Source organism: Apodemus sylvaticus, chromosome 14 (assembly GCF_947179515.1).
Source record: "Apodemus sylvaticus chromosome 14, mApoSyl1.1, whole genome shotgun sequence".
Lineage (NCBI taxonomy): Eukaryota > Metazoa > Chordata > Mammalia > Rodentia > Muridae > Apodemus > Apodemus sylvaticus.
In genome coordinates, this window is record NC_067485.1 from 41,476,358 (window position 1) to 41,548,446 (window position 72,089).

The 72,089-nt window shown below is 40.9% G+C and overlaps 3 pseudogenes; 1 reads left to right on the plus strand and 2 right to left on the minus strand.

Moving 5' to 3' along the window:
* Window positions 1-5,193: 5,193 nt before the first annotated feature.
* On the plus strand, window positions 5,194-6,023 carry LOC127664674 (lys-63-specific deubiquitinase BRCC36-like; annotated as a pseudogene).
* A 10,733-nt stretch (window positions 6,024-16,756) lies between these two features.
* On the minus strand, window positions 16,757-17,456 carry LOC127664549 (triosephosphate isomerase-like; annotated as a pseudogene).
* A 24,594-nt stretch (window positions 17,457-42,050) lies between these two features.
* LOC127664550 (ribosome biogenesis regulatory protein homolog) lies at window positions 42,051-42,941 on the minus strand (annotated as a pseudogene).
* Between the last annotated feature and the right edge of the window lie 29,148 nt (window positions 42,942-72,089).

The window sequence follows — 72,089 nt, forward strand, 5'->3', positions numbered from 1 at the left end:
ACAAAAAGGGAGACAACACGACAGATAGTCATGAAGCCTAGAGGTCTGCTGCAGAATTCTTGAAAAACCTGTATTCTAAGAAATTGAAGAAAAACTAGGATAAACTAATAAATTGTTAGGCACATATGAGGTGCCCAAATTAAATCAAAATGATAACTAGGTCAATGATGAGCAATAAAATGGAGGCAGCAATGATGAACTCCTCAACTAATGAAACCAGAGAGCTGTGTGCTTTACTGCTGGATTCCATCAGAACTTCAAGGAGTAACTGACACCAAAGTTTCTCAAATTGCTCCATAAAGGGAAGGATATCATCAAACTCTTTTATGATGCCAATGTTACATGAAAAAAAGAAAGGAAGGAAGGAAGGAAGGAAGGAAGGAAGGAAGGAAGGAAGGAAGGAAGGAAGGAAGGAAGGAAGGAAAAACCGTGGGACAATTTCCATGATGAACACAGGTGAAAACTTTCTTTAAAAATTTACAAACCAAACTAGAAAATATATTTTAAAAGCTCACCCATGATAAAAAGTTTGCTTCAATATATTCTTGAAAATTGCTAAAGGATTTTAAGTAGTCACAAAATGAAATAATAACTACATGAGGTAGTATGTATATTACCTTAATGTAGTTAGTCATCCTGCATTTCATGTATATTACAATACAGCATGTTGGACATAATTACTATTACATAATTTTAAATGCCAATAAACAAATGCTTACACAAAGACTCAGTAAGGGAGGAGGGCACTGCTGGTACCTAATCAAACATTCACATCACATCAATTTTTCCACAGCAAATGTAAGTCAGGTTCAGGGACAGGACATAGACACAGCACCAAACTTGCCTTCACCATCCTAGAGCCTTGGGTCAAAGTATGATCCTAGAACAACAACCTCGTCCTCCCTGAGCAGCATGTTTACAATAGGAACTCTGAGTGTTTTGGCCCAGATCTACTAGTCATTCAGCCAGACTCTGTGACAATAAGATGACTGTCCCCTTTACTGATGTATCTAAGTGACGCTAGCAAGCTCTGCTGCAAGAACAGTGGAAGATGCTACATTATACTGATATTAGAACTTGTTCACATCAGAACCCACAGGCATCTTAGTCAAGATATATTAATCTATAAGACAGTCCCATGCTCTTCATGCCAACTGTGTGTGTGTGTGTGTGTGTGTGTGAAAGAGCGAGGAAAACGTATTTCTCTAATGGCTATGTGATGCTTCTGAAATCCTAAGCTGATAATGGGTAGTTTTGAGAATGTGGTAAATACTTCAATTCTGTATCAATATCAGTGATATAAAATTTATCAGTGATATATTTAATTTACTTTTTAGTTAAGATATAGAAAGTGGAGGAGTAAAAATGTGTTTCATAGTCATCAGTAAGTTCATATTCGACTCCTAGGTTCTCTCTCCTCTCCGGCATTGGCAGAAAGAGTAAGAGGTCATGGCTAGACAGTGACAGGACTCACCTAGGCAAGTGAAGTGAAACAGATCACATGCCTCGCTGTCTTTTAGACTGCTTTAAAAACTCAGTAAAACCCTTGCTCTTTGTTGAGCTTTTCTGTCAGAAATGAGAGTCCAATGGGTCTGCACTAAAGAGCAATTTCTCAACAACTAGCTTGACCTGAATGTGAAAACAGAAATCCACAACCTCCAGTGCAGGAGGGCAAACAGAAATATCGTAAAGGAGCCAAGAGTCAGGGAACAGCAAGCAGAAGATCAAGAGAAGTTGGGAGGTCGGTCTCTTTGTATAGAAAAACAGGACTTCTGAGGGCCAGAAAGGTTGTTGGGAGTAAGTGTCTTCATAACTCACCTGAACTGCATGCAGAAATAAAGAATTTCAACTGAGAATATATCCAACCAACCAAGGAAATAAGGAGGCTCCTACAGGTCAAAAATCGGAGATGCAACTATCAGAATCTGCTCCGGAAGAAATCAGGATGGTCCCTTCTGAGCCCATTTTGAGCCCATTTTAAAATACAAGCTTTTTCATACCTTTAATTAAGACAATTATACATTTTCCTCAACCTTACTTATTAGATTTCATTTGTAGGCTTATATGAGCAGTGCTTTTGCAAACTTAAATAATATATGACTTAGATAAAACAATGTGTTAAAAATGGCATAACACATTGAGCTTGATAAATAATAGTACTAATTACCCATTTTATTCTAGTCTCAGCTTGCCTAAGAGTCAACATCTACTTTTATGGTTAGAGAGGCACACTCAGTGACCCCCAAACTCTTATTTAGACGTTAAGTCTTTCCTGTTGCAAATGCTTCTGATTTTGTCTGTTCTTCAGCTACCCCTTCACAAAGGCTCGAGTCTCTGTGAAGCAGAAAATAATGGTAGAGACCATGAAACATTGTCCTCCTGACTTTCATTGAAACTAGGACAGCAACAAGTACCTCCACTTCCTAAGTGATCCCCTGGGCACTTCTGAGTTTCCTTCCACATCTGCCTCTCCCAGCTCACCCCAATTCTAACAAATCCCCAATCCCCGCATATCAGGACTATCTATTGAATTTGAATCGTTCAGTTAAGTTCCACATTCTACTGATTGGTAAGTCCTAGTAAAGTCAAAGGCCACTTCACAGACTTTGAGTCTGATGTGTTGAAGGAAAATAATCATCAGCCAGATTTCTGAGGCTTGCTAATATTTAAGGCAGAACATGTTTCCAGAACTAGACCTGTAGGGAGAAGTAAACTAGGCCATGAATTAATAACCCAAGGATAATGGCAGACACCTTTCAGAAGTCACTTACAATCAGATTCGTGGATGTGTCCCCAAAGTGATACCCCAGTTCTATCTATCCCCAGTCTTTTCCACCATGATGCTTGATTTCCTGTTTTCTTGTTACATTTTTCCTCCTAAAATTTGAAACACACTTTTTTTTCACAGAAATCTTTTATTATCAAGTATATTTTGCAGATTATGATATCTTAAATTTTGTATCCACCAGAGCTGGGTAGAAACTATTTCGATGTCTTTGTTCATTGAGCAATCCATTCATTCATTCAGTGGATTATTTATAGTTCCTTTTATGTGACTGATGCCATTTGTTCTAGTTAGATACAGGGAAAGATATTCACAAGAAAGGAGGTATTTGAGTTTTTATAGCACTTTGCTACTAACCTGCCCTTTGATGTCATTATTAAGTAGAATAAAATAGAGGCTGTGAAATATCTCAGGAAGCAAGGATGCTTATCGCCAAGTCTGATGACCTAAACTCAATCCCTGGAACCCACATTGTGGAAGAAGAAAACCAACTCCTACCAGTTTCCCTCTGACTGCCACACATTACACTCTCACACACATACTGAAATAAAGTAAATATAAATATAAGAAAAAATTCACCTTTGAAACACACACTAGAATGTTATCATTGTTAAAATTCCCTACCCAACTGTGAAATGACAGGCATGTGATATGCATTAAGCATTCCGAATGGTAAAAGAGGTTTAAGTGGTCTAGAAACATTGCACTGGTAGGATTTGTGCCTACACAACAGCTCCTCATAGACAGTTCAAAATGAGAACAGCCCCATTGGTTTCAATTGTTAAATACTCCTAGTCGATAAATAGTAGAAAGTTTCAAACACTAGAGATTCTCCCATAATCGCGCACTGAGAGTCTAGGAACCAATTTGCCAGCTGTCTCTGAGAGTTACTCCTCTCTGGGTCATCATGCAATTGGCCCCTAGTTAACAGCTTCACAGCATTGAAAATATCAGCATTCAATGTCTACTACAATACACTTTAACCAGACATTTTCTATCCGACATTCAAGAGGAGACGAGTGAGCACTCAGGCTCACAGTGACAATGTATTCAGATCTGTCTTCAAATGGAAAGGATGTTCCTCCAATACCAATTGCCATTGATGTGTTTTAGTGAAATTACTAATAAAAACACTTTATTAAAAGGAAACACGACAGAGTTACTCAGCCAAGTAGTAAATGCTGAAAATATTTTAAGTGTACAAAAGCTTAGAATTAGAGATTTGGGACATGCCGAGGCTTACTCTATAAACACTACTTCCCAAGGACAAACAAGAAGGAGGAGGAGGAAGAGGAGGAGGAAGAAGAGGAGGAGGAAGAGGAGGAGGAGGAAGAGGAGGAGGAGGAAGAAGAGGAGGAGAAAGGGAAGGAAGGAAGGGAGGAAGGGAGGGAGGGAAGGAGGGAGGGAGGGAGGGAGGGAGGGAGGAAGGAAGGAAGGAAGGAAGGAAGGAAGGAAGGAAGGAAGGAAGGAAGGAAGGAAGGAAGGAAGGGGAGAGAGAGGAGAGAAAGGAGAGGGAGAGAGAGAAAGAAAGGGAGAGAGGGAGGGAGAGAGGGAAGGAGGGAGGGAGGTAAAGAAAGAGAGGTAAAAATCAGTATTACAGGATTACAGGGAACTCATATTTTAATTATGAATACAAATGACTTCGTGTGGCAAGAAAGATCCTCAGATTGCTTTAAACCAGAGGAGGGAGATCTGGCTCAGTAAGTTCTCACAGTGACCAATATCAAACTGCCATGGTTTACATTATTATGCACTGTGTGTGACTCAGAAGATGGAAAATGCAGATAAGTGTAAATAAATGTTAAATACTGCACCTGGTGGACAAGAACTGTTGAACGTGAATTTGAGATCAGGGGAGTAGCACAAAAGCATAATGATGGGGATGAAAACCAAACACAGATACACACACTGAAGACCGTCAGGAGTGTTTCTAATTGATGCCATGCTAGAAATAAGGCACAGACCTACATCTAATTAATTCATCTGTGACCTACGGTATCATGCTAGCTGGTATTTTATTACTTATTGTATTTTACTAGTATGTATTAATTATATATACTAATAAAGGTTTTCCTTTTGATATTTCATGCATCTGTGTTATACACCTTGATCATACCCACCCCATTGCCTCTCTTGTTCCTACTTGTGTTGACCCCTTTCCTCTTCCCCAGTAGTATCCTTCTACTTCATGTCTCTGTCTGTGACCCATGCACTTCATTTGGATTGCTAAGAAGAACAAGTGTAAGAGGCCATTTATAGAAGCACTGACACCTTGACTCTGCCTCTACAACTGAAACTGATGTCTCTCCCTACCCCAGCAGCCATGCGCTGCCTGTAGATCCTCAGGGAGGGGAGGAAGCTCATCTGCAAGCTGGCTTAGAACTCACTGTGTGGTGAGAAGAAAGAAGATGGCGGTGCCGGTGGTGCAAGCTGTGCAGGCAGTTCATCTTGAGTCTGATGCTTTCCTAGTTTGTCTCAACCATGCTCTGAGCACAGAAAAGGAGAAGGTGACATAAGGATTGACTCCAAATTTACATACACTGGAACTGAAATGCGCACAGTCCCAGAAAAGATGGATACCATCAGAGTTGTTCACATCCATTCTGTCATCATCTTGCAGCATTCTGACAAGAGAAAGGACCGTGTAGAAATTTCTCCAGAGCAGCTGTCTGCAGCCTCAACAGAAGCAGAAAGGTTGGCTGAACTAACAGGTCGTCCCATGAGAGTTGTTGGCTGGTATCATTCCCACCCTCATATAACTGTTTGGTCTTCACATGTTGATGTTCATACACAAGCCATGTACCAAATGATGGATCAAGGCTTTGTAGGACTTATTTTTTCCTGTTTCATAGAAGACAAAAACACAAAGACTGGTCGGGTACTCTACACTTGCTTCCAATCCATGCAAGCCCAAAAAAGTTCAGAGTATGAGAGAATTGAAATCCCAATCCATATTGTACCTCATATCACTATTGGGAAAGTATGCCTTGAATCTGCAGTAGAGCTACCAAAGATCCTGTGCCAGGAAGAACAGGACGCACATAGAAGGATTCACAGCCTTACACATCTGGACTCAATGACCAAGATCCATAATGGCTCAGTATTTACCAAGAATTTGTGCAGTCAGATGTCAGCAGTCAGTGGGCCTCTACTGCAGTGGTTGGAAGACAGATTGGAGCAAAATCAGCAGCAGTTGCAGGAGTTGCAACAAGAAAGGGAAGAGCTTTCTTCCCTATAATAAAGCAGGAGAACAACAAAAAATGTGGGCAGATGAAAATTGTATACCTGGCATACAATTTATTAGACGGAATCAAATTTGAAAATGATGAAGTTTGAGGATTTACATTATATGGCCTACATTATGTAACTTTAAGACTTATTATAAAGCTACAGTAATGAAGATACTATGATATTTGCCGAAGGATCAATGCAACAGGAAAGAAAATTCAGAAATAAACCCACAATAATATGCTTAACTAGTTTTGAAAAAGTACAGATGTGATTCAAGAAAGAAAAGACAGTAATTTCTACAAATTGAACCTCCAAACGTATTATGGATTTAAATGTACTATGGAAAACTTAGAAAATAATTATTCAAGAAAAATTCTCAGGAGTTAAGTACTTAATATTCAGCTCAAAAGCACAATTTTATAAGAAAACAAAGTAGATATATTTATTGGACTTTATCAAAATTAAAACTTACTATTCTGTAAAAATATTGAGAGGAAACCATGCAATATGTGATCAGTGAAAAGATATGCTTAAAACACAAAAATAAAAAATACCAGTAGAAAATGAAAAAAGACATAAACATTGTCACTACAGAAGATATATGGATGGCAAGTAATTATGTGAATATATAATTAATAATTATAATTAAATTTCATACATCATTGAGGAATGCAACTTAAAACTACAGCATGGTGTAGCATATACTTATCATGACTGCTATAGAAAAACTAGTGAAAATACCAACTACTGTTGAGGAGGCAAACTAGATTTCTCATATACCAATGATAGGAATATAAAAAAATAAAGCTACTGGGTAGAAGGGTTTGGAAATTTTTTAAAGTTAAACATACACTTAACATGACCCAGCAGTCATACTGTCTTGGCACTAAAACTTTTACAAAATTTTTCTTGGCAACTTTATCTGTGATACCTGCAAATTAGAAACAACCCAAACATTCTGCAGTTAGTAAATAGCTTAATAAACCATTCCTACTATGGACTACTACAATATAGTGGAAAGGATTATACTGCTAATATGATGAGCCTTGGGAAATTATAGTAAATGAAAAAAAAACACAAGTCTTAAAAGATCATTTACTGTATGGTTGCATTTCTAGAGCATTATTTAAATGTCAGAATTAATGATAAGAACAGATTAATGATTTCCAGAGTCAGGGAAGAGACATTGTATAGCATATGTATTCTTACTACAGTGTGACATAAAAGTTAATTTAGGCTGATGAAACAGTTTTGTGCCTTAAATTTAGTGTTTAATATTAAGTCTGTTCCTGTGCTAACATTTTATAGATTTATATATATACAAATAAATACTTGTAAAAATCTAGAAGTGAGTAGGAAGTAAGATTCCACTTTATGAAACAGAGTGACAGATGAGCCATATGTAGTGCCACACGCCTACAATCCCAGTGCTCAGGAGGCTGAGGCAGGAGAATTTCAAGTTTAGAGCCATTCCGAGCTATATATTTCCCAGCCGGTTGGGCTACAGTATGAGACCTTGTTCAGAAAAAAAGAGTGGGGAGGGTAGGTGATGAGAAGAAAACCTGGGGATGGAGATAAGATGATTTGAATATTCCTATAGGCCAACTATGAACACAAGTCTGTGCTTCACTTTCATGAGTAAAATGAGATTATAGTAGATGGCATCAAGTATACTTTTAGGTCTGTGTTCATACTTTAAAAATATTGAACATCAGAAAGAACAGTGGTATGAATGAAATGGATAAGAAGAAAACCTAAGGATGGAGATTTTCCTAGTTATACCTATTTGGTTTACATAAAAAAAATATATTGCAACATACAACCTTGTATCCTTTCTGATTTTTCTTTTTCAATCATAGTCAAATTCTGTTGGGAACAGAAAATACTTGTTTATATGGGTATGTTATCCATCTGGTTTTTTAAAGCTTTTTTGAGATAGGGCCTCACACAACAGCCCAGGCTGGCCCCAATCCAGCAGTTCTCTTGCCTCTACCTCCTAAGTGGTAATATTACAGGCATACAACACCATGCCTGACTGGTTCCTCATTTTCTATACATGGAACCTGCATCTGACCTTGTCTACACTATTTTTTTGTAACCATTTTGTAACCATAGTCAATGATAATGACCGCTAGTCAAGCTCATTTGCTTTTGAAAACTGTCATTAGTAAACCTCTAACTTTTTACTATTTTTATTAATAAATAATAAATACTGGCTTGACACTTTTACCATTCTTCCACTTTTATTTATTTATTTGTTTGTTTATTTATTTATTTATTTATTTTTCAATCTACCACTTTTGGTCTTTGTTATCATATACTTTATTATTTCCTATTCCCAGGCTGTCCCTTCCAAAAATTCATAAGCCTCTCTATGCAGTTACAAACAAATCCATTTCTCTCTATACCTCTGTCTGAACTCCAGACTTAGGTTTCAAGCTACCTATTATATATTTCTACTACGTAATCTTATTGCCACATTGAATTTGATAGATCTACATCTGATCATGTTTTGGCCTAATCTATATTGTCTTATATTTCTTACCTCAGTGAAGGAAGCATCCATATGCAAAAGCTGGAATCTAGGCAGGCAACCTCAACATCTCTATTACCTTTTACATTATTTGCATTGAGTTACAGCAGTTTGAGTTTTTTGTAATCAGTTGCAATATGTAGAATAGTATGTGCGAGGAAGGCAGGTGGGGTATCAAGGTTCCCACTAGTTAGGATTACTTCATGAAGACATAAGAGTTCTTAGCCTTGCTGCAGCAGAGCAGAAACAAAATCTAGTGAAAGTTGCCCTGTGTCAGTACTCTCAAAATCAGAATGAAGAGGAGAAAATGATCTCTTACACTACATAAAGTGATTGAGCAAATAAGTATGTTTGGAGGAAAATTGAAGCTAGTTTTTTCATAATTGAAGCATTATTTTCAGATACATAAAAAGGAAGTATAAAATTATTCCTCGTGATCCTAAATAGACAAAGAAAGATGGTAGGATCATTTAAAAGAAAATTACATGTATGTGTATATTGAGAGAATGATCAGTATGTTTGTATACCTCCACTTCTTACCTCTGACCATTAAGAGAGAAGAGAAATAGTTCAGTAGCTAATGAACCCATCTGGCACCAAGATGATAGACTTTAAATAGTATTCTCCACTAACAGTCAATAGAATTGAGTCCAGAAATGAATGTGTATCTATATATAAAATGAACTGATTTTTTACAAAAATGCCATGACTATTTGAATGGGGAAAAATACTTTTTTCAACAGCTGATGATTTCACAATTAAATGTCTACCCAATAATGTAACTGGACCCCTGCCCCATATCATGTATGAATGTTAACTAAAAATGTATCAAATGTTTAAATGTAAGAACTTGTAACTATTAAAATATTAAAACAGAAAAAAAAAGAACTCACTCTGCATTGAGAGCCTTTGTCCTAGTTACTTTTTATTGCTGTGAAGAGACAAGATGACCAAGGTAACTTATAGGAGAATGAATTTATTGGCACTTGGAGTTCCAAAGGGTTACAGTCCATGATCATCATGTCATGGTGCTGGGCAATAGTCGAGAGCTTACTTTCTTATCATCAAGTCAGAGGTAGAGAAAGTTAACTGAGAATGGTGTGAGTTTTTGACACCTCAAAGCCCATCCACAGCCCCAAGGACACAAACCTTCCAACAAGGCTGCACCACCTAATCCTTCCTAAACACTTCCACAAACTGGAGACCAAGTAGTCAAGCATAAGAACCTCTAGGGGGCCTTTTTTTAAAGAATAAAGAGAATTTATTGCTAGGAACAAAAACACACAACTACAAATAATAGTGAAAGGACCGGATATCAGCTCCTACAGTTAACAATGTGGTAAGCAAGGAAGGTAAATTTGGAATTTCAAAGAATTATTTCATCATGTTTATCTTAAAGTGATCTCTTATGGTGAAATGAATCATATTAATCTGCTCCAGCAGTAATGCTTGGAAAAGATTAATCATTCTATTTTCAGTGCCACTGATGCTACTCAGGGGCTAAAACCCATAAGGAGTGAACTAGCAGGCTGTACTCCATGCGTTCTAAAGTTTGTTGTGCCTCTGACACTGGCCTGGACAATCAGATCTTTGATGATTTCAGTTCCTTTCGCGTGCAGCTCATTCCTTTTTCTTCAGACCTGGAAAACAAGTAAACCACCTTATGCCTCCTTTTTAATCAAGTGAGCATCCTTCCCTTCCTATGCACATTCTAAATCCACACCATCACAGGCTTGAACTTCCCATCCCCTGGCTTCCATCTGCCAAGTACAGGGACTCCGGGTATGTCCTACCACACTGTGTTCTTGTGTGCAGGGACTCAGCCTCAGGCTCCAGGAATGCTAAAAGCACGCTACCAACTTCGGCTGGATCCCCAGTCTACTAGCTGACATTTTCCATAGCCTGTTGAGGCCAGGACTCACTGTACACCGCTGGCTTGCCTGGAAATCACTATGTAGACTAGGCTAGCTTCAAATTCATAGAGATCATTCTACCTTGCCTCCCGAGTTCTGGGCTTAAAGGCACGCATGCATCACTATGCCCATCCTCTAGTTGGCGGTTTTTAAAGGAACGGTGACAGTGATCAGTTTAACTGGCTTGACTCTGTTTTGATCCAGCTAGTCAATCTTAGGCAAGTGTCTTCACATCACTAGGGCCAACTGATTCTCTCTCCATACCTCCTGGAGGCACTTTCTGCCAGCTTCAGAGCTAATGAGTTGAGATAACTTTGCTCATCCTGAAGAGCCCCCCTCTCGTCACAGACAAGGTAGGAGGTGAGGATCAATATCCCCTGAGGCTGTCCTCTGACTGTCACATACATGTATATGTCTGTGCGTGCGTATCTCTGTGTATTTGTATATATGAATGTCTGTTTCCATGTGCATGAGCTCCCAGAGACTAAGGCAACATGCACAGGCCTGCACAGGTCTGTACCAGATGGGGTTCTGGAACAGAAAGAAGTAGATGAATGCCACATAGCTAAGCTAGAGTAATCTTCAAATAATAGCCATGTGCAAATGAAAATTTAGTTTTCTCCAAGGGAGTCTTACTGGGGAAACAAAGTGCTCTTAAGGGCAGGCCTCATGTGCAGCAGTAGCTGCCCAGCACTAAATGAGCTCAAAGGCATCCTTGGAAGTTCTTTGTCTCATAATGTTACATCAGGATATGTTTGCTTGCTTGTTTGTTCCTGCCTTACATGTCTTCATATATATTATGGCTTCCAATTTTGAGTTTTTATGAGATTCCTGAGTGTATGAACATGTGTGTCTCTGTGTCTACATGTATTTCTTGTGTTTTTTCTTTGGCTCTTTTTCTTGTTTGCTTGTTTTGTCACATTCCAATTTGTTCATTTTTGATTTATTATTATTATTATTATTATGATGATGATGATGATGATGACAATGTTAGATTCCTGTTTGTTTTCTAAGGAGAGACAAAAAAGGGTGTGGATCCAGATGAAAGGAGAAGTGGGAAGGAACTAGGAGATGTAGGGGGAAGGGAAATCAGAATCAGAATATACTGCATGATAAAAGTCTATTTTCAATAAAAGATAAAAAGCAACACACACACACACACACACCTTATAGTATAGTGTCTGTACAGGTAACATATTGATTGTGCTTTATTCTTTGAAGTTCATAAACAGCCTCGGTCCTTGCTATTCAGTCATAAAGAAAGAGGATTGGGAAGAAGGCAAGTACTGTCTTACATTATTAGAAAAGGTAAAATAATATGTCTTAAATAATACCAGAGATTTTTTTTTTATTAAAAAAGCAAGACCTCCCTTTACAAAAAAAAGTCCTTGTTTAATGAGCTCTTCACACAATTAAAAGACTGACTCACAGAAAGAAGAGACAAAGCGGTCAGAATAATTAAGACACTGAGTGTGGAGAGTAGTTTGGCTTCCAGCTAAGGGAACTGTGGAGTGAAGGGAGCAAGGTGCTAGAAGGGGTGGGAGTACTGGGATCTTAGAACCTAGACTAAGATCTGCCTGCAGATGTGGCGCACAAAGGCCACTTGGCCACTACAAAGCTCTCTGCTGCTAAGAGCAAAGGGCTGCTTTGCCAGCATTCTGAAATTTGGGCAGCAATTAAGATGTAATAGCTTCTAGGAAGGTGACTTTGACACATTCCTTGTCTTCCTACAGCAGGAAAAAAAAAAAAAAAACCCTGCCTCCATCACTTCCGAATCCTCTACCCAAGGCTGTATTCAGTCTCAGAAACAGATCTGAGCCTTGAAAGTTACATCAATTACATGAGCGCTCTCTCTTTCTTGCCAGCAAGCAGCGTGAGCGGAACTCCTGGGGTCGACCAGTAACTCCCCACTGCTTCAGAGAGCAGGAAGATCTCAAGGAATGAAGGACACGCCTCAGCAGACAGGAGTGACAACTGTAAGCTATAGGAGTTTTATGACTGGGAGCATAAATAAAAACCCAAAAGAAATAGACCTAAGAAAGTATTTTACACATTAAAAGAACTCTATAATTGCCTTCCATGCAAGACTGTCAAAAGGCAGAAACCAGGGCCATTTACAAAGCAATTAGGTGTTTTCCTGGGGAAAACACAGCATTAAAAAGAAGATTACAGACAATCATTCAAAGCGTTTTCTTGTGCCCTGTAGGGCCCTTTGCTTAAAATGTGCAATTGAGGAGCTGACCTCTGAGGAGTGTCTGATGAGGTTTACCCGGGCAACTGATGGTGGCAAGGCACCGCTTCATTACAGCACACCTCCGCGGGCTTATCCAACACCCTCAGTGCCCCGAGACGTAACTGGATGTTCTCTCCTTAAGAATTCCAGCATCAAAAGAACCCAGGTATCCCTCAACAGAAGAGTGGATACAAAAAATGTGGTATATCTACACAATGGAGTACTATTCAGCCATTAGAAACAATGAATTCATGAAATTCTTAGGCAAATGGATGGAGCTAGAGAACATCATACTAAGTGAGGTAACCCAGACTCAAAAGGTGAATCATGGTATACACTCACTAATAAGAGGTTATTAACCTAGAAAACTGGAATACCCAAAACATAATCCACACATCAAATGAGATACAAGAAGAAAGCAGGAGTGGTCCCTGGTTCTGGAAAGACTCAGTGAAACAGTATTTGGCAAAACCAGAACGGGGAACTGGGAAGGGGTGGGAGGGAGGACAGGGGAAGAGAAGGGGGCTTACGGGACTTTCGGGGAGTGGGGGGGGCTAGAAAAGGGGAAATCATTTGAAATGTAAATAAATTATATCAAATAAAAAAAAAAAGACAAAAAAAAAAAAAAAAAAAAAAAAAAAAAAAAAAAAAAAAAGAATTCCAGCATCACTGTCAGTCATTGACAAGTGACAAATAAAGGACAAAAGACATTGCCTAGAAACCCAAGTATGAGCAAACTAAGTGGAGGAGAGCTGACTGTAAATATGAAGATCTGGCGGTAATGGCGGAGAAGATGGGAACCAGGAGACCTGTCCCTGAGAGCACTCTCCTGGCAGCCAGACCCTTTGCTCTCTGGAAGCTTTTTTCTTTTCCAACTTAAGAGTCTGAGGTATGAGTCACCCACTAAAACTCAGAGTCCATTGATTTCACATATGCACTGCTTACTTCACCCAGGACTTCTCTCCTGGAATCTCCTACCATGATCTACACCTTTTTTTTAAATTTATTGATATATTTATTTACATTTCAAATGATTTCCCCTTTTCTGGACCCCCCACTCCCCGAAAGTCCCATCAGTCCCCTTCCCTCCCCCTGTTTTCCCACCCAAACCTTCCCACTTCCCAGTTCTGGTTTTGCTCTATACTGCTTCACTGAGTCTTTCCAGAACAAGGGGCCACACCTCCGTTCTTCTTGTACCTCATTTGATGTGTGGATTATGTTTTGGGTATTCCAGTTTTCTAGGTTAATATCCACTTATTAGTGAGTGCATACCATGATTCATCTTTTCAGTCTGGGTTACCTCACTTAGTATGATGATCTCCAGCTCCATCCATTTGCCTAAGAATTTCATGAATTCATTGTTTCTAATGGCTGAATAGTACTCCATTGTGTATATATACCACATTTTTTGCATCCACTCTTCTGTTGAGGGATACCTGGGTTCTTTCCAACTTCTGGAAATTATAAATAGGGCTGCTATGAACATAGTGGAACATGCATCCTTATTACATGCTGGGGAATCTTTTGGGTATATGCCCAGGAGTGACCTCAAGCAATAGTGTTAAAAACTGCATGGTATTGGTACAGTGACAGACAGGAGGATCAATGGAACAGGATTGAAGATCCAGAAATGAACCCACACACCTATGGCCACTTGATCCTCGACAAAGGGACTGAAAACATCCAATGGAAAAAAGATAGCCTTTTCAACAAATGGTGCTGGTTCAACTGGAAGTCAGCATGCAGAAGAATGCGAATTGATCCATCCTTGTCTCCTTGTACTAAGCTCAAATCCAAATGGATCAAGGACCTCCACATAAAGCCAGACACTCTGAAGCTAATAGAAAAGAAACTGGGGAAGACCCTTGAGGACATCGGTACAGGGAGAAAGTTTCTGAACAGAACACCAATAGCATATGCTCTAAGATCAAGAATTGACAAATGGGACCTCATAAAATTACAAAGTTTCTGTAAGGCAAAGGACACCATCAAGAGGACAAATCGGCAACCAACAAATTGGGAAAAGATCTTCACCAATCCTACATCAGATAGAGGGCTAATATCCAATATATATAAAGAACTCAAGAAGTTAGACTCCAGAAAACCGAACAACCCTATTAAAAAATGGGGTACAGAGTTAAACAAAGAATTCTCACCTGAAGAACTTCGTATGGTGGAGAAACATCTTAAAAAATGCTCAACTTCATTAGTCATTAGGGAAATGCAAATCAAAACAATCCTGAGATTTCACCTTACACCAGTCAGAATGGCTAAGATTAAAAATTCAGGAGGCAGCAGGTGTTGGCGAGGGTGTGGAGAAAGAGGAACACTCCTCCACTGCTGGTGGGGTTGCAAATTGGTACAACCACTCTGGAAATCAGTCTGGCGGTTCCTCCGAAAACTGGGCACCTCACTTCCAGAAGATCCTGCTATACCACTCCTGGGCATATACCCAAAAGATCTGCACCTTTATAAGGAAGATGTTGCTTCCTGTTCTTACTTGCTGGAGAATATTCATTTCTTTGCTTTGAATTGCTTTGCCCCCTGCTCCTTGCTTTGTGTTCTGTCTTCTAGCAAGGTGATGAGTCACCATTGCTGCTGTATCCATTTGTTCCAACCATGAAACCAAAGTAATGTTCTCCCAGTTGCCACCTTTACAAGGAGGTGACTATCCTCAGCTCTCAGGATGTTGTTTTAAGCTCAGGGGGTCAATGCACAAAGAAATAGCAGAAATAGTGCCATAAAGTATCATGTTGGATTACAATTAGAAAGATCCAAGTGTAAAAAGGAAATCTAACAGACGAACCATACAGGCATGGGTGGCTTCAGCTGCACCATCATCACTCAGTAAATAAGAGTTTTAAAGAACAATAATGAATATTGAATACAGACTGCTTAGATCTCAGTGCCAACAGCTATTTGAACTTCAACAACTTGTAAGCTTCTTAAAGCACCAGGGTTCCCATTTCTAAAATGGGCAGGTAGTATACACTAATTTAATTAAGTTAAATGATCTAAACAACTTAGTCTTGTGCAAAGCATATTGTTAAGGAAAAAAACAGTTGGACATAGTAGTTCATGACTGTAATCCCAGCACTTGGGATGTTGAAGCAGGAGAATTGCCAGCATGCTAGTAAAAAGAAGAAATTGTACAGCTCACTGTAGCTTATATTAGGAAGTCATAGACAGAATGAATGAGCAGAAAACTAAGTTCAAATTAGATGAAGGATATCTTTTTTATTGGATATTTTCTTTATTTACATTTCAAATGTTATCCCCTCTCCAGGTCTCCCCTCCGGAAACCCCCTATCCCATGCCCCCTCCCCCTGCCTCTATGAGGGTTCTCCTGCACCCACCCACCCCCTCCTGCCTTCCTGCCTGGCATTCCCCTACACTGGGGCATCAAATACCCTCAGGCCCAAGGGCCACTCCTCCTATAATATCCAACAAGGCCATCCTCTGCCCCTTATGTGGCCAGAGCCATGGGTCCCTCCATGTGCACTCTTTGGTTGGTGGTCCAAACCCTGGGAGTTCCAGGGACGGGGGTGGGGGTTGACACTGCTGTTCCTCCCATGGGGCTTCAGACCCCCTTCAGTCCCTTCAACTCCTCCATTGGGGACCCCACACACAGGCCAATGTTTGGCTGTAGGCCTCTGCCTCTGTATTTGTCAGCAGACATGAAATTCACAGGCAAATGGATGGAACCTGAAGACATCCTGAGTGAGGTAACCCAGTCACAAAAGAACACACACAGAAATCTGCACCGCATTCACTGAGCTGAACTCCTGATAGGAACCAAAGCCTATAGAGATACTTCCTGACTCCAAGCAAGACAACAAGACATAGATTGGCCTTATCAACAACCTGTCATGGAGGGGAGGAAGTTGGGATGTCACAACCATTATAGGGACTTATAAAAGGTTCAGGAAGGTACAATGTGGATTGGGCCCCAAAATAGGGCAGATGACATCTTCAGAAGCATGTGACTGGTGGGAGAAGTTACTAAGCTTCTGGGTAACCTGCACCTGACTTAGCATGTGAGTAGGGCAATCGGGTGGTGCTTAGTGTTTGTCATTGACGATGTCTACCAATTCATGCTTGAGAGATGCACCACCCAGGAGCAGGCTGTCCACATCAGGCTGGCTTGCTAACTCTTTGCAGGCTGCTCCAGTCACATAAGTGATGTGGGTGCTCTAGGCCACTATGTCAGTGATTGGAATCCAACCATCCCCATCACTTCTCAAGTACTTCCTGGGCCTGTTGAAGTGTTGCAGTCTTGACAATAACAATGGCCCACATGGTTCATAGGCCAGGATACCTTTGTTTCAGTCCTTCACATTACCTCTGGTGATCTTGGTTTTCTTGAAAACAACTGTCTTGGTGATGTCAGCTTTCCTTTCACCTAGCTACTCCTCATTGCAGGCAATCACTGCACAGGCTACTTTCTACCCTCTGACTCCCCAAAGATGTGCCTTATCTCTGAGTGTCCCAACACTACCCACGTGAGTCCTAAGTCTCGTTGATCATGCCGGACCTGATCTCCCCAGTGAAGGCCCCACTGGTCACTCTGTACCAGTTCTGCGTTGCCACAGCAATCTTGATTGCCTAGAGAAGTCAATGTAGGGAATGGGATGTGTGCAAACTACCTTGCTGTCTGCCAGTCCTTGGCAGTGTTCTGGGTACAGATGAGTTCTCCTGGGCACTTCTTCCTATCGTTCATCGTCCAGTTGCCCCCATGAAGAATTTCCTGAATGGTGCCATTCCTCTACTTACAGTATAAGTCATTACCACTGAACTGTTGATAAGAATGTTATGATTTATTTTAACTACTCTCCATTCATTGTCAGTCTAGTCTCGGAAACACAAGCTATACAATAAAATAACAAAATATATGTGAAGTTTAAATGTATGTTTAAATGTTTCCACAAGTTAAAGAAAAGACTAGTTTAAATGGGACAGAGTAATTAATGGACTCATTAAATCCTTGATCTCCAGCTTCCAGGTTCTATCCACCTCTGCCTTTTATTTTAAATATTATTCAGAACACAATCTCTGAAGTATGTCATGTCAGGGAATATAGAAAAGCCTGGTGGAGATACCAGAAGGCCTTACTCATAACATCTGCATAATTTAATGGCATACTGTCCTGTTGAATGCTAAGACCTCAGGTAAGCATCAAGGTTCACAAGAGCAATGTGAAGTTTCACTTTGCACTGAAAAGATGCATTCTTGTCTCCATTGGCTTGTCTTTCATAGTAATGACATAATGAAGCAAGATTGAAAAGGAATGGGTGATGAGCTTTATTTGAGGAATTTTAGTGTCTTCTGACTTCAGATCACTAGTAAATAACTTTAAAAGCAAAGCATCTTACACAACCTTCTGATCTCATTATGTCTTAAACAATAAACAGATTGTGTGTTTCTCCTAACTCTTAGTACCTTATTACCCCTCCTCTGAAAAAGACGTTATACAATATTTAAGAGGAATTACGGTCAATGCTTCCCCTCCTGGTTAAGGCCCGCCTTCTTATGAAGGATATTTATCCACTTGTTTTCTACCTCCTCGTGTTCTAATTAATAAAAAAAAGGGAGGACATGTACAGAGCCATATTGGGGCAGTCTTGCACTTGGTCAGAGTTTGACTTTGGTCAAGGTTAACTTCTCCCAGATAGCCAGGATCCTTCTCCACCCAGGGTGGAGTGCTCGAAGTAAAGGTTAAGTTCATTGTTCCTCCAGGTCTAGGAATTCCTGAATTAAGCAGGTGACCCACCCAGCTGCCGGAGCAGTCAAGATGAGGACCTCCAAGAGAAGCTAGACAACTTCCACCGGAACTCAGCCTGGAGTCTGGGGGGAAGGGTTTGCCCAAACTGTTAAAAGGTCTGGCGCCATTAAAGTTTCGGGCTTTGATCAGTGAATATTGTCTTAGCCGTACTTCTTTTCGCCCCTCTTCCCTATTTATTCCTCAGCTTCTGTTCCAGAAACCCACTTCGTAATAGCTGCAGGCAGCTATGGAACCCTACACCTAAGTCTACTGGACTGCCCCCATGATTCTTCAGTTTTTAACTCAAATCTTGGCTCTTCTACATAGTCAATGAACTGTAACCTCACCAAGAAAATTAGATGAGTAATTGAAAAGAATGCTGTCATCTGGGCAGTAGCACATACCTTTAATCCCAGCACTTGGGAGGCAGAGGCAGGCAGATTTCTGAGTTCAAGGCCAGCCTGGACTACAGAGTTACAGGACAGCCGGCGCTACCCAGAGAAATCCTGTCTCGGAGAAAAAAAAAAAAGGGAAGGGAAGGGAAGAAGGGAAGGGAAGGGAAGGGAAGGGAAGGGAAGGGAAGGAAAGGAAAAGGAAAGGAAAGAATGGTGTCCCATCTCTACTTTTCTAATCAAATTTCTTTGATTATCTGCATGCATTTTTTATATAGACAGATACTTGGAAAGAACATTTTTGTCACCAATAGTTTATTTTTCCTTAACTAAAGCTCACACCACCTCTCATCTTCATCTTTGAAGACACAATTGATTACCCTCCAATCAAGTAATAAATCCAGATTGGATTCTCTTTGTAAAACCCCTTTCTAGACAGATTATCCCACACACACTCTTAAAAAGTCAGACCACTGAGACCTAAGGGGAGAAATATAACTGGTAGAAGACAAGATTTTAGGCACATCTCATGATTCCATCTTTCTACTGCATGGAAGGCAAATTCTTAAACAGGTTTTTCTCCATTCTGTGTAATTATTGATGTTCAGATACAAGGAAGTTGACCTCAGAAGAAAAAAACAACTCTAAGACTTTTTGTTCATATAACATTCACTAATTGAGCTATTAACTAATTTACTAAATAACACACACACACACACACACTGTCTAGCTTTGGTGTATGTGCCTTCTGTATCTTAATCTCTATAGACACTGTGCAGCGTTTAGATTGAATGTATCATGTTATTTTTCCATCTCAGAAGCCAATCACTGGCTCTGAACACTTCCTCTCTATGAGGAAGTTCTCTCTCCCTTTATCATAGTACACAGCTAACTTTTTCACTTCAAACACCATTTCAAACACCATGTTTAATGTCCATTTGCTCTGAGCTTTTTCTATTACCACCATGTATCACAGTTAATAATCATATGGTAGAAGATGTCTTCAGCCATGTCTATTTTTCTATGGGTAAATATCCCATGGCTTTGATTGCTTCTCATCCTTACCCTTAAGAAACTATTGTGCCAATGATAAATATTCAAAAATAAGACTGAAATATTATATGGAAAATTTTAACTGGACTTAGTAGGCTATCAAAAACCCACAAAGTTGAGAGGGATTAAATACTAGGGACATATGGAAGTAGTTGAAGGGGAAACTCCAGAGTAAGAGTGATAACACTTTATTGTATATGTGTATGAATTTTTCAAAAATAAAAAATAAAACCACAGTAAGGACTATGAAAGAGCAGAGTTGAGGAAGTTGATGTGTCAAAAAAGATGCTGCCAATAAAAAGTATCTTTCATACCCAGGGAACAGCCAGTGCAAGAGACCATCAGACTGGAAAGAAATGTGTCTTAAGTAGGGTTTCCATTTCTATGAAGAGACACTATGGCCAAGACAACTCTTATAAAGGAATATATTTAACAGAGGTTGGCTTACAGTTTCAGAGGTTTAGTCAGTTATAATCATGGTGGGAAGCATGGCAGTGTCCAGGTAGACATAGTGCTAAAGAAGAAGCTAAGAGTTCTACATCTTGATCTGAAGGCAGCAAGGAGGAGACGAGATGTGTTTCACACTAGGTGTAACTTGTGCATTTAAGATCTCAAAGCCCTGCCTCCACAGTGAAATACTTCCTCTAACAAGGCCACATTACCTCCAATAAAGCCACACCTTCTAATAGTGCCACTCCCTAATAGTCAAGCATTCTAACACATAGGGGCCATACCTATTCAAACCACCACTAGATGCCTCTGGCAGAACTGAGAGGAAGGAAGCAGAGCTTTAATCTAACAAATCGAGAACACTGTGAGAAGAGGCTAGAGAGAAAGCAGGCCATGGATGCTAGAGGTATCCTATCCAGAAAAGCAAGTCAGAGTAGGAGGGATTTGGGATGCTGAAAGGCTATCATAGGTGATGGTGAGGGTGATGAAAGTCAAGGAGATGAGGGCAACGTAACAGCTTAGAGCTACAAGGAATTTGTTATCGATCAGACACTATCCTAATTCATACATTAATTCATTGTTCCCAGTAATAAATCTGTGACAGGAGCAATAGTGTACTCCTTAACTGAAGAAATGGTTAAATATGCTTCTTCTTTGATGTGTGAAGACTCTTTCACTGCAGCCTGGGCTGTACAGGGTATACTTTGGACAAGCAGAAGTACAGCAAGGAGGGCATCCTGGAAAGAAGACCAATAAACACAGCGTGTCCCTCACTACAATGCAAACTGCCACATGCTTCACACCTACCTCACCTTCAGAGCAGGATAAGCAAATAGAAATTCTACTTACTAATTGGGATTTCCCTCCATTCCTGCTTTCAAGTATGTTGGGAAATTTTTAGGCATGCTAACACCACCAGAGTTTCTGGCTGACTCAGATGGGGACTTTCCTCTTGCATCAAGTAGGAGACTTGCCCAATGCAAGTCATAAGCAGATGTTGTTGAGGGACTGATTACAAAGATGAAGGAGGAAAGCAAAGGAAGAGAAAGTCACTTATGAGGCAGATGGGCAGCTTGAGAGGATGGAAGACACATAGGGCTGGGAGCAGAGAGCCCTGGTTCTTACCACATACTCTCTCTGCCCATCACTTCCACTGGGGAAGTTGTTTACCATTTATGGGTCACAGTTTCCTTGTGTGCATGGGAGAACTGGGCTAGATAACCTTTAAAATACTGCTTGTCAACCTCTATGATTCCCAGGAAAACTGGAGGCTGAGCCAACACAAACATGTCTATTCAGGACTAGAAACTAAAACTGCTACAGTTGCATGGACACCATCAGTGATTGGTCCACTCTATCCCATTAGTTTGTAATTCTTGGCACAGACAAATGGGACACCATAAGATGGCTCAGACTTTGATTTCACTTCAGTTAATTAAGAAGTGAGTTACAAATTAGTTGTGGGAAAGGGTATTTTAACTTTTTAAGTAGAATTAATGAGAGAGATCCCCATGTGTTGACAAGCATCAGTTCGTGGTTGTCCTTTCTAGTTGAGTCTATGAAGTCACTGCCTTATGATACTAAGTATGGCATACTGGGAAGAGATAGGACTGAATGAATGGAATTGGTAGGATCTTTCATTTTTCATGGTCAGTTTGGTTAGACCTGAAATCAGTTAGGAGACACAACTCTGGGTCTTTTTGAGAGATTTTTTCAGAGCTAATTCACCAAGGAGAGATCCTACCCTGAATATTGGCAAAATTATGAATTAATGGAACAGAGTTAGCTCACTGAGGATGGTGACCATGCAATTACAGCAGCGCTGCTCTCTCCTTGGCAGATACAGACCTCCATGGGGTGAGTTCACGTGCTGAATGAAAAGGGGACAAAGAAAGCACACTAATCTCTGCGTCCTGACTTCAGACACAATGTCTGGCTTGCCTTAAGCGTTCACTGCCCTCGCTTCCTGTCATGATGAACTATACCCATTCTCAAGCCAGGGGCCAAAATAAACCTTTTTTTCCTTTTATTTGTTTATGCTGATATTTTGCCAGAATAATAAGAAAAATAACTAACACCATGGCAGATGCATATACTAGTAAGTATCTGCTAAAATTCAAGCAATCACCTTTGGAAACAGTTGTCTGTGAGGAACAGATGAAACCCTGTGTCAATGTGTGTTGCTGACAGGAGCACAGCCATATCAAGAGCCCCAGTGACTCACACCCACAGGAATGACAAAGCCTTCTTCCCCAGGCGGGGCTCAAAAGAATGGCAAAGCCTTTCTCTACTTCAAACACAGATGCTACTAAGGATTGACCTTTATCTAAACCAGTGTCTGCAGAAACTATCAGCCACAGCTTCCTCCGCCCAGAAGTCTGCAGCCTGAAGCTTCTTCCCTACAAAGAGCTCCTGCTGAAATTAGCTGACCTGCCTCCTCCTAGTTCAGCTGCATACAGTAAGTAAGAGTATATAATAAATGCATTAGGATTTCCATGCCATTGGTGTGTTTCCATCAAAGTGCATGACCACCTTATACCAACTTTTCTGTACATCCATTTGTTCTTTCTTCATTCCTTTATTGCCCAAGTACTTGAAGCCAAAATCACGTAGCTCTCGGCACCTGTCCTTTGATATGTTTAACTCTATGCATACCTCCCTCATCAGACCCCACATCCATCATCTTTAATTCCCTGCTTTGGAAGGCATGGGAGGAGCATACTATTCCTAGGCAATCTTTGTCTTACTTCTCTATATAAACACACATTTGCACTCTCTGAAAAGCCATTTTGTATTTCTTATTCACTGATCAGAAGCTGAGGACGAATAATATGAAGAGCAATTCAGAAAGGCAGATTAAAGAAAAGAGTTACAGTCTTCAGACACCCAACAGATCAGAATGCTGAGTGTAACAAGAGGGCGGAAGGATGCCAGGGAGCCTCACAGGAGCTGGAGTTTCCATAGAGCAGAGGAGGAGGAATGAAGAGCGCAGTGGAGGAAGGGAAGCTCTTACCACAGCCTTATTCACCTCCATCATGCAATGTACTGAAGCTAAAATAATCTCTGCTAAGTATGTGCTAGTTTAGATACTTTATTACAATAGCTTTTTTAGTGTCTCTATAAGAAAAAAGTCTAAAGTGGATTCAAGGCTTAATAGCAAAGCATCAGATACTATATGCCTATAGGTTAGGTAGAGAAGATCCCGGCTTTCTTCAAACATCGAATGCCTGTGTCATTACCCATCAAAAGCCACAACAGCATGTGTCTTAGTCAGGGTTTCTATTCCTGCACAAGCATCATGACCAAGAAGCAAGTTGGAGAGGCAAGGGTTTGTTGAGCTTACACTTCCAGTCAGCTGTTCATTACCAAAGGAAGTCAAGAGTGGAGCTCAAGCAGGTCAGGAAGCAGGAGCTGATGCAGAGGCCATGGAGAGATGCTTCTTACTGGCTTGCTTCCCCTGGCTTGCTCAGCCTGCTCTCTTATAGAACCCAAGAGCACCAGCCCAGGGATGGTACCACCCACAAGGGGCCCTCCCCACTTGATCACTAATTGAGAAAATGCCCCACAGCTGGATCTCATGGAGGCACTTCCCCAACTGAAGCTCATTTCTCTGTGATGACTCCAGCCTGTGTCAAGTTGACACAGAAAACCAGCCAGTACAGTATGCCCTCCTATTTTCCGCACCTGACTGCTCTTTCTGTCAGTGTCTCCTCCTCTGACATGCAGGCCTCTATTTCTCCTTTATGGCCCCATCTGGATACCCCAGACCTACCTCCCAGCTCTGTGGTTGCCAAATCAACAACTACATTGAACCTGCAGCCTGAACTTTCTTCTATGCAAATGAAAACATCCACTAGTTGCGAGACCCTGAGTAACCTTAGGGAAGCATTGTTTGCCTTGAAGGACATTAATCCCTGGAGAGCAGTGCCTTTGCCGTGCTCATCATTTCTCCAACTGTGCAGCAGCACTTGACCTTCCATTGAGACTCCATATTTATTTGTTGACTAAATGACCAATTAACAGAGGTGACACAAACACTGGTCATAATATTCGTCGCTTACTAAGGGGACTTCTTTCACGTGCTTTCTCTTTGATTTGCTAAGTTTATGTGCATAAATATGAGTGTGATGGCTAGAGAACAAGACAGAGAATGACAGATGAGATACAGAGGGGGGGGGAAAAGAAGGACCTCTAAACACCAAAATTATCAGTACTCAGCATTCCATGGTGCTGAGTGGTGACACAGCTTTGAAGCAAAGTGATCTAACAACTTTTGGCCTACTTTTTAGACTTAGCGATTGTAGCGCCTATAAATTAAATCTAAATGTACTTCCTATATTGTGATGTTCTTTGTGGTTTCAAGTTCTGCTTCTTTCCACAGGGTGTCCAAGTGCCATGGTTGTGTGGACTGCATGCAGGGTGGCCACTCTGGCTTACAATCCTTGTGCTTCTCAAGGTCACAGCAACACAGGCAGTGAGAGAGCTGCCTCTGGGTCTAGAGCCCAGCAGGCAGTAACATACATTTTCTACTTTAAAGCTAATGGAATGTGTGCCACAGTTCTCCCCGAGTCTCCTGAATCACAGCATTTGAAATGCTTCTTTGGAAGAAAAGCTGAAGCTGTAATGCACCTTATCTTTATCAATAAGACCTCAGAAAAACTAAGCCATGAGGAAAGATTTTCAAAATGCACTATAAACTTGAATGCAAGCCACAAAGGCTTCCAACAAGAATAAAGCCTGGGGCTTGTGTCTTCTTCCTTCGAGAAGCTTTTCAGCTTCTCAGAAAAGGATGTCAGGCACGAACGGACAGCAAGCCTGGACGGGGATGGAAACAGCGGGCTTTTTGCTGTGGAAATCGCAAAAGCTTCAGTCGGGTTGATTTGTGTTTCACGTGACTGACTGGGCGTTTCCATTGTTGGTGATCAGACAAATGCCTTTTGTTTAGCTTAACACGGTACACAAAGCCTGTCTCTCATCAGAATGGGCATAGAAAGGATGAAATCCAGGTGCCTCAGACCTGAAGATCCCTCCGGAACCGAAAACTAAGGGATTTGCTGTTAGACTGTGTCAGAGAAGGCAGAATGTGTGCTTAAACATTGACAAGGTCCTATCTGTGCTCCTCAGAGCTGTCTTTCTCTCCTTTGTTCCTTGGAGCTGGGGCAAGTGCTGTAAAAGAAAGAAATGTAAATTACACCAAGGTCTCCTGCTACTTCTCAGTGATTTCACCGGCCCCTGTGAACTTCACTCCCCTATCTATGCAAAGAAATTTGGGGAACAAAATGAGGTAGAAGAAAATCATTGTTTCTATATGCACTTTTATTTTTCTGTCTTACAAAACTGTTACTCATACTTTTTTTTTCCTTTCTAAAAATCAGAATATGATTTAATCCATATCTGTGAACAGTTACATGTGTATACCAGGTAAAAATGGATGGAAATAAATGAGCGATAAAAAATAGAAACTGAGCATCCAAAATTTACCAGTCTTATTTTACAACAGAATTGATGATGATGAAAAAGAGGAGGAGGAGGAGGAGGAGGAAGACAACGACCAAGGCCTGGGGAGATGGCTCATTTGGTAAGAAGAGTTGATATACAATCATGAGGACCTGAGATCAAATCCCAGTACCCATGAAAAAATTCAGGTGAAGCCACACATCTGTTCCAGATGTACTGTACTGTGGGCTTCAGGTTCAGTGAGAGACACTATCTCAAAAGAAGTAAGGTAGAGTACAAGAGAGGAGGGTATCCTTCCTCTGTCCTTGGAATTTGAGCTTAGACACACAAATGAAGGCACACAAACACACAACTGCACACTCACTACACATATACAGAACACATACACCACAGTCACATAAACACACACAGACCCACATACATACATAAATACATACATTGTGTACACACACATGCAGAGAAAAGAGGTTCTTACTTTCATTTAATCAAGACATAGTTCTACTTCACAGGTGTGGCCTTTGGAATGAGAGCGTTATAATTGCCTGGGTATGGAACTAAAAAGCCAACTCAAGACAATTTACCTCCCTCAGCTCCTGCATGCATTCCTACTCTCTTAATGTTAAGATATTCTATTCTTGGGGCTGGAGAGATAGCTCAGTGGATATAGAGCACAGAGGACCTGAGTTCAATTCCCAGCACCCACATGATAGCTTAAAACTGTAACTCCAAGATCTGACACCCACATGCACACATCCATGAAGACAAAACACCAATGCATTAAAACACCGAAACACACATGCAATAAAATAAAAGCAAATTAACAAAAATAGAGAGATGCCATACTCCTGACTCTCAGGAGACCCAAATCACCCTGAGCAATCAATAGCAATCGTTCTCCTGTTTACAACACACACGCAATATTTTCTACCTTGGTTCTAAGTCACTTTTTACAATTCTTTTGTGGTGTAGTCTATAAAAAAAATGTATTTCTCATTCAAAAATCAAAATTCCCCTCTGATATACAGTTCTAAAATCATGTTTTTCTGATCCTGAATTCTAAGAAAAAAGTGCATGCAGGCTGGACAATACCTTTTGCAGGGGGAAGTGTCTGGGAAGGGGAGTTTATTGACTAAGCCTCCAGGTCTTGAGGCTTCATGACTTGTGGTCACATCCTCTACCTCTGGAGGTGCCTGGGGCATTGTCCCTACATGACTGTGGCCACAGACTTCTCTCTGGGGGGCAGGGCGTGGCACTGCTGAGCTAAGTGATAGGAGCCAGGCCCCCAGGGGCATGGCAAGATGCCTACCATCCCTGAAGGGTCACGGGGACTTCAAGCCTGTGCTGGTCCAGGGACCAGGCTGCCTTTCACAGCCCACCGCCCTACAGATAAGAGCAGTTGCTATATAATTATGAGGATCATGTTCACTGTGCACATCTGCCATTTTTTTCTTAATTCCTAATTACTGCAGCTCTGGCTTTTAAGGAGCCACATAAAACACACACTGAACCTAGAATGGCCAGTTCAGCAATTAGAACAGAAAAGCTAAGTGTTAGGGTTGTAGCCCAGTGGCAGAATGCCTGCTCAGCACGTACACGCCACTGGATTATTATTACATAGTAGTAATAATAACTTCACCCCGCTGTGTGGTTCTGTAGATACATGAAAATCTTCTCTTTTTTTTTACAACCTTTTCCCAGAACATTGCCAAAGTAAAACAAATATATGTGTAGCCACTACCAGAGTTAAGACAAGTATTTGGTTATGTTCAATTCAGATCTTTGCTTTCATTAAAGACTGAAAATACTGTAGACCAGATTGGGCTCTTCCATGACCTTATTCCTCTCTCCCACCCCCAGAACCAACCACCACACTATACATATATGTTGAATACACAATACATATCTTGGCATTTGTGATAGTATTGGCTACTTTTCCATTACAGTGATGAAAGATCATGACCACACAACTCATGGAAGAGTTTATCTTTATTGTGATTCCAAAGGCAGAGTCCAGCACGAAGGAGTGGCCTGGCCCCAGCACCTAGAACAGGATGTTGACTAAACACGTTTTCTCTTGTCTGTTTTCTCTCAGTCAGTGAGAATATAAACACTCAAAGTCCACTTCAAGGAAAGTTCCAGGTCCTAAAGTATCCTTAGCCTTTCTGAACTGAGACATAGCTACGGACCAAGTGTTCAGATGTATATGCTGATTGGGGGCGGGGGGGGGGGGGGCATTTCTTACTCAAACCACAAATGATATCAGTCTTCATCTAAAAATAATATGTAAATATTATATTTATGATATGTATTAACAAGGACTAAAGAGGGTAGAGGCAAATTAGAACAAAGTGCAGTCATATGTGTGCATAAAAATGTCAGTGAACTTTGTTAACCAAAAGTAACTTGGAAGAATGAAGTAAGTAGGTAAACACATTGTTGTGGGTTTCTTTTAGTTACACAAATTGTGTTACATTCTGGGTAATGACTTGTTTTTGTTCTTGCTTGACCCGAGGTGTTTTGAAATAGATTTGTACATGTTCACGAGCTTTTTCAATTTAACTGCAATTGACGAATGTGCGAACTTTTATTTCTTCCTGTAAGCAATGATGTTAAATGCGCATTATATACCCTGGAATTTTCTAGAACATATATCCAGCAATACAATGGTCAAGCCACGGTGTGAACACATTCTTCACTTTTGCAGCCATTGCTCTGGTGTTCTGCACAGGGCTCATCTTCCCCTTCTGTGTCGCCCATGCTGACAGAGTTACTGCCTTTTCAAATCCTTCTCCGCACTAGCTCTCTAGCCTTTGTAACCTGCCTTCCTTACAGGGCTTAGAATAAAAGCTCATTCTGTCCTTTTCTGGTTCTGAATTGATGAAGTAACCAACTTCCAGGGATTTCTTGCTCCCTCATCTTCATCTGCAGTGCCTACTTCCTGTATTCTCCCTGTTTTTCTATCTAGCTATTGCTTTTATCTGAGGTTTGAACGTCTAGTAGTATTTCTAGAGCTGGACATTATTGACCTATGGTGAGCTCTGTGCCCTTAATCCTTGTTTAAAATGTTTTCTGAGCAAAACTTTTTTCAACATGACAAAGCATAGCAATGTTGTCTTTCTTTCTGAAAACTTTTGAGAAACCCTTCCTACCCTGTGATCATAATGTTTATTATATTCTAATTTTTTCAATGTTTAAAGCATTGCCATATATAAGTGTTTTGTATGCATTTAGAAATTTATGTATTTTAGAACATTTATTAATTATATTTCTTTCTTTATAATGTCTTTTCTAATGATTTATTTATTCACTTATTTTTATGTGTAATTGTTATTGCATGCAATAGTGTATATACAGCAGGTACATTCAGGCACCCACAGATCACCTAGAATGTTCGATTTCCTGGAATTGGAGTCACAGCGGCTGGTGAGTCATCTGATATTGGTGCTGGGAACAGAATCCTGGTCCTTTGGAAGAACATCTCTTGACTGCTGCTGAATGATCTCTCCAGTCCCTCTTTATAATTTTGTATATTTAGCAAATCCTTTCTTTAGCTGAGTAGTTGGCACATGCCTCTGACCTCAGTGCTTAGACAGCTGAAGCAAGGCCATAAGTTCAAGGACAGCCTTGCTATATAGTAAATTCCATTCCAGTTTAAGCTAGCATTATCTTAGGAAAAACTTCTTTCTGCACATAATCATAAATATAATTATTATATTAAAATCAGCACTTTCAATGTTTAGAATTTTAATCTGTATTAATATATTTAATGTAGATTTAAGATGTTAATTAGTTTTCTAAAACACATCTATTTATACTAATTTAAATTTATATACTAATTTATATTATATAATATAATATTATATAGTAATGTAATTTATATTAAAATATTAACACATTTTAGGTGTTTGGGATTCTATGCACAGTAAGATAGTTTATAAATGCTTATGACACATAAACTTTATAAATTCCTTTTGTAATAATTCTGCCATAAATTCCATGGTCTTAGTATTTTACTATATTTTGTCCCAATAATTTTCATGTTGTTTTATTTTTTACCGTGAAACTCAAATAGATCAAAAGCATTTGTGGAAATAACTCTGGACTGAGGAGTTTTGGTTCTAGCTGAGGTTTTCATCTGTTCTGAGACTGCGGGATTCACATCCACTGTCAGCAGTTCTCTAGAACAGTATCTGGCTGTAGGACTCAAGTCCCTGCATTTAGCAGATGTGCTTCTACTGAAGCTTTTCCATTAATGGCCAGAGCATGTTTCTTCTCACTCTGGTTTGCAAAATTATAGAAATGGTCATTGAATTTTATTAACTAGTGGTTTTTCCACAACCATAGGAAATTACTGCAATTTTTCCCCTTTAAGCTGTAAATATGGCCTACTACAGCAATAAAATTTTTGTTACTGTGAACAAAGCTTCCAATTCAAGAAGAAATCATATTTTACTTTTTATTGATTTATTTCTTTCAAATTTATGCATAATATTGCTGTTATTTTATCTCTAATTTTTGAACTCCTGCTTAGAAATAAGATTGGACAATAGTTTTATTATCATTATTTCTCTTCAATTGGCCGGGCGGTGATGGTGCACACCTTCAATCCCAGCACTTGGGAGGCAGAGGCGGGTGGATTTCTAAGTTCGAGGCCAGCCTGGTCTACAGAATGAGTTCCAGGACAGCCAGGGCTATACAGAGAAACCCTGTCTTGAAAGAAAAAAAAAAAAGAATTCTCCTCAATGACATCTATTTATATTTATTTATATTAAATTTATATTAAACTAATAAGATAAGCCAGTTACTTATACACCTTTTCTTCCAATTTCCAAACTAGGAAATATTTTTTTTAAACAATTCAAGCACAAAACCTTCGGGACTAAGATTCCTTTTGATGGGAATGATGTTAAACTAAAACAATAATGCCTTTATGTTTCAGTGAGATTTCCCTGTTCCTTCTTGAGTTGTTGGTAACACATGGTCCTTCTTATATCCACACTCCCAAAGTTTCACATTTGTCCAAATGCTCCACACTTATAGTTTTCTCAGATTTGGCCATTTCTTTTCTATTCTAAGCATCTTTTTAACTGAGAGAAAAATTCAGGAAGCTTTCAAAAAGGTCAGCATTTCTGTACAGTCATCAATCACTAGTTAATTCTTCAAATATATACAGATTCCAACAGATCCACTGAAAACAATCAATACATCCCTAAGTCCAAGCATAAAAATTTAAGTGAATTTCAACAAATTTTATGATTTGTAATGAAATATTGTTGTTTATGTCTTATAACCATTGTTTTTATATTGTAACCTTCCTTGACCATTTCCATAATATTGTTTTAATATAGGTTTTTATATGCAAACCTAATAAACTCACTTTTATAGGACTGATAATACCTTTCTTTTCTCTCCTACCACAGGCATCAGTCCTGAACGGATAGATGCCACTTCCTATAAAAGGAACTTTTGTTCGCCAGATGTATTTGTCATCTCTAAGACTTACTGATGAATAAGCTCATCCTTTCTACTTCTTTCTGAACTATGGCTGGCAGGTTCAATTCAACTGTCCTGGCTCAAAACTCCTTCCCAAGCTGACTGATTCAAAATAGCTTCTCTTGACTGCTCGCTGAATTGCTCTTCTTGGAAATACTGCCTCTGAATTCCATGAAATGAACTTCACTGACTTCACAGACTGCACAGACCAAATGAAATGTAACAAAACTGCAGGCGCTCAACTGAAGTCAATTGAACTCAACTGTACTCTAGTCAGCTGTTCCCCGCTGAGCTGCCTCCCTCCCTGCACTGCTCTTAAGTAGCCTTCCTTTCCGGCCTGTTCTCATGAGAGCTGGGAGTACCTATCTCTGGCTCATTCTATCAAAGTTTTCTGATTTGTCACTTTGTCTGCTCCTCAATTGAATGCCATTGTTTGGGGTTGAAGGTGTGTCCTAAAGGTTTGTCTGCACTCCAACTAGAGGGATGAAAAGTGTGTCATCCCAGCCAGATTGCACAGACCTAGGAGGTCTTTCAATATGACCCTATACCAGAGCAGCCATGTTGCTAGACTAAAATTCCTCTCGAACCTCTGTAGGAAGATGTGGTAACTACAGAGCAAAGGAAAGAGTAACTTTAGAATTTCAAATTTCAACATACACTTGTGATGCTATGAAGTAAGAGTCACCAGGATGTTTTCAGTGTTTGGGGGAAAAAACCTGTACTATCCTGCAAAAGTGAGTGAAGCACCCCTGATTAAAATTGTTGAATTGACTTTTGAATTGACTTTACAGCAGTATGTTCTAATTCAGAGACTCCCCAGCTGAAGTCTTACAGAAATTATTTACAGTGATCAAAAGACAAAATTATTTATGTTAGACAGTACAGGAATAAACTTCACACAGTCCTCTGCCCTTAGAGATTTAAAGTGTAAATTAATGTAAAAATGACTCCAGTATTTTCACAGTGAAAAAAAAAATCAGTGGGATTTTGTTACCTAGGGTGCTTCCATATTATTTAATTATAGACTGCTTTTTTTCCCATGCTGAGTCTACTTGGGGCCATGGACATGCTTTGAGAAAAACAATGGCAGAAGTGTGTTCTGGGTTACATTTCTTCTGGAGTCTGAACCTTCAGGGACCCATGTCTGGGGCTGTCCTTTTCCTGGGTAGAATCCTAGAGCAACACAGAGCATGCTGTGGAAAAAAACAGACTGTGTGAGTCCTGTGGTCACTGCCAGTCTTCTGGCATAGCCATAAGTGTTTCATCATCAAGGCCCCGCCCTCATAGCCCTAACCAATCCAAACCACCCTCAAAAGCCCCATCTCAAATATCCTCCTAAAGGCGATAAAAATGAGCAAAGTAGATCATGAACATGTATGGGAATGTCTTTGAGAAATGAATAATAATTAATAAGTGCCCACTTGCTACCTGACAGTGGGTTTCAATATAAAAATCAATGGAAGATGTGCTCAAAATCACACAGCAGTAGCCAAACTAGTGGGTCTCTCTCTCTCTCTCTCTCTCTCTCTCTCTCTCTCTCTCTCTTTCTCTTAAAAAAGGCAAAAACAAAAATAAATAAATAAAACAAAACAAACAATAAAAACTAATAAAAATTAAAAGTCTTATCAATTTGCACAAATTTCACTTTCTGAAATACAAGGAGTTATAAGAGCACCCGCCCCATCTATCTCTTCCTTTATGTTCATATGTCTGTCTGTCTTTCCTCTCCCTCTCCCTTCCTGGCTTCCTTCCCTTGCCCTTCTCCCTCTCCCCCATCAAAACAACAAAAACAAACAAAAAAACTTTGGGGTAGAATGAAAACACTGCAACTCTAATTATCTATTATATCACAAAAGGCAAAAGCATTAGGCTCCACCCCCTACAAGGCCACAGTTTTAGTATCCATTATTATAATGGCATTTCTTTGCCAGTCCCTGAAAATGTGGTTGCCATTTTTTATTGTATTTACTTCAAGCAACTAACTATTGAGAGGAGTCTAACTAAATACACTTTCTATTTATTTAAGTAGTGTGAAGATCTGAAGGAAAAGAAGAAAACACAATTTTGTCAGGATCTAGGGATTTCTGACCTGTCTAAATGCCTACTTCCTTTCTCCGAATCATCTATCTTTACACTCAGGAGGACCAAGAGTAAATGAATAAACATTATCTTGTCCTTGGCCTTCACCAAGCCAAATCATTCATATCTGAGACCATTTCCCTTTAGAGTTTGAGATTTTAAAGTAAATTGTCAAATGCTCTGGACTGATCTCAGCTCAGTTCTACCATTTTCTGCTCTGTGAAGCAAGTCCTGGGTGTGATACGATACCCGCGACTATATAACATGAGGAAAAATGTTTTAAGGTTGAACAAAAGCATCATACACAGTTCTCAGCAGCAGATCGTAGAGACTGAATAATCAAGTCTGTCTACAATGACTCCTCAAGAGACTCAGAAACATCAAATACATGCCATGCTCACATGGAGCTGTGAAATTACACAAGATGATGGATGTGAAAACACACAATGCTGGAACATGCACAGGTTTTCACAGCCATTTGGATCATAGATCTTTTCTTTAACTTCTTTAACTACGGTAAGCAGGCTCTACTGCAGGAAATATCATGGTAGCTAACTGCCTAGTTTTTCCCATTATCCATTGCTTAATTTTCATTCTTCCCCATTTTTGTGTTTTATCCTATAACCTGAATTAACCCACTTAATGATAGAAGAAAAGTCTTCTGTATGGTGATATTGATGCATGCAAAACAAATTCTCAAAACTAAGGATTTATCCTTTATAATGTTGTAAGGAGATTAAAATGTTAAAATTCACATTTTTTGATATTTTATTATTTACAATTCAAATATTATCCCCTTTCCCAGTTTCCCCTCTGGAAACTCCCTATTCCATCACCCCTCCCCCTGCTTCTATGAGGGTGCTCCCCCCCAACCCACTCCCACCTCGCTGCCATGGCATTCCCCTACACTGGGGCATCAATCCTTCACAGGACCAAGGGCTTTTCCTCCCACTGATGCCTGACAAGGCCATCTTCTGCTACATATGCGGCTGGAGCCATGGGTTGTTCCATGTGTACTCTTTAGTTAGTGATTTAGTCCCTGGAAACTCTGGGTGGTCTGGTTGTTTGATAATGTTTCTCTTCCTGTGGGGATGCATTTGGATTTAAAATGATGATGATAGAGGACTTTAAGAAGGACATAAATAACTTCCTTAAAGAAATACAGAGAACACAGGTAAATGGGTAGAAGGGGAAACACAAAAATCCCTTAAAGAATTGCAGGAAAACACAGCCAAACAAATGAAGAAATTGAACATAACCATCCAGGATCTAAAAATGGAACTAGAAACAATGAAGAAATCACAAAGGGAGATAACCCTGGAAGTGGAAAACCTAGGAAAGAGATCAGGAGTCACAGATGCAAGCATCACCAACAGAATACAAGAGATGAAAGAGAGAATCTCACATGCAGAAAATATAGAAAACATTGACAGAACAGTCAAAGAAAATTCAAAATGCAAAAAGCTCCTGACCCAAAAAATCAAGGAAATCCAGGATACAATGAGAAGACCAAACCTAAGAGTAATAGGTATAGACGAGAACAAAAATTCCCAACTTAAAGGGCCAGTAAATACCTTCAAAAAATTATAGAAGAAAATTTCCCCATGAACACACAAGAAGCCTACAGAACTCCAAATAAACTGGACCAGAAAAGAAATTCCTCCCATCACATAATAATCAAAACACCAAGTAACAAAACAAAGAAAGAATATTAAAAGCAATAAGGGAAAAAGGTGAAGTAACATATAAAGGCAGATCTATCAGAATTATACCAGACTTCTCACCAGAGACTATAAAAGCCAGAAGATCCTGGGCAGATGTCAACAGATCCTAAGACAACACAAATGCCAGCCCAGGCTACTATACCCAGCAAAACTTTCAAGCCCACATACACATGGAAGCTGAACAACTCTCTCAATGATAACTTGGTCAGAGAAAAAAAAACAAAGAAATTTAAGACCTTTTAGAATTTAATAAAAATGAAGGCAGAACATACTCAGACTTATGGGACACAATGCAAGCAGTGCTATGAGGAAAACTCACAGCTCTGAGTGCCTTCAAAAAGGAACCGGACAGAGCATACACTAGCAGCTTGACAGCACACCTGAAAGTTCTAGAACAAAAAGAAGCAAATACACCCAAGAGGAGTAGATGGCAGGAAATAATCAAACTCATGGCTAATCAACCAAGTAGAAACAAACAGAACTATACAAAGAATTGACAAAACCAGGAGCTGGTTCTTTGAGAAAATCAATAAGATAGACAAACCCTTATTCAGACTACACAGAGGGCACAGAGACAGTATCCAGATTAACAAAATCAGAAATGAAAAGGGAGATATAACAACTGAAAGTGAAGAAATTCAAAAAGTCATCAGATCCTACTACAAAAGCCTATAGTTAACACAAGTGGAAAATCTGCATGAAATGGACAATTTTCTAGACAGATACCAGGTACCAAAGTTAAATCAGGATCAGATAAACCATCTAAACAGTCCCATAACCCCTAAAGAAATAGAACTAGTTATTAACAGTCTCCTAACCACAAAAAGCCTAGGACCAGATGGTTTTACTGCAGAATTCTATCAGACCTTCAGAGAAGACCTAATACCAATTCTCTTTAAAACCTACTCTTTAAAAAGCATCCCAACACATAAACTGTACCAATGCAATTCTAGAAGTAAAGTGGAAATTTCTTGTTTCTTTGAACACTCTGTTGTATCACATGATGTTTTCTGCAAACTATCTTATGAGAGGATGTTTTTGCTGAAGCAAATGTATGGAAGGATATTTTACTGAGAATAGATACAGGGTGTTTTTCTGGAAGCAGCCTCGAAAAAAAGGGATGTGTTGTTTTGCTAGAGCAGATGCTTGAGAGATGGTGTGATGTTTGGAAAGGGTGTAAATGTAACCCAACAGACACTGGGCAATGCTGTGTGGTATTGGTATGCCTTACCATTCTTTGCTGGTTATTGTTGGGCTTTGCTGACACTAGTCTTTGCTTTCAATGTTGTATGGTACTGGTTTGTTTTGCCATTCTTTGCAAGCCATTGTTTGTCATGACTTCATAGAGAGAAACGCACCAAAGAACTTCTGGTGGTATTCCTGTGGCTTCTTGCTGCGTCCACTGACTTGTGCCAATTGGCAGAGTCAGTTTTTTGAATCAAACTTTAGTTGCTGGTTTGTGAATAGTGTTTGCAAGTGGATCGAGCTACAGCTGCTGATTCATGTGTAAACTGAATTGCTGATATCCTTGCAAGGCATATTGGATTTGCTCCAAAGAACTATTGCTAAATAGGTCCACAACCTCTTTAGCCCTATTGACCTTTCACTGCTCCTACCTCTGGTTGGCAGTAGGCTAGAAGGGAAGTTAAAGTGTTTAAGCACACTTATTAAAAGTAGGTTTTGAAAAATATAAGCCTATATAGTAGTAGTATTGTGTCAACTTGGGACAGTTTAGTCACCAAAGAAGCCTCAATCTGGAATTATCCAGATTAGATTGCCCTAGGACATGTCTTTAGCATATTTCCTTGATGGTTTTGATGTAGAAAGGCCAACCCATGTGGATGGCATCATTCCTTATCGTGGGTTCCCGGGCTATGTAAGAGTAGAGAGGACCAGATGAGGCCTGAGTAAGCAGGCACCATCAGTGCACTCATTTTTCTCTCCACTCTTGACCAAGAATGGGATGTGGCTAGTTGCTTCAGGCCTTGCCTCACCTGAATGATGAACTGTAACCTGGAATAAAGACCAAAAATAAACTCTCCATCCCTTAAGTTGTTTTTGCTCAGGGTATTTCATCACAGCAACAGAAGCAAAGATAGGAAAGTGAACATTTTTGAATTATCAAGCCAGAAATAAATTTGAACTTGCTGAATAAAGATAATGAAATTATTTAACACAATATATGGAAAATACTGGACAGCCCAAACAGAAACAATAAAAATTATTGATATCCTAATTTGCTATGATAAAGCCACTATCAAAAGAAACTTGAGGAGAAAATGATTTATTACATTTTACAAGTTAGAGTTTAGCATCACATGAAGCCAGGTACCTCAAAGCAGAAACCGTGGAGGAGCATGGATTACTGGGTCTCATCTTCTTCTATCACCAGGACTTCTGGCTTCAGAGTATCACCCTTCTCACATCAATCATTAGTCAATAAATGCTCTCACAGATCACTCTGAGGGAGGCAACTCTGCAACTGAAGTTCCCTCTTCTTTGATAGCCTTATTATGGCAAGTTGACAAAAACTAACCAACAAGTCAGCAATTTGTCAACATGACACACAAATTCATCACTATTAAATTATAACCTTTCTTTTCTTGCCTATCCCCAAGGTCTTATATTACCATCACAATATTAAACAGTCCACCTTGAAGGTTCAAGTCTTTAAAAGTTTCAACCATTTAAAAGTTCACTTTAAAAACTTAAGTCTCTTAACTATGAATCCCTATATTCTCAAAAACAAGTTACTTTCTTATCCCAAGCAGGAAGAACCAGAGCACAGTTACAATCAAATCAAAGCAAAACCAAAATTTAACAAAATGAAAAGCTCAGTGTCTAATATCTTGTACTCACTCATGATCTCTGTGCTCCAAAGTACTTGGGTTGCTCCACTTCTCCAACTATTAGACATCCTCCACAGCTTATCTCAAAGGCTATGGCAGGCTCCACTCCCCAACTGCTGCTGTTCTTGATGGCCATCCGATGGTCCCAGCATCTCCAATATCCTGCATCTTAGGATACAGCTTCACCAATAAGCTTCTCATCAAGGACTCCAACACTACTGTGGTGCTGAGCCTCAGATTTGCTCCATGACCCCTGCAACCCCAAGGTTTTCTTTATGTCTGAGGCTGCACCTTCACCAAGGACTTCACCAGACCTCTATTTAAGGAGTTCCAAACCTGCACATAGTATCAAGCCTCGGCCATGGTCCCTGAAAGTCTTCAAAACAGCACTATGTGGGAGATCCTTACATTTTTTGGCAAGTTAGGCAGCCAGCTTGATGTGTATCTTTGGCCGTTAAACTAGACCAAAGCTCGTGTGTGCTAACCCTGAGGAAAATTTAGCTCAGCGGGACTGATCTCTTATTAATCACAGGTATTCTTCAGCTCTATCTTTATTAGCATTTATTGATTATCCACATAAAGTGAAGTTTCCTCCTACAGAGTCTTACTCCAAAATATCACTCAAACAGCCCTGAGAGTTTTCGCTACTTTCTAAAATGTGACAAGCCATGCCTCCACAGTCTACACATCTCCTATTATTACTGCCTGTATATCCCCAATCACAGGCCATTAAGATTGGAGCACTGGACTGTCTTTTCTAGCCCAAAATTCTAAAATCCTTCCATAAGACCCAACCAAAATAAACAAATAAAAAATTCCTCACATTCCTAGTACTGTTGTTGTTGTACTTGATTCTGTGATAAACCCACAACCAAAAGCAACTTGGGGAGGAAGGGCTTTATTACATCTTATAAGTTAGAGCCCATTATCAAGAGAAGCCAGGGCAGGAGATCAAACAGGAGCCTGGAAGCAGGAACTCGGAAGCAGGAATAAGCACAGGAACTATGTTACTGCCTTCCTTCCTCCATCATGCCCAGCTTGCTTTTTCAAATAACCTGGAACCATGGCCACAGCAGACTGAACCTTCTCATCAGCCATTCATCAAGAAAATGTTCCACCCTAGACTTACCCATAGGCTAGTCAGGTTGGTGCAATTCCTCAAGTGACATTTCCTCTTTCTAGATGACTCTAGTGTGTGTGAAATTGAGAAAATCTTACCAGCTCAACTCTAGAGGCTGTTTTGTTAAATCTCCCATCTTCTAACTTTTCTATCCACTTGTGTATTTTTTAATTGCAAGCTTGTATCCATTCCTTTCTAAATTTTCTACACATGCATACGATGTCTGATCCAGTCTCCACTCTCTCCCTCCAGCTCCAGGACTCCTCCAACATCTCACCCAACCTCTCTTTTATGTTGAGATTATTTCATTTAAGAATACATTTTGAATACTGACCATTAAAAAATGTAAACGTAACTTATTTACAAATTAAAAAATGTAAACGTAACTTATTTACAAATCATAAAACAATGGGAAAGGATGATAAATTTGGCAGTGGAATATCACATAATTTCCAGAATAATGACATAACCAAAATTTATTAACTGATATACTGCTTAGCTATGGGAAAGCTTATTTGACAAGATCCCCTGGAGGTAAAGTTTAACAAGCTCCAAATGAATCCTTTGTTTTCCTCCTTAAGAACAAAAATCTCTCTTTTCAATAGCAGACAGATATTGGCTTGCCCCAGAAGACCATCTGATAAAATGCAAAAATGGACACTGGGTCATATTTGGTCTCCCCTGCTCAGCTAAGCCCTGTTCTGTTGTTAAAAAGAATTCTCCTGTTAATTCAGTCTTATAGTATTAGAATAAAACCATAATGAGCAAGCATTAAAGCTTTTAATGAAAAATACAATGTTTTAAAATAGAATACAATACTCATTTTGTTTAAAATACATGATGTAATTTTTATTATATTAGAGTGCTTAAGTAATTTCCAAGAGAGAAAATTATCAAGAATAAAGTTTGAACTCACTGAACATAGAAGAAAATTAATTAGCATTCTTAATGAGGTAAACATATTTAAATAAGCACATTTTAATAATAGAAGGTGTGGAAAAAAATGACAGAAAGATGGAATAAAAGTACTAAAATTAAGCCATGATTCTATCACAGCCTGTGCCTGGATAAATGTTCCTACAAGTCTGGGATGTCTTCAGTATACATACATATCAATAACAGAGTTATATCCTCAGTCTTGGTGCTTGAGATCCACCCATGTTATCTCAGAGGATGAAATCCATCTTTGCCTTCTTGTTTGCTGTAATGTCTTTTAAATTTCAGATCACTAGCCATTAACAGATCATGAAATCAACTTGGTACAATGCAAATGCATTCCAACATTTAAAATAGAAGAGAATTCAGAATGTTAGCTTCACATGAAACTGTGCTTTAAGAATAACTCCTCAAGTATTCATTTCAGGTGTATATCAATGAACAGGTAGGTCCTGAATAGGTTTGTGTATCAAGATTTTAAATACCTAACATCTTTGGTTTAGAGTAGAGCTTCCCATGTGCCATCAGAAAACTAGGAACTAAGTGCTGTTAAATGGGTATAATGAACACCCAACCAGAGCTCCAGTCAAGGGAAGCCTGAGATAGTCTGGTTCAGTGGAAGCAAGTCTTGTTTGTGAATTCTCAAAAGGTATCCTGTATGGAGAAGGACCAGATGGCTCCACGGTAGCCCACCCCTAGAGGCAGCCGTGTGCCAACCCTGCAAGGTTCTGACTGCGATGTCCTGAGTCCATTTGCTAATAGAACAAAATACCTAAAACAAGATAATTTTTTTTGGTTTTTTGTTTGTTTGTTTGTTTGTTTGTTTGTTTGTTTGTTTCGAGACAGGGTTTCTCTGTGTAGCCCTGGCCGTCCTGGAACTCACTCTGTAGACCAGGCTGGCCTCGAACTCAGAAATCTGCCTGCCTTTGCATCCCAGAGTGCTGGGATTACAGGTGTGTGCCACCACCACCCGGTGACAAGATAATTTATAAAGAAAATAAATGTATAACTCATTCTTCTAAGGCCTGGAAAGCCCAAGTTTAAAACAGTGACAGGACTGGTATCTACTGAGGGTCACTTTTTTAAAAATTTTTTTATTAGATATATTTTTTGTTTACATTTCAAATGATTTCCCCTTTTCTGGACCCCCACTCACTGAAAGTCACATAAGCCCCCTTCCCTCCCCCTGTTCTCCCATCCACCCCTTTCCACTTCCCTGTTCTGGTTTTGCCCTATACTGCTATACCGAGTCTTTCCAGAACCAGGGGCCACTCCTCCATTCTTCTTGTAACTCATTTGATGTGTGGATTATGTTTTGGATATTCCAATTTTCTAGGTTAATATCCACTTATTAGTGAGTGCATATCATGATTGATCTTTTGAGACTGGGTTATGAGGGTCACTTTTTTAATTAAATATAATCTTCATTTACATATCAAATGCTAAAACCTATCCCCGTTTCCCCACTCCCCGAAAACCCCCAACCCCTCCTTGTACCCCCTGCCTCCAAGTATATGCCCTTCCACCCGACCCACACCTGCCTCGATTTCCCTTTGTTAGGTATCTATTGAGCCTTCACTGTACCAAGGATCACTGATGCCAGACAAGGCATTCCTCTGTCACTTTCTATACCAAGGTAGCACCTTGTCTTTCAACCCTCTGCAGAGGAAGGATGCCGTGTTCAACTGTGGCAAGAGGAAAGAAAGGGAAAGATGGAAAAGCCTGTCTTCCCTGTGGAGCCCTTCTACGAGAGTACGCTTCCTCACTATCTCCACCAACACACCACACTTATCAATGTCACTCCATTGGCAAACACATTTCAACATAAATTCTGGAAGAGAGACCACAACTCAGACTGCATTAATAGCCACAGCGACTATATGAACATACACTTCTGCAACTCGGTCAAGGTGATGCTGGTACCACTGTGAACAACAAGACCGTAGTCTCCAGCCTCCAGAGAACCAGAAAATGTGCTAACTCAAGGAAATACGAACAGGTATCTATGCAGGTCTTGGGGGATCCCATCCACTCTGTGATTCTATGAGCTTTCACAATCCATGATCCAAGGAAAAAGGGAGTCCGCATAGACCTTCAGGCAACAGAAAGAGCCGCCCTGAAGGTCTATGAGGGCTCCATTTTTTTTCTTGCCTTTCTGGAACATTTTTCTCCATTTGGCAGCCTCCTCTTCGTCTTCTTCCCTCATCTGTTTGTTGGTGGCCCTCATCACGTCCAGCTGAGGTTTTTGTTGTTGTTGTTGTTTATGACTTGAAGTAGCTCCAACTGGTTCTTTTTCTCAGCCGCAAAGTCCCCAAAGAAGGGCTGAAACTTCCTCTTCTTGCAGGAGCCCCTGGGAGCTTTCTCCTTGGAGAGAAACTCCTAGAAGCATCCCACTGAAGCGGTGGAGACCTTGGCCACTTGCATGGCTTGGCCCAGCTCCTCCTTACTCTGGTGTCCCATAGGGTGCAAGCCGGCTTCGCTGAGCAGCTGTATCTTGTGTGCGCGGACCAGGTTCCGCGGACAGTTCAGCTCACTCTGGGCCGTGCGTTCTTTCTTGGCCCGGATCCTCTGGGCGAACTGGTGTTCCATGGAGTCAGGGCTCCCAGGAACCTCGATCAGCCATTCCTTAGTGTCATCCCGGGAGCGCTCGTAGCCCCAAGAGCGCTGCCACTGGCCACCCACCTTGTTCCACAGGAGGTTGGTCTTCTTGGGATGGATTCCCTTAAAGCTCCTAACTTTAAGAGTCTAACTACTTTTTGTAGTAAGAGTGAGAATATCCACTACTCAAGCACTGTAAACCATGGGATTTGATACAACACACTTTCCATTCTGCCCTCTCCCGGATCTCTTGCCCTATGCTGTGAGTCCCAAGCATTCGATATAACTTGTCATCAGTAGATTTGGACCCTCCAAATTTTTCAATCTGTCCCATTTGCTACTGAAGTGGCCTAGAACTCACTTTATCAAAGCAGATAGAGGCCGCAGAATCTGGATTATAAATTCAGGTTGTCCCTTGTATGGCAACTGCATTATGGGTAAGATTAACATCATGGTTTAGAAGACAGAGGATGAAAGGTTACAACAACCTTGTCCACTGAGGTATCAAAATTTCTAGCTTTCTCTTCAGTATAGTCCAAGCTACTAAAACCTGTGTTGTGCTCAGGTCATAAAGGAGATGTTGTCATAAGTGAGCAGACTCCTTAAGGGAACTTTGAAAAGGATTCTGATGACATCTGTTGGAAAAGGTCACACTGTGAGCTCAATGAATGGTATAGACCCACAAAATTACTGCAGTGCCATCTCCTGGAACTGATCATTGCGAATGCATAGAGAAAGCTCAGTGTGCGACCCAGGAGGGCGAGACTGAGGTTCTCCTCATGACTGAGAGTTTTCCCTTTTTAATAATAGCATGAATCTCTAGTGTGACTAGACTCATCTTCCATAGGAAAACAGTATGGACAGAGGTGGACAGCTTCGTCGCTCACAGTGTTTTCTTCTCAGAGACTGCATACTCGTTTTACGGACCAGCTAGGCATGGCTTCCCTCTTGTTTTACACTCATGTTCTTTGTCATCTACCATCAGACCACAGCTTCCATAAGCCTGTTCCTTCCATTTTAATAGACAGTCTCAAAAGGCAGGTGCATACTGAACATGCATCAATCAACAATCAAGGAAAACATTCTCATCTAGAATTAGTGAAAAGAACAACCTTTACCTGCAACCCAGCCTGTAAATTCTCCCCACGACTATATGGGAGCAAAAAATAGGAGTCTGAAAATTCCTTTTATAATACTAGGAAGAAATATTTTCATTAGCTTCAGAGATGTTCCCGATTAACATGTTCACACTTGTAAATATAAGAAGCATTATTATCACAGAATCAGCCAAAGTCTATAGTTGCAAATGACGGGGAAAGAAGACATAGTTTTATCCTTTGTTTTACTAAATTGCAAACTGAATCCCTGATCCGTTCTCTCCCATATTTTTTGGAACAGCTATTAACTACTTCAACAATATGGAAAGCTCTGGCCTCGGTGTTTCTTGCCTAAGAGAATCATACCACAAGTTTTCTGAGGATGGTGTATATAAGTATTTTGGTTTTTGTTTCTTGTTCTCCCCTTGGCCTTTTGAAACTTTACAATACAAGGAAAGTGTATTCAAACATAGAAGCTAGAGTGTAGTGTGCATTCAGTCATTTGATATGCACAATGTCCTAAATTCAAAATCCATCCCCAAGCCTCAAAATAAAGAATGGATTCAAACTATAAATTATTTTTAAAGGTATATTTTATTTGTTATTTATATGTCTGTGGGTTTGTGCACACGTGAATCTGGAAGAGGTCATCAGATCCCCTGGAGCTTAACTTATAAGCAGCCTCAAGCCATACATGGCTGCTGGGAACTGAGCTCCAGGCATATACCAGAGCAGTATGAGCTTTTAGCCACTGATCCATCTCTCCAACCCAGGGTATAAATTTATTTTGCTTTGTTTTGTAGAAAGTACAAGAACCCCTGCCAGCTGAATGTCGGGTTACTGATGTCGTCTTGTGCTTATGATAAAATGGCAGCATGGGGCTGTGCAGGAGGCCAGCTACCTGGAGGTGCTTCAAAGCAAACTCCAAAACTGCCTCTCACTGAATACCTGATGACAGGCAAATTGGACCCTCCTGGCCTGTTATATATACCTTTTTACAGTATTTGGGAAATAGCACGGGAAGCTGCTGCCTGCCAAAAAGCCATTTGCAGCATCACTGAATGTCTGCTGGCTGCCTGCTCCCAGCAGGCTGATCAGCAACAACATGACTGCAGGTCCAACCTTGTGAGTGCCATGCTCCTAATAACCACCAGCCAGCCATAGCTGAATACACCTCGGGTTCTAAGCAGACCGCGGAACTAAATCATCGCTCATTCCAGCCTGCTCATTTTGAACCACCTCATTTTACAGTGTGGTTAGCATAGCCCTGCCACTTAAGGATGATTGCTCACAGAGCCCAGGGTAGCGTTGTCTTAGTGAGCATGTACAGCGAGGCAGTTGACACAAACTGCATCATCTGCTGCTTGAGCTTTGGTGCTGATGCTGCCAAGAGAATATTTTTTACGGCAGTTATCAATGTATAACAGAATATAAAACACTCACCACAATCAGATCCTCCACCCTCAGTGATACTGAGTTCAGAGTTCTAATTACCTCACTCTTCTTAAACAAAGCCTATTAACCCAGAAAACAATTAACACAGCCTGTACTTTTAATTAATATCCAAAGCTTTCAACATAATAAAACTCTGAAAAGAAATCGTTTCCACTGGCTATGTCCTATTATTTTGAAACAAACTGTCATATCAAAGAATATATATATTAAAAAAATGCTACTCGTTCATTTTTTTTCAAAATCCTTTTAATACTACTACACATGTTCATTGCAGAGCTCAAATAATGACAGTGCTTAATTTATTCCATGAATCTTCGTTGAAGGAAATGGATGAGAGAGGAAAGTCACTGGATATATAAAGCATGCCCAGCGTGTCTTATGCAGTGATCTCTGGGTAACGCTTCCCTTTCATTTCCTGAAAGCATATTGTGGTGGAAGTCATACATTTTAAACCAGCCAATTAGATTTTATACCAAGCAATAGCACTCAGGCTCTGTGGAGCCATGAACTCTTTGGCCCGCCGTGAATTAAATAGCCCTTAAATCCCCACAGACAGGACAACTTGCTCGGGTGTTCGAGTTTTTTTTTTTTTTCCGATTAATTACTTTTCCCATGCTAATGCAATTAAGAACTGGACCTAATATTTTGTCCTTCTGTTTAATTATAGCCCTACATCCTATAATAATATTAAAGAAAGCCCTTTTGAGCTTCGCTGACTTCAAGATCAGAACTTTCTACTCTGTACAATTTCTAATTTAGCTGGCCTGTTCCTGGCAGGTCTCATACTTAAATCTGCTACCCTTGGGTGAGCTGTGGTCAGAAAGGCTTGCTTTTCGCTGTATGTCCACACAGGCGCCTGGGAACCACATGAGTAAAATCAGATCCAAAGAAATACGACAGCACTTCTTACATGAGATGGCTGCTTCAGCATGCTGGCCATCCATTTATGAAGATTATTTAATTGCATTGTTGTGTGTTATATAAAAGTCTTCCAAAATTTAAAAGTAGACTGGAAGCCAATACAGTTTAAACTTCAGGCTCTGATCCAGGATCCAAGTGAGCAAGAGCATCCTAGGTGAGAACATCCTGGGAGAGAGCATCCTGGGTGAGAGCACCCTGGGTGAGAGCATCCTGGGTGAGAGCATCCTGGGTGAGAACATCCTGGGTGAGAGCATCCTGGATGAGAGCACCCTGGGTGAGAGCATCCTGGGTGAGAGCACCCTGGGTGAGAGCATCCTGGGTGAGAGCATCCTGAGTGAGAGCATCCTAGGTGAGAACATCCTGGGTGAGAGCACCCTGGGTGAGAACATCCTGGGTGAGAGCATCCTGAGTGAGAGCATCCTAGGTGAGAACATCCTGGGTGAGAGCACCCTGGGTGAGAGCATCCTGGGTGAGAGCACCCTGGGTGAGAGCATCCTGGGTGAGAGCATCCTGAGTGAGAGCATCCTAGGTGAGAACATCCTGGGTGAGAGCACCCTGGGTGAGAACATCCTGGGTTAGAGCACCCTGGGTGAGAGCATCCTGGGTGAGAGCATCCTGGGTGAGAGCACCCTGAGTGAGAGCACCCTGGGTGAGAACATCCTGGGTGAGAGCATCCTGGGTGAGAGCATCCTGGGTGAGAGCACCCTGGGTGAGAGCATCCTGGGTGAGAGCATCCTGGGTGAGAGCATCCTGGGTGAGGGAATCCTGAGTGAGAGCATCCTGGATGAGAGCATCCTGGGTGAGAGCATCCTGGGTGAGAACATCCTGGGTGAGAACATCCTGGGTGAGAGCATCCTGAGTGAGAGCATCCTGGGTGAGAACATCCTGGATGAGAGCATCCTGGGTGAGAGCATCCTGGGTGAGAGCATCCTGGGTGAGAGCATCCTGGGTGAGAGCATCCTGGGTGAGAGCATCCTGAGTGAGAGCATCCTGGGTGAGAACATCCTGAGTGAGAGCATCCTGAGTGAGAGCATCCTGGGTGAGAGCATTCTGGGTGAGAACATCGTGGGTGAGAGCATCCTGGGTGAGAGCATCCTGAGTGAGAACATCCTGAGTGAGAACATCCTGGGTGAGAGTATCCTGGGTGGGAGCATCCTGGGTGAGGGCATCCTGAGTGAGAACATCCTGGGTGAGAGCATCCTGGGTGAGAGCATCCTGAGTGAGAACATCCTGGGTGAGGGCATCCTGGGTGAGAACATCCTGGGTGAGGGCATCCTGGGTGAGGGCATCCTGAGTGAGAACATCCTGGGTGAGAGCATCCTGGGTGAGAGCATCCTGAGTGAGAACATCCTGAGTGAGAACATCCTGAGTGAGAACATCCTGGGTGAGAGTATCCTGGGTGAGAGCATCCTGGGTGAGAGTATCCTGGGTGAGAGTATCCTGGGTGAGAGCATCCTGGGTGAGAGTATCCTGGGTGGGAGCATCCTGGGTGAGAACATCCTGGGTGAGAGCATCCTGAGTGAGAACATCCTGAGTGAGAGCATCCTGAGTGAGAGCATCCTGGGTGAGAGTATCCTGAGTGAGAACATCCTGAGTGAGGGCATCCTGGGTGAGGGCATCCTGAGTGAGAGCATCCTGGGTGAGAACATCCTGGGTGGGAGCATCCTGGGTGAGAGCATCCTGAGTGAGAGCATCCTGGGTGAGAGCATCCTGGGTGAGAGCATCCTGAGTGAGAACATCCTGGGTGAGGGCATCCTGGTTGAGAACATCCTGGGTGAGGGCATCCTGGGTGAGAGCATCCTGGGTGAGAACATCCTGGGTGAGAGCATCCTGGGTGAGAACATCCTGGGTGAGAACATCCTGGGTGAGAGCATCCTGGGTGAGGGCATCCTGGGTGAGAGCATCCTGGGTTAGAGCATCCTGGGTGAGAACATCCTGGGTGAGAACATCCTGGGTGAGAGTATCCTGGGTGAGAGCATCCTGGGTGAGAGTATCCTGGGTGAGAGTATCCTGGGTGAGAGCATCCTGGGTGAGAGTATCCTGGGTGGGAGCATCCTGGGTGAGAACATCCTGGGTGAGAGCATCCTGAGTGAGAACATCCTGAGTGAGAGCATCCTGGGTGAGAGCATCCTGAGTGAGAGCATCCTGGGTGAGAGTATCCTGGGTGGGAGCATCCTGGGTGAGGGCATCCTGAGTGAGAGCATCCTGGGTGAGAGCATCCTGGGTGAGAGCATCCTGAGTGAGAACATCCTGGGTGAGGGCATCCTGGTTGAGAACATCCTGGGTGAGGGCATCCTGGGTGAGAGCATCCTGGGTGAGAACATCCTGGGTGAGAGCATCCTGGGTGAGAACATCCTGGGTGAGAACATCCTGGGTGAGAGCATCCTGGGTGAGGGCATCCTGGGTGAGAGCATCCTGGGTGAGAGCATCCTGGGTGAGAGCATCCTGGGTGAGAACATCCTGGGTGAGAGCATCCTGGGTGAGCGCATCCTGGGTGAGGGCATCCTGGGTGAGAGCAACCTGGGTGAGAGCATCCTGAGTGAGAGCATCCTGAGTGAGAGCGTCCTGGGTGAGAACATCCTGGGTGAGAGCATCCTGGGTGAGAGCATCCTGGGTGGGAGCATCCTGGGTGAGATGAGAGGTACCAGCAGCCATGCTCTGAGTGACAGGCAAACAGCACAGGAGGCATTCTCTAACTCAGAAGCACGGACTTGACTTCTCTTTTCCTCTACTTTTTCAGAGACAAGTCTCTCAGCCGTCTATGAGTCCAGGCTTTAGACAGCCCAAAACCTCTATTCTGTTTGAATAAAATCCCCATATTTGAGAAATTTGAAAGCCACCCAAAGTAATGTCACTTACAGGGTAACCTAAGCTTATAGGCTCTGTCCTGAGAAGTTAGGTGCTCATGATTAAAACATCAGGCTTAGTAGTGTGATGCACTCCTATAATCCTGCACACAGAAGGCTGAGAAGAGAGGATTGTCATGAGTTCAAAGACAGCCCAGATAACATATTGAGACCCTGCATCAAAGACCAAGCAAACAAAAATAGGTAAATAGAAGAAATAACTGGCCTTCAAATGGATATGTAGAAATAAAGACATGCAAAATTTTCAAATTGCTAGTTTTTTATTGAGTTCTTAAGGATAATTCTAGCATTGTTCTGATATTTTTAAACATCTTCACATTTCATGGAAAAAGTAGTTTTCCAGTATTAAATAGGCTCTGCCCAAGGAAGCAGGTAGGCTAAATACAGGTCTTCACCTCTCCCTCTTCTCCAAATTCAATGCCCCAGTTCTGGGACAGTCCATCTGTAGCAGCCTCCTTCGCTGATCTCTTCCCCAGTAGATCACACAGATGAGACTTCTGAGGTAACCCGCAGTTTATAGTCACTGTCCTGAGAAGTGTTCATGATTAAAATACCTCCTCCAGCTTTCTTTTCTCCCACCCACTGCTTTATCACCTTCCTCACTACAGCAGGCAGCCCTGAGAACCTGCAGGCCACTCTCACCAGGGAAGCAGAAAGCCATCCAGCTATCCTCTCCTCTAAAGTCACCCCCGCCCCCAGTTCTGCCCCAAACTCTATAGCAGACCAACTGCTGTGGCCTCCACTTCCTCTCTGCCACATCTCCAGAGAATCCTCAGAACTTCTCTAACCTTCCTCCATTTGCACATCCTGTCATCCTAGCCACCAGCTCCAGTAGGCATTTTCTAGTCACCCACAAACCCAGCCTGCCAGAGAAGCAAGTAGGCCAACAAAGCAGGTAGGCAAGTTTCAGCTCTTCACTCTCTCTCCTCTTCTCCAATTCCAATCTCTTAATCTCATCTCTCCCCCTCTCCAGTAGACTGAATGTTGTGGTCTTCCTCACTCTCTTCTCCCATTACCAGGAGAGGTATAATCTGCTTTTCTCCCACTTGAGGATATCAAATCATTCACCCACCAGCCCATTCACATTTCTAAGTGTGGGCTCTCAATATCTAGAAACACATTTTACCTGAAACCCTCAGTAGCCATATCTGTCTGGATCCCAGAGGAATTCCCCCACCAGACAACAAACCTACCACAACATCTTAACAACCAGAGAAGGCAACAGTAATCAAGAAATAAAACACTCACACAACAAAGACAACACAGGTTATCAGCACCTAGAATTACAATTTTTCTAAACTGAAATGCTTAGAAGCCAGCATCAAAACACAATGGATAATAGCCAGCCAGCGCAATATGTCTCCACTAGAGGCCAGCAACCCTACCACAGTAGACCCAGTGAATTGCAATATAGCTAAGGACAAGACCTTAAAACAATGTTATGAATATGATAGAGGTTCTTAAATGAATAAACACCTTAAAGAAATCTATCAAAACACATACAAATACTGGAAAGAAATGAATAAAACCATTCAAAACTTGAAAGTGGAAATAGAGTCAATAAAGCAAACTCAAAATTCAGGAAATCTGGGAAATGGTAAGTTACGAACTCAAACAGAAATCTCAGAGGCAATCATCACCAAAATAATACACGACATGAAAGAAAGAACCCCAGGCATTGAAGACACCATGGAAAAAATGGACACCTCAGGCAAAGAAAATGTTAAATCTGAAAAATAAATGTCAGTCACAAACATCCAGGAAATCTGAGATACTATGAAAAGATCAAAAGTTAATATAATATAAATAAATAGAAGAAGGAGAAAACAAAACAAGTTCAGAGCACAGAAAAATATTTTCAACAAAATCATAGAAGAAAATTGTCCTAACCTAAATAAGATGATGTCAACCAATGCACAAAAAGCAAAGAGAACATCAGACGAGGCAAAAATAGAAATTCCACTCAGTACATAATAAGCTAAATACTAAAAGAACAAAGAAATATTAAAAGCTGCAAGATCCAGGTGGTGGTGGTGCACGCCTTTAATCTCAGCACTTGGGAGGCAGAGGCAGCGGATTTCTGAGTTCAAGGTCTACAGAGTGAGTTCCAGGACAGCCAGGGATATACAGAGAAACCCTGTCTCAACAAAAAACAAACACAAAGAAAGAAAGAAAGAAAGAAAGAAAGAAAGAAAGAAAGAAAGAAAGGAAGGAAGGAAGGAAGGAAGGAAGGAAGGAAGGAAGGAAGGAAGGAAGGAAGGAAGGAAGGAAGGAAGGAAGGAAGAAAGAAAGAAAGAAAGAAAGAAAGAAAGAAAGAAAGAAAGAAAGAAAGAAAGAAAGAAAGAAAGAAAGAAAGAAAGAAAGTGAAAATCTTCTGTTTGGGTGGGGCTGGAGAGATGGCTCAGCAGTTACGAGCACTGAGCTCTTCCAAACGTCCTGAGTTCAAATCCCAGCAACCACATGGTGGCTCATAACCATTCGTAATGAGATCTGACTCCATCTTCTGGAGTATCTGAAGACAGCGACAGTGTACTTACATATAATAAATAAATAAATCTTTAAAAAAAAATAAAAGCTGCAAGAGAGAAAAGACCAAGTAACATACGAAGGTAGACCTTTTAAAATGACACCTGACTTCTCAATGGAGAATCTAAAGGCAAGAAGGGCCTTGGTAGAGGTGCTGCAGACTCTTAAGAGCTCATACATGCCTATCCAGACTATTATACCCAACAAAATTTTAATCACAATAGATGGAGAAAACAATATATTGCCTGATAAAACCAAATTTAAACATTATCTATCTACAAATCCAGCCCATAGGAGATGGTAGAAGAAAAATTCCAACTTGAAGAGGCTAACCACAGCCAAGAAAATGCGAGGGATAAATAATCTCAGAGCAGGAAATCAAAAGAGGGGAAACACACACACATACAAACACACATACATACACACACACACACACACACACACAGAGCACTACGATCTTTACCACCACCACAACAACAGCAACAAAATAACAGAAATTATCAAACACTACTCACTGACATCCTTTAACATCGGTGGTCTCAATTCCCTAATAAAAAGCCACAGACTAACAGAATGGATAAGAAAACATGGCCTATTCATCCGCTGAATACAAGGAATACTACTTAATGTCCTTAATAGCCAGAAATTAGGAAGAGGCTAGACATCCATCAACATGAATGAACTATTACTCAAATGGTTTTTAAAAAAGTAAAGCCCACAGGAAAGTAAATGGACCTAAAAAAAATCATCCTGAGAAAGGTAACTGAGTCCCAAAAAGGCAAATATTGTATGTATTTGTTTAGGAGTGAATGTTATCTGTTAAGTCTTCCATAAGAAGGCTATAATTCACATAACCACAGAGGTTAAGTATACAAAATGGGACGAGGGGTAGGGTTGGCTATCCCTAGGAAGGAGAAATAGAATAGATAGCTATAGATGGATGAGGGTGCGGACTGAAATGGGAGGATCAAACAGTGAGGGAGAGTCAAGGGGGAGTGGGGGTGGTAATACGAGGAAGGACAGCTAAAACAGAAGATTATTTAAGTAATTGTATGGAAATCTAAAATATATTATATATGTTATATATACATAAAAATATGAAATTGATATAAATGAAATAGTCAAATACTAGGGGAGACAGTGCCCCAACTGGACATCTACTGTCTCCAAATGAAGCTGTCTTAGTTAGGGTTTCCATTGCTATGAAAAGACACTATGAACAAGGCAGCTTTTAGAAAGGCAAACATTTATTTGGCACTAGCTTACAGTTTCAGAGGTTTATTCCATTTTCATCATATCAAGAAGCAGGGCAGCATGTAGACAGACATGGTGCTAAAAAAGGAGTTGAGAATTCTACATCTTGATTCAAAGGCAATGTGAAAGAAGGGCATCTTCAGGCAGCTAGCAGGAAGCTCTCTTCCACAATGTGTGGAACCTGAGCATAGGAGGAGACTTCCAAAGCCCACCCACACAGTGACACACTTCCTCCAACAAGGCCACAACTCCCAGAAGTACCCATGTGCCAAGCATAGTCAAACTACCACAGAAGAGTTTACTGTAAAGACTAGATTACATCTAATTGAATTTTGGCTAAAAAGGTCCCATGGAAATTCTTAAACAACCTAGATTGTTGCCAAGACTATAGGTTGTTCTCCATAAACTGACATAAATCAACACTTACACAACTCATCAACATGAAGAAGTCAAGCTGGTGCCTACATAGATCTTTCACCTCTATGTTCTAGCATCTGTGGTACAGGAAGGAACTTTGTACTCTACCAAAGAAGAAATGTAAACACCAAGCTACCTAGAAACCCTTTGATTTACAATGATGTCCTGTCTGCAGAATATAGTAGAATAACAGTGTCACAAAGCTTGTGGGAATAACCAACCAATGTCAGATTTGACTTAAGGCCGATGCCTGATACTGCAGCAGTTTTTATGACCAAGAACCTCAGATTAGATAGCTCAGCAGTCTAGAGTAAAACTATGTACTACTCATATTAGTTACAGTTACATTGGCATGAAGAGACATCAGGACCAAGTCAGCTCTTATAAAGGAAAACACTTAATTGGGGCTGGCTTACAGTTTCAGAGGTTTAATCCATCATTACCACAGTGGAAAGTATGGCAGACAGGGTGCTAGAATTTCTGAGAGTTCTAGGTCTTGATTTGCAGACAGCAGAAGGTGACTATGAGCCACAGTGTGTGTAGCTTGAGTGTAGGGACCTCCAAGCTCAACCCACAGAGACGTACTTCCTCCAACAAAGCCATACCTAGTCCCACAAGATACATCTCCTAATAGTTCCTCAACCTATGGCCAAGCATTCAAACACATGAGTCTATGAGGGCTGTACCTATTCAAACCACCACCTTCCAACTTCCTAGCCATCATAGGTTTGTATCCCTAACATAATGCAAAATGCATTTAGACCAACTTGAAAGTCCCCATAGTCTATCACAGTCTCAACAATGTTTAAAAGTTCAAAGTCTTTCCACTCCATGCAATCTATAAAACCAAAATCAAAAAATAGATCATATACTTCCAACATATGTTGGAAGTACAATGGCATAGGATATATACTACTGCTCTAAAATGTAGGCACAGGAACATAGCAAAGAAATATTGGACCAACATAAGACTGAAAATTAGCTGGACAAACTCAAAATTCTGCATCTCCAAATCTAATGTCAAAACATTCCTCAAACTGCCAACTCCTTTCAGCTTTGTTGACTGCAATACACTTCTTTCTCTTGGGCTGGTTCCACCCCCTGCCAGTAGCTTTCTTCATCTGGTATCCTATGACTTGGCATCTTTAACATCTTGAGATCTCCAATTCCACTCCTTCACTTACACAGCTTTATACAATGACTTTTCTAGGCCTCCAAGCAAGGACACTCTTGGCCTCAGTGACTTTTAGTCACGAAGGGATTTCATAACCCCTGCTATTCTTGACTTTAAAGCCAGAGCCATATGACTGAAGCTGCCAAGATCAACTTTCTGGGGCTTGAATATGGCCCCCGTCTTCAATTACACCATCACTAGCTTTCCATTTTCAATAGTTTCCTTCACTCCCTAAGCTTGCCAGTTCTGGAACTTGTTCTGTAGACCAGGATGGTCTTAAACTCAGAGGTCTTCATGCTTCTGTCTCCCAAGTGCTGGGATTAAAGGCCGGTACCACCCCACCATCATGCCTAAGCTTTTCTTTAATTCCTTTTCACAAGATGAAAGTTTAGCAAGGTCCTTTCTTTTTTTTTATTCGATATATTTTTATTTACATTTCAAATGATTTCCCCTTTTCTGGCCCCCCACTCCCCGAAAGTCACATAAACCCCCTTCCCTCCCCCTGTTCTCCCACCCACCCCTTCCCACTTCCCTGTTCTGGTTTTGCCTTATACTGCTACACTAGTCTTTCCAGAACCAGAGGCCACTCCTCCGTTCTTGTACCTCATTTGATGTGTGGATTATGTTTTGGGTATTCCAGTTTTCCAGGCTAATATCTACATATTAGTGAGGGCATACCATGATTGATCTTTTGAGACTGGGTTACCTCACTTAGAATGATGTTCTCCAGCTTTATCCATTTGCCTAAGAATTTCATGAATGGGGTACAGAGTTAAACAAAGAATTCTCACCTGAAGAATTTCGGATGGTGGAGAAACATCTTAAAAAATGCTCAACTTCATTAGTCATCAGGGAAATGCAAATCAAAACAACCCTGAGATTTCACCTTACACCAGTCAGAATGGCTAAGATTAAAAATTCAGGAGACAGCAGGTGTTGGAGAGGGTGTGGAGAAAAAGGAACACTCCTCCACTGCTGGTGGGGTTGCAAATTGGTACAAACACTCTGGAAATCAGTCTGGCAGTTCCTCAGAAAACTGGGATGTCACTTCGGAAAGATCCTGCTATACCACTCCTAGGCATATACCCAGAGGATTCCCCAGCATGTAATAAGGATATATGCTCCACTATGTTCATAGCAGCCCTATTTATAATAGCCAGAAGCTGGAAAAAAACCAGGTATCCCTCAACGGAAGAATGGATGCAAAGAAATGTGGTATATCTACACAATGGAGTACTATTCAGCCATTAGAAACAATGAATTCATGAAATTCTTAATCAAGGTCCTTTCTAAGCTTGCTCTTTTTCAACAAAATGTTTTTGATAAGAGCAAACCACAGGACAGAGTTTATGCTAAGATGTTTCTAAATACCTTTACCTTAACCTCAGGCAGATTCTTCTGAGAAGGGTAAAAATCAGCCACATTCTTTACTAAGACATAACAGAAAGATCTCTAGGCAACGAGCCAAAATTTCTCTCTTCTGAAAGTTCTTGAGTCAAACCCCCAGCATTTAAATCACCCTCAGCAACAATGTTTTCCATATTCCTAGTAGGATGGCTCATGAAAACCCCACTTAAAGCATTCTACTGCTTTCCTAATACAAAATGCCAAAGTCCAAATTCCTCCATTCAAAAATATGGTCAGGTGTATCACAGCAATAGCCCAGTCCCAACTTGTGTCTTATTTAGGGTTTCATTGCTGTGAAGAGACACCATGACCAAGGCAGTTCATAAAGGAAAACAATTAACTGGGGCTGGCTTACAGTTTCAAAGGTTTAGTCCATTGTCATCATGGCAGGAAGCATGTTAGTGTGCTAGCAGACATGGTTTTGGAGGAGCTGAGAGCTCTACATCTTGATCCATGGACTGAGTACCACACCTGGTGTAGCTTTAATATAAGAGACCTCCAAGCCCACACTCATGCTGATACACTTTCTCCAACAAGGCCATAACTACACTATCAAGGCCACACCTCCTAAAGGTACCTCTCCCTGTGGCCAACCATTCAAACACAAGTCTATGGTGGCCATACCCACTCAAAGCACCAAAGAAACAGAAAAGAGAAAAAGAAACCACATAGCAATGATCTGACTCCTAAAGAGGCTCTGGTGCACTCATAGGCCAGTGCCTTGCTTGGCCATCATTAGAGAAGCTTCCTCCTACAGTAGATGCAAACAAAGGCAGAGATTGTGAAGGGAAAGAGAGACCATGGAACACTCAGTTCTGGGATGTATATATCAAATCTCTCCCCTCTGGGGTCAGGCAACCTGCTGACAAGAAGGTGGAAAGAGTGTCAAGCAGAGGGAATGAAGGACACCAACAAAACAAGGTCCCTCGAAATCTACAGGAGTGAAGTACATATGCACTCACCAAGACTGGGGCAGCTTGCATACACAGGGCCTGCGCAGATCTACACTATGTGGGGTTCTAGATCTGAAAGAAGTAGACACATGTCCCTGTCCCTATATCAGCATATAAGTGTATCAGCATTGAGCCAGAGCGATCTCTAATTGATAACCACTTGCAAATAAAACTTTATTTTTCTCCAAGGGAGTGTCACTGTGGAAACAAACTACTCTTAAGGATAGGCTGTGTGCCCAGCAGTAGATAGACAATAGAAAGTGAACTCAGTTGCATTGTTAGAAGTTCCGTGTCTCATAAGGTGATGTCAGAGTTTTCCATCTTGTTTTTGAAATTTATACTTTCTGTATTATTTTTATTTATTTATTTATTTATTTTCTTGCTTTTTACCTTTTGCATATGTAGTGTATCTTCCACATTACTGGTTTTATGGGATTCTGCATCTATATCTGCTAATTTTGCCTCTTTGTAAGCACTTTTCTTTCTGTATGTTTTGCTCTATATCAATGTGTTAGATAAATTGTTATATTATGTTATATTATAATGCATATACATAATTATTAATGTGTATATCAATATATGTATATATCATTGTAATATGGTATATTATATATTTTTATTACCTTAGAAGCCTGTTTATTTTCTTTTGGGGGGGTTATTTTTTCAAGACAGGGTTTCTCTGTGGAACTCACTCTGTAGACCAGGCTGGCCTCAAACTCAGAAATCCACTTGCCTCTGCATCCCAAATGCTGGGATTAAAGGTGTGCACCACCACCGCCCAATCTCCTGTTCATTTTCTAACGAGAGACAGAAACAAGGAGGATCTTGGAAGTGGAGAGGAGCTGAGAGCAGTAGATACAGGGCAGAATGTGATCAGGACGTCTTATGTGAGAAAAAAAAATCTATGAAATAGCTTTAAGAAACTTCAAGGATAAAATAAACAGGATTGTTTCAATTAGGTTTAAACTTAATGGATCAAAGCTTAATGTAAACATTAAATGTCATCTAATAGTGATTAGTTAAGAGTTATACGCCACAACATAGATGGAATTTGGAAACATTTTACTATAACAAAAATAGCCAGCTGCAAAAGAACATGTAATTTTTTAGTCAACTTATAGGAGCTGTCCTGGAATAAACAGAGACCGAAGGCGATTTTTGTTGCCTTTGGGGCCCTCAGAGAAGAGAAAGGGATGCCTGGAGATGGAGGACCACTGCTAAGAGACAGAAAAGTTCTTTGGAAATACACATTATTTCAAACAGCCACCCAACTCTCCATATACAAAATTCATTAAAAGCTACTAAGTGATTTATGTTCATGAAATAACTGAGTGATTTGTGAGTTATATGTCAATAAAGCTGTTATGTAAAAATTCAGAGTGCTCAATTCTCCAGGAAATAAGGAAAAAAATCTCTATATGGCAGCAGACATGGTCATGGTCAGTGTGTTTCCTTTGAAAACTTTCTTAGACTTCTAAAGAAGTGAACCTCGTGTGTGCATTATGGATCTTCTATCGGGAAAGGGGAAGCTGAAAGGGGACGCAATTATCTAAGCCATCAGAATAAATTGGTCCTTGCTCTTTAAGAGGATCAGGGAGCTGACCTGACCACACAGTGATGGAGTCCCCAGCATCTGGGCAGACCGCCCAGTTTCGATGCTTCAAACGCAACAGCGCAACAGCGGATTGCTCACTTCTCTGGCTGTTCCCATAGGCCCCTAAATACCAGTTTGTTTCTAGCTGCTCAGGGTAACACAGAGACAGCACATTGCCATATTGCCTGCAATTTGCCTGAGTTTATGACAAGAGTTTGCAACTCAACACACACCTCAAATACATCTAAAACACTACCAGTGACGGTGTGTACTGCTTGTGGAAGATACTAATGTCAATGAAATGCCAAGCATGGGGCTGAAAAGATGGCTCGGCTGGGAAAGTGATCACCATGCAAGCATGAAAACTTGAGTTCAAAGCCCAGTAGCCATGTGAAAAATAAAGTTAGGAAAAGCAATGCCCATCTATAATGCCAGTATTGGGGACGTACTAGCCTGGGGTCTCAGAGTGTCGTTAGCCGGCCAGAGTAATCTGCTTGGTAAGCTCCAAGCCAGTGAGAAAAGTTGTCTTAAAAAAAAATAAAGGTAAATAGTGACTATCACCTGAGCAAAAACTCCTGAAGTTGTTCTCAGACTCCATACTCAACCTTCCAACCATTTGATCATGCACATACACACCCACACCCACCCACATCCCCCACACGCACACACCAAGTACCCATGAGAAGAGTAGGGGGCTGTGTTCACTTACCATAACCTGTGTTCAATTCTCCATAACTTGAAGATTTTCTACCTTGATAAATTCTAAAGACCCCATTGGTTTCATTAATGGGCCCAGGAATCTAGGTCATAGAAATCATGAATTTATAATTCTGTAAACCTAAAACTGAAGGCCTTTGCTTCCATGTCACTTATTGAGCCAACAATTTTACACTGGACTCAGTTCACCTCCAAGCCCATCATATGTAAATTCACTGGGTGAGCAAACAAGAAAAGATTTGAAGATGGGTGAGTATTTAGATTAGCAGGAAAAACAAACAAATTAATGGAATCCTGTGGAAATTGCTTTATGGTTAGAATGTAGATTTGGTAAAAGTTCTCCATCTAAAATTAGAACTTTGCACACTCCTGGCTCTCGAGTAGAAGAGATGTACGTGTCAAAAACAGTACATGTCAAGTGGACTGGACTCATCCAACTTTTCTTACTTAGCGAGAGAGGATTCACACCATGAGCTGAGATGAAGTCACTTGTCAGGGGACGTTGGCAGCAAACATCAGAAAGCAGTGAACTTCACTTTATCTGTCACTGGCCCTTGACCCCAGTGTTTTTCTTTTTCCACTAGAGGAAGAGAAAGTCTGCTAGGTGGAGAGGGACTATCAGAGGAATAATGAGGAAAAGATGCATCTTGAAAATGATAGCTTGTCCCCATTGAGTCTGGAAACTCTGTTCAGAGCATTGGAGACAGGATCTTATTATCCATGTATGAGTCAGAGAAGGCTTATGGCCACTGACAGGGACACAGAACAAAAGTCTGTGACATCCATCCGGAAGAGCCAGACCTGGCAATGTACACAGAAGGCTGTGCTGCTAAGTGGAAAACTAGCTCTTCATTGCCACATACTGAAAGCTTTGGATAAGAAGGTTCTAGGCAGAATGAGAATGGAAGTTTTGGTTGTCATTATATGGAGTTAAATTTCGCAGCATTCTCTATGGTATTGAGTGGGGTGGGAAACTGCTATTTCTCCCCAGTACAGTACAATGTTGGAGAACATAGGAAAGTGGATAAAGGGGAAAAGTCCCCAATTTAAGGACTTGACTTCCTTTGTAAAGAGCAAAAACAGCATGCATTTGGGAGAAACCATACTAAAAACAGTCTATTGGCAGGCTGTGTGCACTGTGATTTTCTATGGTTATTCCATGCAGCAAGGGAGTCACAAACCCCACGTGGCCACATACTCAAAGGGGAAAACAAGACTCTACAGCAACAGGCATCTCTAAGCAAGGATGCTAAGCAGCTTAAGTGTAGTGAGTGTGTATATATTTTTGATAGCTTAAATTTGCAGAGGGTTTATGCCCATGAGGATATTTCCAGATAGGTGTAAGTGAAGAGGGAAGGTAGACTCTGAAGGTCATGGCTTCCTCCCATGGGCTGGGGTCCCACACTGACAGAAGAGAAGACAGCAGGTTGAGCACCAACACGCTGTCTCTCTTCCCTGCCTGATTGTGTGTGCTGTGACCAGCTGACTCATACTGCAGCCATCCTGAGTTGTCCACCATGATGCAATGTATCCATTCGAAATGTGAGCCTAAATAAATCCTTCAACTTACTTTTGTTGCTTATCTTATCCAATGACATTTCATGCAATGACATCATGTACTCTGACCATACTCAACCTGCTATCCTCTCTCATACAAAACAGACTAGATTTCACTTTCAGGTCTCACACACACACACACACACACACACACACACACACACACACACACCACTAGTATGTTATTCCAGGTAATTATAGTTGGATTAGGAAGCATTTTATTTGTAAATTCCCATTTGTTCTTCAACATTTGTTAACTAAATGCACACATTATTGTTGAAAATTGGTGGAGGAAAATAAATATATTCCTCCACATCCCAGACTAATCACTCTTAACCCTTGACTATTTCACTTTTTAGTTTTATTGCCATTATTTTCCAAATTAAAGACTGATTACATTCATTATTTTTCTGTTGCTGTGATAGAATACCCTGACAAAAAGCAATTTAGAGGAGAAAGGGATTTATTTTGGCTTACAGTTTCCAAGGGAATACGATCCATCATGGGAAAGGAGGCACGGAAGTAGGAGACTGAGGCCGGCCTGGCAGTCAGGAAGCAGAGTGATGAAATTTCATCCACACACACAAGGAGCAGAGAAAGAAAGGACAGGAAGTGGAGCCAGGTTATAAAGCCCTAAAGCCCACCCACACTGATGCACTTCCTTCAACAAGACACTGAATGCTCAATACATGAACATATGGGGGCCATGAGTACCAAAGCAATATAGTTTTTAAGAAAATTGACAAAAGCAAATGCAAACAGGGAAGAGAAATGTCATCAGTAAGTTTGTACTCAGGGTTAGCCCAAATAAGCTAATTCTTCCAGCCTCATAGCAAAAACTACAATTCTCTGTGTCTTTCCATCAGTTGCTAAAATCTACCTCAGCTTGAGGCTGCACTGGTTATGTGTGGACTCTCCCTTCAGAAGGAGATTTCAACTGAAACTCTTCCCTATGCTAGAGCCCACTTTAAAGCTTGTACTAGAACATTCTGAACATGGAAGGAGTGCCTTCTAAAATATCAAGAATAGTTTGTAGCCTCTTTCTTTTCATGTGTTATTTGTCCTTTTCAGAAGACTTTGTGATGTGGTCTACAGTCTATGGTGTTTCTCCTGGACATGTATGACATTAGGGTTACCCTATACCACTGACACATGCAGACCCAAGTTCACAATAGTCATGATGGTGCCAACCTGATGTTTGTTAACAGATGAATTGAAAAAGGAACATGGAATATTTAATAATGAAATTATATCACCTATAGGAATATGGAACAAAGCTTTTCAGGTCAGCAGCCACAGGTCAGAAGCTAGAAAGAGGGCAAATGATGAGTACTAAGTAACTGTTTGATGTATTGCGAGTCTACCAAATATCCTGTCATTAAGGTACCATTTCTTTCCTAAAAGAACAGTCAAATTGTCATTCTATCCCTGACTCTGATGTTCTTGCCACCAGAATCATCTCCCCACCCCCAAAAACACAGTTACTGGAATTTAGCATTGTAAAATGTAACTGGCTACATTAGTATCTTTTTCCATTGTTATGACAGAATATCTGATAGAAAACAATTTAAAATTGAAGTTGTTTATTTGATGAAGGATTTATTTTTACTTCACTGTGAGAAAATATAGGGAAAGGCACAGCAAAGGAGCATGTGTGCTCACATATGATCCCCATAGGAAGGTGGGTGGAGCTAAGTGCATTCTAGAGCTCAGCTGCCTATCTCTTTAAACTTCTATCTTTCTGTCTGGGCCTTCATCCCAGGAAGTGACCCCATTCACTTCAAGTAGGTCCCTCTTCAGTTAAGCCTCTCTGGAAACACTTGCATAAGCATGCCCAGAAGTGTGTCTCCTAGGGGACTGAGAACTCTGAACAATGTTGAGATAATAATGAAGATGAGCTATCAGGCTAACCTTGTGCAGGGAACTGGCAACCACTGGTCAATCAGAAGTGTGACGGCCTCCTTGAAAAACCACAGGCTCATCTTGACCAAGCTCTGCCCAAGTGTTTTCTCCAAGCAATAGTAAAATCAAGCCTTATAGCTTTTAACTCCTTGAAGGAGTCAATTCCTTCTCCAGTGCAATAAAAGTGGTGAAATCCAAGTTCACTAAGAATCTCTGTATAAATTCTGCTAACCAACCTTCCCAGTTTAGATAGCTGTCACCTGAAAACCAAGTGTGTCTCCTAGGGGACTGAGAACTCTGAACAATGTTGAGATAATAATGAGGATGAGCTATCAGGCTAACCTTGTGCAGGAAACTGGCAACCACTGGTCAATCAGAAGTGTGACGGCCTCCTTGAAAAACCACAGGCTCATCTTGACCAAGCTCTGCCCGAGTGTTTTCTCCAAGCAATAGTAAAATCAAGCCTTATAGCTTTTAACTCCTTGAAGAGTCAATTCCTTCTCCAGTGCAATAAAAGTGGTGAAATCCAAGTTCACTAAGAATCTCTGTATAAATTCTGCTAACCAACCTTCCCAGTTTAGATAGCTGTCACCTGAAAACCAAGCGCAGTGCTAATGAAGCAGACAGGAAGGTGAGTAAGGGATCAGGGGCATGAAGAGAAGGGGAGCCGGGGAGGCAGAGATGCCCTGAGGATCAATCTGCACCAGGGCTTCCTTCCCAGAGAAGCGCACCATGCATTCCATTGTGTTCCTAAGGTGATCTTAATTCCCAGTCAAGAATTTCTAACTTCTCACACCAACACAAGAATGTTCTCAGGACTTCTTTTCTAGAACTGCTGGAAATCATAACCTCAGCAACACTGTAACAAGATGGAAGCTCCATGGTCCTTCCTCCATGTTTCATGAACACACAGTAAGGTAAGGTGGGGCTCTTCCTAAGCATGAAAGCCTCACAAAATGAAAATGAGTGCAGAGATGCACATAAATGGTGGGCTTTCTGTTCCAATGAAGGAAGCCCCCTGCCAGGAAACATCTCTATAAGAAAAGAAGAAAGGCAAAACTAGTTTTAAGAACAATAAATCAAATGTTTCCCTGCTGAACAATTGTTATTTGGGGAGAAAGGCACTGTTACATCACAAATGAATTTCTATACCTCTCTGTATAACTACTTTTCTATGTGTAGGAATGAATCAATATTCAATGGATCAATTTAGCAGAAATCAGTCCTGCAGACTTTAAGTGGGGCCCACTCTCTCTTTTAGCTTCAGACAGCTTCAGTATCCACAAGTATGATCTACTTGTGAAATGGACTGTGCTCCTAAATGAAAAGTTTGCTTTCACCAACTTCCTCTTTTTATTATCAGGTTTCCTACTCTGATTCATCATAGCCCCATAGGCCAGAATTCTTCCACACTAGACAAGCTGAAATGTAAAATCACCCAGTGAAAATCGAAAGCCTAAAATAAATTGAGATGATTCATTCTGGAGACCCCTGCTATTTCAGGTCTCTCGGACAGGCTTCCTGGCACTCAGAGGCAATAAATGGCCCTGATATGACACCTTGATTTGTGAGCTCAGAGAGGTCCACTCAGCCCCATGCTAGATTCATGTGAGACTTAATGCTGTAAAGGTGATAAGGAGGGAGAATGTCACCATGTCACCATGAAAGTTCTTCGTATCTGTTCACCCTTTGTGTTTTTGAGATAACTAGTATGACAGTATATCTAGAGGAGCCCCAAAGCAGATTGCTGAGAATAATTGAATCAGTAACTCATTGTGCCAGGGATAAAATTTAGGAAAATAAGTATAGAGAAAGCCACTCATTTCTTGAGAAGGGAAATCTAAGTAAAGGATCATGGAATATCTGACAACACAACCTGAGCTGTAAGGTCCACATCGTGACCAGTGAAAATTAAACATCTAGTCACTTGCTTGAAGGATGAATCTTCTGAGTCACTCAGGCAATACCAACAAAATTCAGACTTTTCCATATTATCAGTAGTATCATCACCTGGCCGAGGGTGCACTGTTCCAAGACGGTGAATCAAACAAAGACTACAATAAGATGCTGGCCATTGAGAACTGACCAGCATGAGCCCTGACCAAGAAACTCATGACATATGTATGGAATCATGCATGTGTAACTGCATGTATGATGGTAAGCTACTAAGACTCAAGTTTCACAGCATGATTTAAATGATGATTTAAATGGTATGATACAGAGACAGGATGATCATCTGAAGATAACAATGCTAAGAAATCAGAATCATCCTCTGTGTTTGGGACGTACACCCACCTTATATGAGGAGTGAGAACATAAGTCAAACTTGTCAACACTTGTAAAGCTAACATCTATATTGTTTTTACAATGCCAGGAGTGAGTACAAAAAATTGTGGTGTACATTTATCAGGTCATGTAACTTGAACTAACTCTGTCTTACTTCAACTAGATTCTAGTGCTGGATTTAAGGTCAAAAGTCTGGTCTCTAGAGGCAGTTAAAAGGCCTTGTGCTTGTATTGACCTGAGTATAACTCTCCTACAGCCATGGTCCTCACCTTTCTTAAAGTGTCTGAAAGGTGATAAGAGCATGCCTTTTCTAGAAACACCTCTAGTAACTGACAGCTTAGACTTTGCCTACACACTGTGGAGCCTGCATCCTTACCTAAGCATGCTTCTTCCCTGGTGATAATCAGTGGATGAATATGTTTAAGTGGATGTAAATGAATACTAATTATCTCATTGATCTATTAGCACAAATTTATGTACACAGATTTTTTTAATCCTTATCTGGTTATAAAGGGATTTTTGTCACTTTGGCACTTCCTCAGAAAATTAGACATAGTACTATTAGCAGACCCAGCTATACCACTCCTGTGCATATACCTAGAAGAAGATGCTCCTACATGTAATAAGGACACATGCTCCACTATGTTCATAGCTGCCTTATTTATAATAGCCATAAGAAAGAAACTCTGCCAGATGTCCCTCAACAAAGGAATGGATACAGAAACTATGGTATACATACACAATGGAGTACTATTCAGCTATTAAAAACAATGAATTCAAGCCATTAATTTTGGCTTTTGATAGTTTCATATAAATTTTTAAAAGAGTGATGCTCTCAGTCAAATTCTAGTTATATAAAGTAGCATACAAATCACACTACAAAAAAATAGTATCCTGCAGATAGGTTTATGATAATGTCATTTTGTTTGAGGATTTTAAAATTCTTAAAAACATTGATTCTTTAATTATTAAATACTTTAAGGAGTACTATTTCCAATAATATTCTATAATGATTTTCAAAAAATATGGAAGCCTGAAATATCTATCAGGAATTAAGAGTACATGCAGAGAACTGGAGTTCAGGATATAGCAACCATGACCAGAAGCACACAATTGCCTATAACAACAGCTCCAGGGGATTCACTGGCTTCTGTGGGCACATATACATACATGTGCATATACATGCAAAGGCAAGCATACATTAATGCATACACATAAATAAAAATAGGTCTTTAAAAATTAACATGGCTAGCATTTTAGTTAGTAAGCAGAAGGCTTAACTAATGCTTGAATAGCCATGTGTCTATTGGTCTTCTGTGATAGACACAGTTCTTCATCTCCCATGTGTTTAAGCCAGGCTCCTTCCAGGTTGTTTTATTGTTTAATTACAATGATGCCATCATGTCTATAGACTATGCCTGCCCAGCGCACAGCCAACTAAATACCACCCTCTGAGCTTGAGAAGGACTGATGAGTCTTCCTGTTGCATACAGAGCCAGCTAATGAGCAGCAATTGTGAGCAGAAACTTTTCTATGAAGACATACAGTACTGCTTAGTAGAGGGCCCTGTGTGTTATATATTGAGACTGGTGGTCCCTTATCAATGCAGAGACTTCGATTAAGCCTAATAGTTGGCTTAATCGTTGTGTAAGATGTGTTCAAGGGCAGGAATCGCTATTCTGTCTCTGTGAAAGGAAACATCACTGGAGTGCTGGAGTGTATGACATCATTGGCTGTACTTGAATATACAAATGGCATCGTTTGGTTTTGGGGGAGGCTGTCTTGGGCAGAATTCTCTAAAGGATCACAACAGAATGAGAATTCTTTGGACTGGCGTATGTGATAGGGATGGGTAGTCTAGTAATATCTACTAGATGTTGGAGAAGAGAATTTTGTAGATTCTCAGTTTAGGAAGCTGTGTACCAGGTGCTAAAAGCACCAGGAAAGCCCTTGGTATTTGCTGCATTGGGGGGTAAAGGAGCTATGATACTGGCAGGAGCAGATACATTCAGAAATGCCAGTGGAGACTAGCACATCTTTGTTTATCCCACCACCTCCTTACATGTGTATTGCCCTAAGGAAAAAGCAGACCATGCTAAGAGGCGATCTTCCACCTCTATTAATCCTCTCTAGAAAACCTCCGAGAAACACACACAGAGATATGTCTGAACTCAATAAAGTTGGCAATTAAGACCAACCGTGAAGCAGACTGTAAGTAGTTTAGATACGGTCCAAGCTAGTCCTAGTGTAGCACAGCCCCTATTCTGAAGGGATGGGAGATGATCAGAGCACAAATTAGCATCCCCCCAACTAGAAGTGATTGTTTTTCATTATCGAATAGTTAGCAACATCTGTGATATTTTTCACTTTTCAAAACTTGGACTAGGTAGAGAGAACCTTGCTAGTAAGTACACTACAGTACCTTAGGCAACCCCATGTGCCCACTTCCACTGACAAAATGCCAAGGGTGAAAAGCCTTGTTTTAGTGGAATAAAGGTATTTATAAAAATACTAGATACTGGTAATATAGAAACTTAAAATACCCCCCTCCTGGTTGTTACTATCTACAATACCCAAAGAAACACTTGGACTGTGTGTGGACTCAGGCAGAGCATAGAAATTGAACCTGTGGGTGGTACAGAATCTGATAATGATTCTATGCTGCCATATAACATCTTCCCCAGTGAGAATCAAAATGCTTTTTAACAGTATCACTCCCAGGGAGAAGAAGCTGGAAGACTGAGGAACACCCCTTACCCCATCTCACAGGTAAGAAAACAGGCTCTGGAGAAAGACCCTTTCCTAAAAGTTATTCTATGAATCAAATTCAGAGTTCAAGAAACCAAGAGGCAAGACATTGGGAAAGATTCCAGAAAATTTTAAATTATAAAGAAGGCCTTCTGGTGTATGTAATTTGAAAGACATTTTCCATGGTCTGAGTCCCTGGTATCAATATCAATGGATCTTCTATGCTGTACAGAGTCCCCAAGATCCCCTACAGTTTCTCCCTACAAGCCAAAGAGCCCATACCCAACAAACCCAATTCTTAAAATAATTATGCAGTTGCTTGAACTGTCAGGGGGTTGAATGAACTATAGATGCAATCTGTTGTGTTCTCTAGCATAGTCACCACAGTGAGAAAGAAAGCTAGTCTTCCCTTATCTGCTGCCAGCCTGTCTTGTGTGACAAGATCAATCTGATCAATCACCTCAGTATGCATTATGTAAAAGTCAGAGATGAAGTATCAGCCTCTATATCTAATAGTTTCCATTCCCCTTTATTTGAAAACAACTGCTGCTTCCCTTGCTCCCCTCACAACCAGCAGTTGGTATCTTTGTCATTTCACCATAGAAATCTTTATGGGAATAGTTTTGATGATACAGTAACATTGCTAAAATAAGTGTGCTTCTTGCAGCCTCCTGGTGGATTACAGAGGCTCCAGAGTAACCCTCTGGCCTTGATAATATGTAATCAGGACTTTCTGTTTTCCCTCCATCACTCGTATTAGCACACAAAGTGAGACCATTCTCCAAAAACATGGAGATCTACATTTCTATGCTTTGATCCCAGAAAATAGAAAGAGAAGAGGAGAGACATATCCTCAGTTACTGTCAAATAAATCAGAGATTGATTTCTCCAGGCAATTCCTAGGTTACTTTGGGGAACGTGCAATTGTCTATCTTCAGGGAAAAGGTGATGGCCTAGTAACATGATAATAGACTTTGTCATTGAATTTAGCATCCAATTGGGCTATGAATCCCCCTTAAGATATATCTTAGAGCAAAATGCCCATTTATGTGAAGAATTTCAGTTAAGGGGAAGGACTGCTTTGTAGTCCCTGAGATACCCCAGTCATTCAGCATAGCAGTGTTATCAAAAAATTCCCTACATTTCTTAAAGAGATTTTGTTCACACTTCTTAAAGGAAAAGTCATATTAAAGCTTCCCTAGAGTCCCTGCAAGAGTAGTCAGTCTTCTAATTTTCTATATGGAGGACAAGAAACTTTTTTATCTCATACAAGAATAAAAGCATGCCTCTACTCACAAGTTACATTCTGTCCTGCTTTGCACACACAGGTGCAGAGCACTGGAGTTAGGTTACCAGGACCTCCATCACTACACCCTATAACTCAGGCAGTTACGGTCATGTGCACATACCCACATACAGTTATACACACAGAATCAAAATTTAAAGACTATTAAAGCTATGTATGGAGGTTGAGAGATGGATCAATAGTTATGAACACTTGCTGTGCTAGTACAGGACTGAGAATCAGTTTCCAGCCACACTGTGGCTACCAACCATCTGTAACTCCAGTTACAAGGGATCCTATATCTCTTCTAACCTCCACAGACTATTACACACATATGGTGCACACACACACACACACACATACCCTCAGATATACACACATATACTTGAAATAAAATAAGCAAATATTTTAAAGCTTTGAATGTAATTACAAGTCCAAAGTCAACCACCAATATGAAGCTCAAGTCAGAAAATTCTAAATTTTCTGTCGGTTGTGTGGGTTTTTTTTCTTTATTTTGTGTAGCTTTTGTTTTTGCTTTTAATACAAAATCTGGCTGCATAGCCAGTGCTGACCTCAGACTCTTGGCTCTGCCTCAGCTCCCCCCCCCCTGATCGCCAAGGTGACAGATATGCAGCACCAGACTTAGTTAATCTCATACTTTTAATTGGTTCCATGTTCAAAAATCTTCGTCATATCATTGGTAATAAGTAATGACCAATAATTACATAAATTAAGTGAGGTGAAAGGCAAAGTAAACTCTCAATGACATCTGAAATCAAAGCTTTTGTGTAGTCAAACATAGTAGTACTTATCTGTTAGCCTTCAGGAACCTGAGGGAGGAGAATTGTGGTAAAATCAATGAAAGCTTGCCTATGTTACATAATATGTTCAATCCCAGATTAGGGTGAGAGTTAACCCTCATCTCAAAATAACTCCTGAGAATTCTTCCACAGTCCATTTAAACAAAGCTCCCTGTGGGAAGAAACTTATGCGCCTCCAACCAGTATTTATGGATGGATACCAGGCTCCCACAATGCCTTAGGTTTCACTCCTTGTTTATTTGAGAAAACTCACAAGCAATCCATTAAGGTTAAGAAGACATCCCTGAGGAATGCAGGCGTGATGGGTGTCCAGTGGCTGGCTCTGGCCCTCTGCTTAATCTAGGGCCTTGTTTAAAGGAGCTTTTCAATATTAATTAAAATAAAATGGGCCCTGGAAGACAGCACGTCTCATCCAGCAAGGATTGTATCGGGCTCATTCTTTGTAATTTCACCCATCATGCTGCTGGTTGTTGCTTTTTCCACAGTTCTTAAATGGTGTCTAAATTGACCAGTTCTGTTGCCAAGGCAACGGACAGGACAATGCTAATAGAAGTACTTAGGACACACTGTGAAAAGCTTGGAAATAAAATTGTTTGACATGAAAGGCACCATGTCAGCAGCCAGGCGACTCTGTTAAAGACTAGACTGAGCAGGAGATGGTCCCTGCCCTCCCAGACTCGCTCCTCTTAAAAATCTCTTCTAGAAAATAGATTTTGTCCTAAGAGTCTTGACAGCTCTTCCTATCAGAATCACTTGGGTTTTTATCTCAAAATAGAGGAAAAAATCTTTATGTTGTGGTTTCTAAGCATCCAGAATAGACTTGTTGCCCAGGCAAATGAGTTTCTCTCTCTCTCTCTCTCTCTCTCTCTCTCTCTCTCTCTCTCTCCCTCTCTCTCTCTCTCTCTTTCTCTCTCTCTCTCCACATGAATAAATTGCAAATATTCTTGTGAATTTTATAAGATTGTTAATTAAAATCCACTTGATTTAAGTGGCTTCTCCCATTTTGCTCTCATGAACCATAAATTATGGAGGAGGTCAAAGAATGAATGGCAATTTGACACGGAGGGGTTGATTTATTGCTTCAAAAGGAGTTTTATACCAGATGTGGCAGGAGCCATAAATTAAATGCTAAATGTTATGTAGTATTATGCTTTCTGGAATATAAATTGTCTAAAATGCTATGCAAGTGGAATGATAAAATATGAATCTACTCTCCTGGCAATTTAAAAAGGCCCTTTAAAGCTGTCAGAAAGAAAATAAGCAGAAAAACAAAGGAGGAGCCCTTTTGATGCCTTTGACAGCACATATAGAATAAATACCCTGACTTATAGAATAACCATTTCCTGCACTATTCTTGGTGTTGGTGTGTTCTGGCTTGGGAGGAAAGAACGAATAAGGAATTCTTTGATCTGGAAACCACAGACAATCCTAACAGGAGGAAAGCACCGCCGAGCTCTGCTCTGGGGAAACTGAGACTTCCTTTTGAACAGTCACTTCTCAGGAGCTCCTCTGCCATGACTCTGATTTAATTTATCAACTATCATTTGAAATCCAATCTGGTCAGGACAGAACTCACCTGAATGTATCTAGCAGCTCTTGTGGCTGTAATTACTACATTCAAAAAAAGGAACAAAACTCAGGATACAAAATAGGACAGGTTTCAGGGAGCTAAAATCCCTGAGCAGGAAACAGTGGAACAAAGATTCACTAGGGGGCAGGCAAAGGCAGCAGCAGCAACAGCTCAAGCCTGTGATAACAGGTCTGGGAACAGCTGTGAAAAGGAGTCAGAGAGACGCCTCTGCACCTGTTCTTATTCCTCCCCCATCCCCATGCCATCCCCACCCCCACTCCGTGCCCTAGCTGTCTTTTCCTAATAATGATTCTGCACCCGACAGCATCTAGGATCACCTAGGAAACAAACCCCTGTGAGGGATGATTTAGAGTCTACATTGGATTAATTGAGAAGGAAAGACCAAGCCCACCTATGGGGCGCACCACTCTGCTGGCTGAAGGGACACAGTGTCAACATCCCTCTCCCTTTGCTACATGACTCTGGGAGCGAGGGAGTAAGCCATCTGGTTCTTTTGCCCCCATGACACTATGCTATGATGAACTCTACCCTGAGTCAACCAAAAAGCAAACCTGCCTTCTTTCCATAAGTGCCTTTCATCAGGTACATCTGTCACAGGAACAAAAGTAACTAACCCCACCCCCTCTGCAGAATCCAGACACCATCGCAATCATCCCTTCTGTAGCAAATACATTGCTCTGTCTACCAGCTTGCAAAGTCACCTCCCTGCCCTCATGTACCCAAGCACCCGCTTGGAAGGTTGGTAGACAGGCACTCTGGCATCTATGTGGAAGGTCAACTCTATTGCAGAAACTCCCATGTCCATGTTCTCACAGTGCCTTGTGGAGCATCTGTGCAAGCAGGGGAACAAAACATGTCTGTTTTCCTCAGGTCCTTAGAATGTTCTTCATCTTAGGCCGTCCTGGACATG